Source organism: Cucumis melo, chromosome 11 (assembly GCF_025177605.1).
Source record: "Cucumis melo cultivar AY chromosome 11, USDA_Cmelo_AY_1.0, whole genome shotgun sequence".
In the NCBI taxonomy this organism is placed as follows: Eukaryota; Viridiplantae; Streptophyta; class Magnoliopsida; order Cucurbitales; family Cucurbitaceae; genus Cucumis; species Cucumis melo.
The window spans coordinates 7,349,481-7,421,569 of NC_066867.1; the positions used below are offsets into that span (position 1 = coordinate 7,349,481).

Genomic DNA, 72,089 nt, shown 5'->3' on the forward strand with positions numbered 1-72,089 from the left:
CAACGTCGAATCATGACACCGAAGGACAGTAGCTGTCGAAACCCAGAAGCACCACGCGCCCTACCATACCATCCCGACAGTACAAATTTTTGAAGTTCTTCGGCTGATAACTTATAGAGATACAAGTTATTATGGCCTTTTATGTAAAATAATGGAGCCAAAACACTATATAAAGTATCAAAACATATAGCTTTTACTGCAAATTTATAATATTAAGAGAATGCATCCAACATGAGTCATCGCACTTGATTAACTATGCGTTTAAGTATTTTTACATGCAGGATGACGAAAAGAAAAAATGGAGCGAATTGCAAGAAGAATCGCGTACAAGAACTCAGTAAGAAGAAGTTGCCTAGCAAGTCGTAAGGTGAGATGCCAATACATCATTATGTGAGATGATTAGAAAACAAGAGTGGTAGTTGGAGCTAATGTGACAAGAAACGACTACTTTTTGCACTGACATTTATAGGCAAGGACGAATTTGTAGAATAAGAAGGATGGACGTGCAACATAGCATAATTAATTTCCCGCCTAAAGTATACTTATAAAAGACTCCAACTCCACCATGAACAAACATCCAAAAGAGACCATCCCTTAAGGAGGCAGGTGAGAGGGACGAGCATTGGAGTCCTTCATCATCTATAGTTGTATTTCTTCTTCCACCACTTCTTCGGTCAACATTTGAGTGAAAGCTTAGAGAAAGATTAGAAAGAGAGAAGCTCACCCACCAATTCTCCTAACTTGTAAAAGAGCCAAGGAATGCAAATCAACATTATATGTAATGTATTGTATGAATGTTCTTATTCTTATAGCCGAAAGGCCTACATTATCAATACAATGATTCACTGTCTTTCTCTAATTTCTTTATCATTCATCTTGTTGAAGTGTTATAAGTAGTTTAAAATATGTATTATGTGTTTGATAAGGGTTATTTCAGTATAAGATTCATCATGTTTAACCTGAGCTTAACTCATCGCTTGGCCAGCGCTTGTCGCCAACTACTCAAGAGAGTAAGTTGCAAAGACCTAGTTAAACACGCGCAAAAGGGAGTTTAAAAACAAACTTCGTTCTAGCATTTTACCTCCAATCATTTGTGTCCTGAGAGGAGAACAAGTGTGGTGTTTAGGCGCCAAGAGGTTGCTCGCCTTAAATAGAGAGGTAAATGTGAGGCTTTTACTAAGGAAGTGTTGCTTGATTTTTCTTTACCATTTGTGTCCCTAAAGGAGAACAAGTGTGGTGTCGAGGCACTCAGAGGTTGTTCGACTTAAATATAAGATGATCAAATGATTTTATATCGCATCAAAATGTATCTCGAATTTAAATTTTCTATAATGCAGAGGCTTTCCTTCATCTTTCTTAATATAAATTAGTTCACTTTCTATAATCATCTCATTCCATTCTCCTCCACAAAATCCTCTATGTAAATATTTAGAGTAGTATAGTTTTATATTTATACTGTATAAAATTTATACCTCCTAGAATCAGAAGCAAACTTTATAATTAAACTTGATAGAAATTCCTCGTGTTTAACCCTGGCTTACCGAGGAAACCTCTCACTTCGCTTACACCTAGGCAAGCGTGAGGAAAACTTGTACTAAAGGTTGATCATATGCATTTAGCAACGCAAAGATAGGACTTGCACCTTTTATCGTATAACCCTAACCTAAACACCAACTTAGTCACATTAGTAGAACCTAGCATGGCATATCCACGAACAAATTCCGTACAAACATAACAATGAACAAGCAAGTTTTTGACACTACTCCCTTTGAGCTAGCCGACCTAAATGGCTTATTTAAGCCATTTTTCTCTTGTAATTTGACACTTCACTCATCATTTTTTCAAATATATCAAACACTCGGGCGAATTCTCTTATAAATTCCCTCCAATTCCATCAAGAAATTTCTCCTTTCTTTGAATTTCTTCTTAAAGTTACTTTGGAAACAATGAAGAACTAAGGTACTTTTCTTTGGGATGTAAGTTTTAGCAAGTTTTAGCAATTTTTTATTGAGAATCATATTTAATTGTTTTCTAATTTCAATCTCTAGTTGAATTCCAATCTTACTTTGTAATTAATTCTAGTTTGACCATGATGTATGAATTTACTTTAGTTTTTAATGGTGCTAGACATAAACTTTGAAGCAAGATTGATTGAAAGTTGTTGATTTGATCTCAAATATGTCTTCCTTTTGGCCTTTTCTCTAATTTTCAATTAGAATTCAATTAATTAACCATTCTTGAGATAGAGGCTTTCCTTGCTGTTGAACGTCACAACATTACAACTTAGAAACTTATTGCAAATTCTAAATATTTCATTGAAACCACTAAAATGAAAGTGATTTCTTTGAAACCACTAAGATGAAAGTGATTTCTTTTGAGTTTAATATGAATTAGATTTGATTTTGATTCATTAATAAATGATGATTAGTTTTCTTTAACTAATTAGTTGTGGATTAATTAGGTTCTTGTTATGATTTTTGACGTACAAATTTCATTTATATTTTATCTTTCTATTATAAACAAAATCTTCAGGTTGGTTTAGAATTGTAATATAAAATCTTTATCTTTTTCGAAAGGTTCTTGAGGATTTAGTCATTCTTAAGATTTGGTTGTTTCCTTGGTTTTTTACCTAAAATATACCTTGTCAGGTCATGTCTATATATATGTGCAAGACGAGTAAGAAAAAAGTGTGTATAGAATCTTAAGTCATTCTTGTACAGGTGATTGTGGCTTGACAATGAGTTCTTCTCAAAACCTCTTATTGTGCTATGTATAATGTTGATCACCAAGTTATCTACTTTATCGTGCACTAGAGTGAAAAGTTTTATATAGTTAGGGGAGCCTAACAGTGTGCAAGAGTTCAGAGGTGTTTCATATAGGGGAGCATGTATGATGTGACACAAGGTTAAAGCATTGAGTACCCAATTTAGGGGAAGTATTGATCGAAGGCCTAAATTTTTAGTTTGTAATAGCTTAATATCGCAAGACTATTAGTCCTAACAAAATGTTGTATTTATAAACCTTTTTTAATCTCAATATATGATCTTTTCAATCGGATTCAAGACCCTTCAAATGTAGGTGTTGTTGCACCGAACTGGGTTACCAACTTGGTTGTGTTATGTTCTCATATTCTGTTGTTAATTATGTCATTTACTCAGTCATTAGTTTTGGTGTAAACTTAATCCTTCAAATTAACATATGTTTTTTCATTTGGTATTAGAGTAAGGTTACGAGTAATTGACTATTAGAGAGTGGTTCCACAGATGGCACAAACTAAGCTTACTGGAGGCCAGGATGAGAAGAATATGAGCAGTAATCATCCCAAAGGTGATAGAAGCTTCAGATACAAAGAGCATGAGGGCTTTGGCCATTATCAAGCAAACTATTCAAATTTCCTGAAGAGGCAAAAGAAAAGTATTACTACGACTCTTTCTAATGATGGGTCGACTATAAGTAGTGATAGTGAAGAGTGTTGGGTTTTATGTCCTAAAACTCGTAGATAGTAAATGTAATTCACTTACCATTATTAATAAAGTGTTATTATTGCAATTTCAATAAGTGTATTTGATTATATTATTAGTTTTGTCTTAATAACCTAAATCCAATAAAATAACATCCTAAGCTGTTTGATGAGTCCATTGTATGTAGAGACATATAGGGATCAATATTCGAGATATAACTTACAGGGTCCATAGTATAGGGATAAGGCTAGGTAACTTATTCTGGTAACACTATGGATTCGACTCACTTTGTATTTCATACAAACGCAATGATCCAACATGTTCATGTAGGTGACATGTGAGTAAGGGTATCCTATGTAATGAGTTTGCATAAGACCGAACTATGAAATAATAACTACTATATGTAACTCCGTTAACTAGTTGGGTTCTTATTTCATTAGGATGACCTAGGTAACTTTACTTTAAGCATAGCACAAAGCTTTCTTTAAAAATCTTTCTTTTCATGAAAATTAACATATAAACAACACTACAATTCAACAAGCAACTTATAAGAAAACTTTAAAGTCGTTTAATATTTTGAAAAATCACTCATTGACTAAACTTCCTCCTTCAGAATGCCTAGCTTCAGATCTACTCTTCTCACTTAGTAGCAGGCCAACACTTAGCTCTTTTTAAAAAATTCTCAGAGTAACACTCATTTTCTTCTATCCTAATCTTCCTTTTATACTAATCCTAAGTTGAATTAGTCACTCTTTAAGCTCTTTTAAACTGTCAACTCCTACTTGAAGAGATATATATGTAAGCTTAATAAATTTTTAGACCATGCTTAGCTTTAAACTCTTACACGTGACCCATTAATTAAGCACAATTAGAAAATTTCTTAGAAAATTCCCAACTCTCAACACCTGGCCTCTAAACGCATTGCTTCCAAAACACCTTCCTTCCTCCTTGCGTCGGCTAACTTCGACGATATCTACTACTCAGAACACGCCTACTTCAAAACACTTCTAAACAAACTCTTATTTCCATTTGACCCTTCTATTTTATGCACATGTCTCACAATTAAAGAGTTTACAGTAGGTGTTGACGAGTTATATGCAAAATGGCCAGAAGATCTGTTTGTTCTAAATTAAGAAATATACAGGACTCATGAATTAATGGAAGGTAACCATCGCCTACTGTCCACAATTTGAAACCATGTCCAAATTTGTGCAAATGCTAAACTTTGGCACAAAAGATTTAAAATCAATCTTGAAAGTCGGTAAGACTAGTATTGATAAAAAGGGTGTTGCATTATAAAAGTGTATATGTAGACAAGTAATAAATTGTTACTAAAATTCAATCCATGACACAAAAAATTAGTCATTAATGGAAATGTTATAGTAATTAACTATTTGGACCTGACAATTTCTTTGTGTCGACGTTTAGTTATTAGTGACAAGTGGTAAATGTGTCATTAAATGTTCTATCTTTACATGTGCTTTAAGGACAAAAAATATGTGTAAAAAAACTGTTGACACATATTTCGCATCGTTACATCCCGATTTTCTAGTAGTGATGTATTTATAAGTAGTTACATAGATTTTGAAAATCTATGAGCAATGGATTTAAACTAATTAGATCGGGTTTTGAAATTCACATGGATTCATGACTACCAAGAACAATAATATATAAATAAATAAAAACGATCATACCAAAAGACTTAATCCATAAAAAATCAACCATAGAAAACTTAATCAATCTTGAATTTTTGTATGATTTCTTAAATATGATACGATTTATTTATTTATTTAGTATTATTATTTTGTTAATATTTTCTCATCTAAGAGAGTTCTTCATTTTTAACGAAAAATCAAACAAAATTATTTTTGCATCCCACGGTAGATTGGAGGAATGACTCTTTAGACGGAGTGGTTATGATTAATGATCCATTCTAAAAAAAGTATGACTTAATAAAATCATTTTGGTTATGTCATAATCCACTATCTGATTTTGTTAACCTCATGTTGGGATCTATGATCCCTATAGCAATATTTTTTTTTTCTTGGATAAAAAAATAAATGAGAAAAAAGAAAGAAAGAAAACACAACAAAAAGATAATCGCATTAAAAAATTCACTAAAATGATATAGTTGATTATAATGTAAGCAAAACGGTAGTTACTAATGAAAAACACCCTCTAACATGGGTGAGCCGTACATAAATCCTTCGCTGTTTTGACAGAACCAATGATCATCCTCAACCTCACAAACGAAGCCGCAGTACCCCAAAACGATCTCATAATCACGCCGCCGTGAAATTCCGGCAGTATCCATTATCTGGTAACCACGATTCCTTCCATCTTCTCCACAGATTATGGCTCCATTTACCTGTTCATAGCATTTCACTGCCCATTATGGACACTCTCTTTGTCCCCATAACCTTCTCCGAACTTCCTCACCCTTTACTCACCTCCAACACTAACGCCGGCTCTCAACCGAGGATTGGACCTGTTTCTCGCTTCTCGCCGCTTTCTTCTCTAATTCACCTCAACCGCTTTCCCATTTGCTTTAAGAAGCTTTCCTATCCTCGCTTCGGTCACTTCCGTTGCGCCGCCGAGGCCTCCGATCACCGACGCGGTCACCATCACGGCCATCATCACCACCACCATGGTTGCCAGCACCATTGCAGTGGTGACAGTGATCGGGTGGAGCTGACTGGAACTCAGAAGGCGTTCGTTCGATTTGCCGAAGCTATTAGATGGACGGACTTGGCGAATTATTTGAGAGAGCATCTACACATGTGTTGCGGTTCTGCTGCTTTGTTTGTGACTGCGGCTGCTTTTCCTTATTTGGTGCCTAAACCCGCTGTGAAGCCTTTACAGAATGTTTTCATTGCAGTTGCTTTCCCATTAGTCGGGGTACGAGTAGTTCAAGCTTAAATGTCATTAATTTGATTGAATGCAAATCAACAGTGGATTTTCTTAGTTGTAGTAGAATGATCAAGGTGGCTGTTCAGTATATTATGCCTTTAGATATAAAAGAATCATATTAGTATTTACCCAGAGTTATTGTATTCTAACAGGGCATTGTGGAGGTCTTAGTTTGGATTCTCATAGTCATTGCATACTCCTTACATCACATTCTCACTTGAGGATTTGTAATGATAATAATTGTCCATAGCTAAACTTGAGAGTATATTTTGAGAATTTTCATGTAACTTGGACAACTTATTTCTAATCTAGTTGTTTAAACTATTGGGATCGATAATGCTTCAGCCTAATAAACTTTATTTCATTCCTGAAACCAAGTTTTAAATAACTGTAGTTGTCGAGTTTTGATTCCAAGATATGCCATTTTATTAAAGCTATCAGCTGTTTGACTATTCGGGAAAATCAATGATCTAATTATCTCTGAGATTTGAGAACTTTCCTTTTACTACTTTGAGGATGGATTTTCAATCGAATGTTAATTTGTCAGCTTTATACTGCATTGTCTTGAGTAAGTAGGACGAAACATTCTCTTTCAGGATTCTGGAAATATAAAAAATCCATATCTCAAGTAGGTAGAGTAATTTGGCCTCCCTGTGTCTTACTATCAGGTTTATGGCTTCTTTAGTGGACAAACACATACTAGCATTCTCTTTTCCTTTGTAGTTGTAATGTTTATACGGTTCATCTCTGTTTTGCAGCCTATTCGAAATTATAGTCATCTAAGGAAGTGTATTTTAGGGCACCATGATTTTATTTAGTATTTGTATATAACAAATCTAAAATCATAAGCCACTGTGTTTTGCAGTCCATTGAGCATTCATCATCGTAATTTTTAAAATTACTCAGTAATGTGCCAGTAAATCGAATTGTTATGCCACTGTGTCAGGTCTCTGCTTCTCTTGATGCTCTTACTGATATTAGTGGTGGGAAAGTAAACATCCATGTACTAATGGCTCTTGCAGCCTTTGCATCAATATTTATGGGGAACCCCTTGGAAGGAGGACTACTTCTTGTGATGTTTAATATGGCTCATATCGGTAAGCAGTTATGAAGAAACAAAATTGCCGACAATTTATATCCTTACTGGGAAGGATCTCATTTTCTTCCTGTTAGTTCAGCTGAAGAGTATTTCACAAAGCAATCAATGATTGATGTTAAAGAGTTGAAGGAAAGTCATCCAGATTTTGCTCTCGTTCTTGATGTGAATGATGATAACCTTCCCGATACTTCAGATCTGGAGCATAGAAGGGTGCCAGTGCGTGATGTTGAAGTGGGCTCATATATCTTGGTGGGAGCTGGTGAGGTATGTCGTACAGAATTTCCACCTCATGTTAATATGGTTTGGCAGATGACAATGTAGACTTTAATCCTGAGACTGATAATGACAATTGACGATAATGAATTGTTAGTCATGAATTATTTAAAACTGGTGTACAATCTAGTTACACTTTACGCATTTCAACGCAATATCTCCAATTGAATCTTGTAACTTTTTCATATCTATTTAGTGAAAACCTGATTATGTTTTTTTGGAGAGTGAACAGCTGATTTGAGTTATTATGAAACATAGTTCCTTTCTTTTATTTGTCATGGTACTTTGAGAGACAATATTCTTCAGTTGTTCATGTTAAAATTTATAACCTCTAAAATGAATGTGTTCATATGTTTTTTTGTTTGTTTGTTTATTATTCCAGGAATGTGATTATGACGTTGTAATCCATCTTGGATGTATAGCAGTAATGGTTTTCCAGCTCACTTAACCTAAGTTCAAGAATTGGAGTCATTCATCAAACATACAGTATTTATTGAATGGAAAATATTTTAATCCTGCTAAATACTTTTTTCGACTCCCAAGTGGGAGAGTTCATATAGTTGAATACAAAAATTCAGTGAAGAGCTTTCATAAGAAAAGTAATAAATAAGAAATTCTAACTATTAAAGAAAATTATCTCCTTTCATAAGTCCTAAAAGATTTTCTGGTTCATATGATATTTCCTTATATAAAGGTTGTTTGTTGGGGCATTTTCAAATATAGCAAAATAAACTAAAATATTTAAGATATATAGCAAAATTTTGGATTTTATCAATGATAGACACCGATAGACTTCTATCACTGTCTATCAATGTCACTTATAGAAACATATCAGTATTTATCAATGTCTATCATTGATAGAATCTGAAAATTTTACTATATTTTGTAAATATTTTGTCAAATTTGCTATTTTTGATAATTCCCCTTGTTTGTTTGTTTTTTTTTTAATTTTTTTTTAATTTTCTTTCAAACTTTTGAACTGGGTCTAGGTGATGCATTTGTATATCATAATGAGGGCTGCTTTTACATTAGTCTGTCCCTGTAGATTGTGAAGTTTATCAAGGCTGTGCTACAATCACTGTCGAGCACTTGACAGGAGAAGTGAAACCGTTGCAAATTAAGGTTGGGGAAAGAGTTCCAGGTGGAGCAAGAAACTTGGATGGTAGGATCATAGTGAAGGTATGTCAAGATTTTTTTTTTTTTTTTTTTTTTTTTTTTTTTTTTTTTTTTTTTTTTTTTTTTTTTTGCTTAGTTCATCCATCTTAAATGCCTGGTAACGTTCTGCCTAGGATAACTTGTTCCTTTTAGATGTAGTTACTTTAGCTTGTACTATCTGATACTAGTCATTATACTTTATAAAACTCAATTCAACGTGGGATAATGCTAAATCTTATAACAGAATGGTTAGTTCTTGCCTGTGTTAACAAAGGTTTTAAGGTGCCCAAAAAATATTAATAAAAAAAGTAATAAAACAAAGTTATAAGGCATTAAAATCCTTGCGACTTACCTTTAATTTTTGCTATCCCATTGCTAATGAGCTCATAAAAGCATAGATTGATCATCAGTTGTTGCTGAATCTGTGAAGTATGAATTTGGTATAGGCCACAAAAACATGGGAAGAGTCAACGCTTAGCAGGATTGTGCAGTTGACTGAAGAAGCACAACTTAATAAACCAAAGCTACAGAGGTGGCTTGATGAATTTGGTGAGAATTACAGCAAGGTTGTTGTAGTTTTATCTGTAGCTGTTGCCCTCATTGGTCCATTATTGTTCAAGTGGCCATTTATATGCACGCCAGGTAATCTATGCTATGTGCTTGACTTTAACGTTTTTATTTTGGGAAAACTATTTCAGTTTAGGACAAAACTAGTGCATTTCCAAACTAGATCAGCCTATTTTCTTTCCTTCTTGAGCACAGTAAATTAGACTGTAGTCATCACCAATAAGAAACATTTGAAAGTTGAGCTCAGCTCAAATTAATTGACGACTTAACATACCAGCCAGTTTTTCTGTGCCTCCCTACGTTTGTTGGCCTTGGAAAGTTGACCTCAGCTCACCCTGTCTCATTCTCTCTCTCTCTTTCTGGTGTCTGTTTCACTTCTGATGCCTGTATGATCTTAGGTTTCAGAGGATCAGTTTATAGAGCACTTGGGCTTATGGTAGCTGCATCACCATGTGCACTGGCAGCAGCGCCATTGGCATATGCTATTGCGATAAGCTCCTGCGCGAGAAAGGTATTTATCATCATTACTTGGTGATACAGTTATGTACTGTCTGATATGAGCATCAAAAGTTGGTGAATGGTGACACGATTATTAATTGGTTCATTACACTATCACAGAAATCAACAAAGAAATCTACTTTTTATGAAAATTATATTCGTGCAACGACCTTTTACATTTAGATAGTGTTCCTTTAAATCCCTTTAAGTATGATAAGGACGTTGATCTTTGTTTTTACATGTTATCGCTTAAGCTTTGCTGTCATGGTTAATACGATTATTTTTGCTATCTTGGTCAATCCAGTTACATGTTATCATCTGAGAGTGTTCCTTAAACCAATATGTGTGTGTGTGCGCGCGTATATACATATGCAAGTGACGTACAAATTTGAAATAGAAACCATGTTATAAATTGGTTGTTGTATGTTGAATGATTGAGTAGCCATTTAGCTCTCTCTTTTTCTCTAGTCTTCATATATAAAAAGATGGGTGCATTCGCATATAGGGAGAGATATTGCAGAAATTAACTCTGAACTCATCAACTTGCATTCTGAACCAAACACATTGTCTTCGGTGAATGCTTACTTCATTCTTTCACATTTCGCTTGAATTTGGCAAGTATTTTGATCATGTACAAAGGCATTTGCTTGATGGAACAGGGGATACTCCTGAAAGGTGGACACGTGCTTGATGCTATGGCTTCTTGTCACACTGTTGCATTTGATAAAACCGGAACATTGACTACAGGAGGACTTGTGTTTAAAGCCATAGAACCCATTTATGGGCATAAGATTGGAGGTGATAAATCACAGTTTGCTTCCTGTTGCATACCAAGCTGCGAAAAAGAAGCCCTTGCAGTGGCAGCTGCCATGGAAAAGGGTACAACTCACCCAATTGGAAGGTGGTTGTCAAAATGAATTGTCTGGCTATTATAATATACTTCTTTATGGCTTTCTTTTTCTGCCAAGGTGTGATATAACTAATCTACTGTTATTTGGTCCAAAATCATGTCATTGTCACTTGCCAGCCAAAAAAGTTTTAACCGTTTATTTCATGTCCACCATTTGTTTAGCTTCTTTACACTTATTCATGATTTTACCTTCCCAACATTTGATTTTTATCAACTTTGATTTTTTCTACAAAACAAAAGAGTTCTACTTTCACTGCATGCTTAGATAGTCAATGTTAAATTGGTGTGAGAGTATTCTCATTCAGCGCATAAGATTGCTTATATGAATGAATATAACAATTTAATTATATAACTTGTTTGAGAACTGGGACAGAAGGGTTTTCATATTTAGAATAACATACCTGGACAGAAATAGCAAGTAAACGCTTTCTCACGTCTGCAGTTACTTATTTTGGGAAACCTTGATTAGCATTATATCTTTAGTATGAATGAGCAGGAACTATTTTTATCTCTTGGGCCTGAATAATTAAGGGTGGCTTTGGTAACTATTTTGTTTTTGGTTTTTAAAAGTTGTGTTTGTTTTCTTACAATTTCTTTATCAAGGTTTTGTTTCAAAACTTGGTTTGGTTTCTGAAAAAACTTCTGAAAGGTAGACAACGAAAAAAAGAAAAATCAATAAATGGATATAGTATTTATAAGCCTAACTTTCAAAAACCAAGAGGGCGTTTGGGGTTAGAAGTTGGTTATTTTAATCTTAGTTTATTGTAGTTGGATTATAATAGTTTGTGTTTGGGGTGTAGATTATTTTAGCTTGGGTTATAATAGTATGTGTTTGAGACGTAAACTATTTTTATTTGAGAAAAAAGTAGTAAACACTATAGCAGAGAATAAAAAATGATGTTCGTAAAATAGTAAAGATTGTAGCAATTAGTAAATATTGTAGCAAATGGGGGTTTTGAAATAGTATTGACTGTAGTCAATTGGAGACTATAAAATAGCATTTATTGTGACAAGGAGGTGGTTATTATAGTCTTAGATAGTTCTTGCTCCAAACACATCCCAAATGTTTATTGAATGTAACCTAAGTTTTTAATTACTACTAGCAATAGAATATGTTTCTAGCTTCAGTTTCATATATTTTTTCTGTATGTTGGGAGAAGGCTGGTTAATTGTGTCACCATTTTTTTCTTCTTTAAGTATGCAGTTAATGTATTTCAATTAACCCATGCCAGTATCTGAAATGTGTTTTTTTGATTACTGGCTTCTAATGTCTGACTGGAATATTCATTTTCACAGTCCAAGTAGTTACTGCGTTTTCTGTTTTTGGTTGCAGAGCTGTAGTAGATCATAGTGTGGGGAAAGACCTTCCTTCTATTTCGGTTGAAAGTACCGAGTATTTCCCTGGAAGAGGTCTCATAGCGACTCTGCATGGCATTAAGGTAGTGTTTGCTTCATGTTACTGGATTTTTTAGTGATCTTTGGCATCTTCAACAGTATACTTTCTTGGTTCCTTCCTTTTCATATTTCTACAGTAAAGTTCCTTTTCTTGCTGCAACTTTTCTATCATCATATATTTTAACCTTCTTCACTTGTATGCCACAGACCATAGGATATCTGATCCTACTTCTCTGAATAAAAATGTTCATCGAGCATCTTGATGTCAATCTTTCTGAAGAATTGACTATGCTTCAATTGCTAGAATTGTCATGACTTTTAGATGTCAAATTAGAAATGGTCTTTTGTTTTAGAATAGCTAGTCAATTTCGGTCAAGTTAGCTTTCATACTTTACCCTTGAGAAGTCACCATATTTTGGAAATGCTTACACTTTAGATTGTAAGCAAGACGAAGCAACAACTTATATACATGAACGTCCGAAATTCTAGATTTATCTCCGCACATGAGATCACCTACATGTCTCAAAGTTGATCAATTACAAATGTGTTGAAGATTCATCGAAACTTCATATATTTCAACTCAATAATCAATCAACACCCTGCCAAATGTCCAATGAAACAAACCAATAACCGTGTTAAAAACTTTGCTACTAAAGCTTTTGTTTTTACTTATTTAGAGTTCAAAATTTTATAATTTTTAGTTCAATAATTGCCATTAGGTAGAAGGAGAAGATTATTTACATTCAATCTCTTCTCTATCTTATAGTCAGGAATTGGAGGTAAATTGCGGAAAGCATCTTTTGGTTCTGTGGATTTCATCACTTCCTTCTGCAAATCCGAAAATGAATCAAGGATGATCAAGGACGCTGTTAGAGCATCAACATATGGAAGTGAATTTGTTCATGCTGCTCTTTCAGTTGATCAAAAGGTGTGAAATTTTGATGATTTTTAAAATATGATGCAAAGTTTGGGGGAGATACTTTTAAACACATGAATCGTATTTGCATACATTTTACAAATATTTTGTTAATCTCTAATTTTATTGAAATATTTTATAATAATTAGGCATCAATAGGCTAGTTGGTTACTGTTCCTCAAGGTCAATTAATCCATCCATTAACTTTATGCCTGTGTATTTTCTTATGCAGTCCATTTTGACGTCACTAAATTTTGAAATTTTCATATTTGGATAAACGATATGCAACTAGCCTCATTAACGATATGCAACTAGCCTCATTAAAAAGCAAGAATGAATGATTCTTCTTTTCCATTTTATTGTTTGAATATTCTTGATGGGACTTTTAATTAGTAGGTTTGTCATGCTTTTAGAATGTATCTTGCACTTCTATTATCATCTCAATGATACAGTTAAGGATAGTATGTTGAGTTTTCACTTCATCCATGCAGGTAACACTGATTCACCTTGAGGATCAACCTCGACCTGGAGTCATAGATGCAATAGCAGAACTACAACATTTGGGAAAACTACGAGTTATGATGTTAACAGGTGATCATGATTCAAGTGCATGGAAAGTTGCAAATGCTGTGGGCATAAATGAAGTTTACTACAGTCTTAAGCCAGAGGACAAACTTGCTCACGTGAAGGAAATTTCAAGGGAAATGGGTGAGACTTCTTACTCATCATTTCATGTTATTTGCCTTTTGTGTAAATTGCCTATATTCCTAAATTCTCATAACATCTTAGTTTCCTGTCGAGATAAAGATGTCCCCTACTTAATGTTCTATGAATTCTGATCCATGTTAATTTAAACAAGTTGATCCTTGATGAGATTTCTGTTTACTCATTTGTTGCAAGTCAGCTTGTGTGAGTGATATGTAGCCAATATATGATCTGATTTTTTATGTAATATTCATTTTTACCAACCAAGAAATTGCAGGAATTTATGTTCCCTGGCCAGTGTTTTTGTTTTTCTTAGCGAGTATTGAAGTATATAAACTATTGAGGCCTGATGCTATACATGCTGGATGGACTATTATTATATATTAATGTGCCGATGGCCAAAATATATGAGCTTTATATTGATCTTCAGAGTTTATCAGTGCGACATTATTGATCTATTCTGAGATTTCTGCTCTGAATATCAATAATTTTAACTTTATTTATCATCCTAATATTTGCACTGAATATCAGGACGGTAAACTAGGTTAAGTTTTTAGTCATCTCGATTGAATATATTTGTCTGATATTCTTAAGCTGGAATTATTATTTGGGTGTTGGACAGGCAATATTATTACATCTTTCCTTTGACGAACTTTCTCTTCCAGTTCTAAGTTTTATATTCTGCTGAACAATTGACCGATTGGCCAGCACGATTCCTTTCCAAGGAGTTAAATAATGAGCACTCTCTCATTTTATTCTAGGGGGTGGCCTGATCATGGTAGGCGAAGGGATAAATGATGCACCTGCACTTGCGGCTGCTACTGTAGGAATAGTTCTTGCTCATCGTGCAAGTGCCACTGCTACAGCTGTCGCAGATGTTCTACTTCTTCAGGACAGTATTTCTGGTGTACCTTTCTGCATTGCAAAATCTCGTCAGACAACTTCACTGGTATTTTAGTTTGCCACATAATTTTTGTTTTAATATTTGATTCTGTTTCCTGTTTCTTTTTTTGAATTTGATGGCGTAATTGTCCTTTCAGATCAAGCAAAATGTGACCCTTGCCTTGACATCTATCCTTCTAGCCTCTCTCCCATCCGTTTTGGGGTTTCTTCCCTTGTGGCTAACGGTATGAAGTTAAATGCTTACTGATTTATTCTACCATCTTAAATAGTGTCCAGTTATTTACTTTTACATGGATTTCTTGAGTGGCAGACCGATCTAAATCAGCTAGTTCTTAGTTTCTTAGCTGTTAAATTTTTCTAGTCATGATTATCATTTAGATCATTTTGGTTTGTGAAATAGGCTGATGGTATCTATACGTTTTTTAACACAATTTCAAGCGCTCCTACAATTTGGAAAATTTAGAAATGAACAAAAGGAAAAAACTCCGTACCATCCTGTTAAATGTCACCATTATTTTTAATTGTATTTGTAATCTGCCTTCCATTACTAATAGAAACTTAGCAAAGTTCATAAACTATATAGTTGCATAAAACAATCCAACCAAACTTAATTCACCAGTAATTGACATTACCTTCTTCCTAGAGGTCGAAGGTTTAATTCTCCATCTATGGATTTGTACTAAAAGAAGACATAGTTGCATAAAACACACAGAGGAAGGAGTGAACTAGTGAACTTCAGTCTTCAAAGAGGTGTTAAGTCTGAAGAGTTGTAATTCCTAATACCCTAATGTAAGGAGTTAATAAGCATAAATTTGATGTTTTAGTCATGGATCTTACAAATTATATCGGTCAACAAGGAGTCGATTTCCAACTTCTTAGCCTCAGATATCGTCTACAAAATCTCGTGCTTTCTAAAATCTTCTCCATATGGTTCTCCATCTGCAGTTGCAATGTCATTCCATTTATCCAAACTGATTTTCTTTTCCACGACTTTCATAAATGCAGGTCCTTCTGCACGAGGGTGGCACTCTCCTAGTTTGCCTGAACTCAGTACGTGCTCTAAATCACCCCTCATGGTCATGGAAACAAGATTTTCAAAACCTGATACACAACGCCAGATCTAAACTTAACACGACACCCGAAACTAGCTCTGGGACCATCCAAACTGCAACTTCATAGCATAAAGATTCTTCTTTCTTCCCTAGGTAAGCCATGATCTTAATGGTATTTTCCTCTCGCTTCGTTCTTACTTTCATCTCGGTTTGTAAATTGTAATATATGTACAAATGCTATTGTTATAGTTATACAGTCATTTGCTGGTCGATCGTTAAAATGTAAAAGAAAAATAGCTGATTGTCGAAAAGATGTGAAATAGTATGTAGTTGTGTTCTCCAGGTTAACCAAAATTGTCACATAAACAAATATTAGACCTTCTTTTATTTTTATTTTTATTATTATTATTTTTTTTAATGCCTAAATGTTTTTTGAGGAATTATCGTAAGCCAATCATGGACTAATTGAGTAAACAAATAAATGAACAAAAAATAACAAAACATCAATACTACTTAAATAGAATTTAATTAGGGTCGGATGATTTTTTGTATGAGAAAGTTTGGGGTAAATTAAAACTTTTGTAAACCATACGAGTGAAAATTACTTTAAATGACACCTTTCAGAAATATATCTACAAATACAATAAATTTGTAAATAGATTACGATAGATCAAAATAAACTATTATTTGTATTTATCATGATAATATAGATAGACAGGATCTAAGTTCTACTTATAAATGGTAGAGACAAAATTTATCCTTAAAATCATAAATGGTCAAATTTGTAATTTAACTTAAAAATTTATATAATCGTTATTTTATGTTATCAAGTAATTTATCGGTGCTATATGTTCGAATTTGGCAAGTATTTTGATCATGTTCAAAAAGTTAAGTGATATATGTAATAGCATATATCACTGAACTTTTTGAGAGGATTATTTCAGACGATTCTCACGTTGAAAGCTATCATTAATAGATACAATTAGTGAATATAACTGGTAGTTACTATCGATTGTTATCATTGATAGCTACTATCAATGGTAACTTGTCACCATTATCTTCCTAGTTTTCTTAAATTTAAAGATGTCGTTGATAGTAATTGATAGTTGTTATATGTTGTTATCATTGACAGATGTTATTAATGATAACTTTTGATTTGAGAAATATATTATCAGTTGATATAGTTGATAATAGCCATTAGTGATAGCTTTTATTAATGATAGTCACTAAAGGGTGGAGTATGTTTCAATAACTTTCAACTTGAGAAATGTGGTATCTTGATATTCCTTATAGTTATTATAAGTAATCTTTTTTATATTATTATCAACATAAAATGATATCACTAACATTATCTATCAAGAATATCTTATCTATTGTTATCCCCAATAGTTGTTATCAATTATGGTTTTGAATTTGAGAAAATCAGAGGAAAATTACTCATATAATAGTGGTAAGTAAAAAGTTATCGCTGATAGTAGCTATTAGTGATAGTAACTGATAGCAACTATTGGTGACAACAACTAATAGCAGCTATCAATGATCGTAATTTTTAGTGATATCTGCACATGGATTTTACAAAGTATATGCAATTATTTTATATTTTTCTACTAGATATTCTATTTTTTTTAAAATGTCATTCATGCAAGTAGTTCTTAGAAATTTCTACCCTACATTGTGAGTGGATTTATTATATCATATCAATAAGAACCCTAAATAACGTGGTTCATGATATTAATTGATATAACTTATAATTTAGAGGTATTAAATTGATTTTTTTTTTTTATAAAAAAAAATACTATGGAAAGATACTATCAAAATATAAATTATCTTTTGTTTTAAGAGATAAAACACTAAAAACGTGTTATCATTATTTCACTTAATTCCATACTATTCCTGCATTTTACATGTCTTTCCATTATTTTATAGGTTAAGCATTTAAGGGATATAATTGGGAATTAGTTATGAAATGGAGCTAAAACGGAGCTTAATTGCATCAACCAACACTAGCACACAAAGAAGTCCAACTTTAACTTTTAAGTGAACGTTTTGACTACCAAGCTAAAACAGTTAGACAATTTTACTTTTATTAAAATTTTCTCAAACAATTCCAATTTTGACATTTCTCAATTAAATCAAGTTAAGTTAATTAATTAAACTATTTAATTAATTAATTTACACAAATCTTGATCAATCCCACTGACTGATTCGAATATTCGATATTTAAATTTTATTTAAATATCAATTTTCTCTCATTAACAATCCGTTCAAATATATTTAATGTCTTACTTTGTAAATTAAAATGAACAATTCGAATTACTTTATCATCAATGTTCAAAGGTTAATTCTAATATGAACTCTTAAGGAGACTTAATAGACGTGATCATGAACTCTAATGATTCGAGATTAACCGGTTAAACTCTTTAACCTAATTAACTAACAATAGTTAACTAAGGGGACTGTCCATTATAGTCCATAGTTGCACTCTCCTTACTATAGATATTTTTGTGTTTAGTTGATGTAACTATGATTAGTAAGTCAATCCTTCACGTATTGTTCGTAATTACAGCTAGGAAAATACTATTTTACCTCTGAAATTGGAGGTCCATTCAGCCAACGTTATTGAGTTACCTCACCTAAGATTTAAGTTATGAAGCACATGCAGCTACTTCTCATGAACTATTTTTACGTTAACGAACGTATCTGACACACGATTCGACATATCTATTTTTATGTTGACTTTTTTCTAAATGAAAAAAAAAACTAGCAACTCACCGTTTAATATTTTCCTACTGAAAATTAAACATCTATTTAAAATGTTCACGTCTTCGTCTAAAACTAAAAAGAAAAAGATAAATAAAAAATCAAATCATAGAATCATCTAATCTCCACCATCACATTTGAGTCCTCACAAAATCTTGTAAAATATAATTTTCTTAAGTATGTTCAACAATTTAACAAAAAAGTTCTTCTTTATTCTTCATATTTTCCCTCTAATTTTCTTCCACTTCTCTCATCTATTTGTCTCTTTTGATTTTTTTTTTTTTTTTTTTTTGTGCATCCTATTAACTATTGCACTTTAATTTTGTTGTTTTTCTATTGTACTTCAGTGTTTGTATTGCACTTTGTGTATTTAGTTAGTGAATTACATTTTGTATCTTTATGTTAAATTTATCTATATCCTAGAGTTTTAAAGAATAAAACATATCTTCAAACTTATTAGTATCTTAGTTTTTTAGAAATTGACGTATCGTTGTATTATATTGTATTTGTATCTCGTATATGTATTCATGTCTCTACTTCATAGGATCTAATAATAATCTTGAATAATGAACAGATGTGCATAGTTAACTTATGATTAAGATTGAGTTACCTAGATCATTGAAATCGAAAATGTCAAGTTTAAATAGTAAATGTTGTTATAATGTAAAAAGTGATTGTCCCATGGTTCGATCTTATGCATATTCTTTGCATATGATGCCTCCACTCGCATGTTTCCGCATTAATAATTGAGGATCACATTTTTTGTACTAAATACAAAGTGAGGGGCATCTATAATGTTCCTAGAATAAGGCATCCAACCCATATTTCTATATCATGTAGACCATCTAAACTATTAACTCGAACTTAACCCACTTTTATGTCACTACATAAAGTTTAAGTTTTCATACAGTCAAGAAACCTTAGCTTACTAGATCCAAACTTATAATGAGCAAATATTAAATAACAGATTATTGAATAAAATTTCAATAATAGCTTTTGTTTTAGTTGGTCTAATTTAGCTTATTAAACATGTACACACCATTTTTTTTAAATGAATGCTTCATCATATGAAAAAAGAAATTAAGTATATATCTGCAATTAAACAAGAAATAGATACAAGATTCCTATCTTAGGAACTATACACTACTTTTTTAGAAACAAGTATCTATTTCTAAAAACAACTTCATAGCTCCCACTGCACGATTTGAAATGGTATCTTCCAGTCCAACCTTAAGCATCATTTCACCCTCCTCGAGAGCTGCTAGAATGAACAATTTCCCTATAAAGAAGAGCCAACGTGATCGATGGTTCCCGAATCTATTATCCAAACATTATGGTCATTTTCTACGAAAGATCTTTCTAAAACAAGTAAATCTTGTTTTACCTTTCTTTTCCTTCTTCTCAGCTAGGTATTTGGGATAGTTTCATTTCCAATGACAATCCACATTGCAGTGGTAGTACTTGGCCTTAGCCTTTTAATAAACATCAACATGCCATGCTTACAAATTATTTACATAATATTTTCACCAATCGGGCGTTCATATTTCATACAAAGGACTTTTCCTCACCAATTATGCATCATAGCATTGATACATAATAAAATGTTTTTCATAAATTTTATCCACAACATTAATTCACAATAATTTATTTGAAAATTTTTCTCTTTCAGGGTTCAAAAGCATTTTATCAAACCATCCATTGACATTTATCGGATCAACATTTTCCAAAATTAAATAGTGAAAACAAGTTTTATTCCAAGAAAAGGTCACTCACAGATTATTGGGTGTTCAAATAGGTTTGTAGGTATCCTGTGAGGCCCTGATCGCGTGCCACCAATGCAATAAAGATCCTATAACAAGGATACTTGACCGTAGAATATATTCCACAAAAAGAGTATGTGTGAGGCCTTCACTGGAAGAAAGAAAGTCCAAGTGGAGAGGATCCCTACTGGGAAGTCATTTCGGAGAAAAGTATAGGACATTCCACGAGGGAATATGCAAAAGGGAAGAAGGTGACATGAAAAGAAATGCTTAAGTCTAAATTCCACTAGAAGGCAAGCAACATGACAAGAATAGGCTGGCGAGGAAGGAACATGCGTTGGACGCCAAGAATTAGGCATTTAGCATAGTAATACGGAAAGAAGTGTGAACGCCTAAGGAAGGAGGTGAGAAACTGTCTTGTTAAGATGACTTGACCACTCCATGAGCAGAAGTAAATCTTTGCTGCTTCCCGAGAAGATAAGAGGGTTACGCGAGAGTTTGGCTTCCCAAAGAGATAAGGTGTGCATCTCGAGGGAAAGTCCAATCGTCATTGACGGATAGCCCACGTGTCAAGTTTAGGTTGGTTGCATGGCGTGGTGAGTCAATAAGGAGACACATTAAAGTGTTGAAACAACCAATTGGATGTGGGAGATCGATATAAAAGGGGCCAAAGGCCAAAGAAAAAAAAGAAACTCTTGTTCAGAAGAGTTAGATTTTCTGATGAAAGAGACAAAGGAAAGTTCAGAGAACTGAACGATAGATAAGAAAATTGCTAGGCGAGAAGAGGAATGCAACGATAGAAAAGGAAGGGGTTGAGGCTAAAGGATATTTGTAACTCACATGACTTTAGTTGAGTGCGAATTCTAGGTCTAGACAAAGGGAGAATTCCAGGTCTTGGCGAGTTGAGATGAGACGCTAGTTAAATGAAAATCCTAGATTGAGAAAGGTTAAATGTGACGAAGCGCTGGTGTAAATCCCAGGTAACTCGCGTGATGCTGGTTGAATGTGAATTCTAGGTCCAGGCGAGAGGAGAATCCTAGGTCTTGATGATGGGTTGGAATGCGTGATGGCTTGAATGCATGGAATTTATTTGTGCTTGTGATGATAGTTGTTGTGTTTTGATGTGAAAGCGTGATGGCTTGAACGCGTGGAATGTATTCGTGCTTGGGGTGATGGTTGTTGTGATTTGATGAGAAGAGAATTACTTGTCTGCGATTTATTTTTGTTATTATTTATTAACTGAATCTTGTTGTTTTTCTGGGAAAAGGTTTTCTCAAACTCATCACTCACTAAGTCCATTTGACTTATGTTTTAAGTTTCCCCTCCTCGGGTTATTAGGCGTTGAAGCCAAGCGAAGGATGGATTTTAGGCATTGTAGCCTAGTTAAGAAGGGAAGGTAGTATTACTCTGTAGCCTTTTATGGTGCGTTAGCCATGGAAAATTTTAATACGCCTAAAGAAGCTTGTTGGTAAGCCGATTGCTTCTCAGTGTCGTACTATGGAAAGTAAGAGCAATACCCAGGTTAGTGAGGCCTAACCTGGTGAGCCAGAGAGCAAGAGAGTTGAAGAGTTGAGCTAGAGTTAGGAAGGCTTCACACCTCTAAGTACCTTGCCTCAAGAAGCACCATGTAACAACCCAACTCTTTATACTAAGCTGAGGTCATTACTACTAGAACAAATAAAGACTTCAACAATTAAAATGAAAGATAACACTAAATTTTCCATGAAAATTTCATGTATTCATTTATAAATCATAATTAAAAATATATAAAAACAAAAGCTAGAGGACAAAATCCTAGTTCGGGTCTAATCTAATTTTTAAAGAAAAATAACATAAAATTAAATCATGAGTTCGATAAATTCAATTAAAAAATCCAAATACTGTAAACTTAAAAGCGAAAGTAAAAAAAGTTCCCTATGGCAAGTCGCTGTAACTTCTTGTCATTCCCCAACTTTCCTCTACCTCTACCTTTACTTGAAAATTTTAAATATAGAAAGAGTGAGTATAAACATATACTCAGTAAGGAACCCACTACTAGTTCTACTAGGTGTCTATTAACTTTCCATTAGGGTCCCATAAGAAGGTATCCAAAACTATCATGCTCTCGAACACACACAATCAAGTGATCCCGTAGGAACATCTCTAGTCTGTCGGTGAACCCGAAGGAACACCTAATACATTGGGTTGTACGTAACCCCGTCGAATCACTCATAAAGCATGGCATGACAGACTGATGGTCACGTCGAACTCACACAATCATAAATCTGTGAAAAGATGGTGATCCCAAGAGACACCCTAATAGCCAAAGTTAACAGAACACCATAGTCCATAACATGTAGCATATCACAAACATCATAACATGGCATGTATATCAATCATAAAGTCCTTAACGTGTGATTAATATAACATGCATCATCATATATCGGCTATCCATATCAGTCATTAATTCTATTTTTGAAGGTTCAATAGTAGAATCTCTTACCTAAGAGATTAGCTAACAAATACTTCCTAGCTGACAGTCTAAGTTCAATAACTCAATCCTAAACATAAAAAAAAAAATTAAATTAATAGTTTAACAACCAACATCAAACAATTAATTACTTAGCTTCCAAACTTACCAACAAAAGAGGTTGAAACCAATTCAACCTTTGAGGTAGAATTTCATAGCTAACTAGTCTATAATAATATTTATCCAATTGAACCTAAGGAAAATATAATCCAACTTAAATCCATAATTTAAATTATTTAGGATAAAAAGATATTTGATGGACATTCCTACAACTCGATCAAATACACACTAAAATAACAAAGTGGTCAAAGGACGGTTTGGCTAACAAAAAAGGAAGAGGCAGCTCAGCTCGACTCGGATAGAGAAAAGATGGCTCGAAATGGAGAATCGGCTTGAGACAACAGCTTGTGGAGAACGGCCAAATAGAGACGAATGAATATCACGTTGAACGTGAACGGAGATGCTACAGTGACAGACTTGCCAAAAAAGGAGAAGACCAAAGGTTAGGAAACAAAGGGTGGCGTGATGATAATAATGATAATAATAATGATGATAATAATGATGATAATAATAATAATCATAATAATAATCATAATAATCATAATAATAATTATAATAATAATCATAATCATAATAATAGTCATAATAATAATCATAATAGTTTAAATCTTTTAATTTTCCTTTTATTTTCTTTTACCAAAAATAAATCAAATCATTTTCTCTTTCTATTTAATAACCCTATCAAATCATCTTTTTATCTTCTTCCCAAAATCCATATATTTTCTTTAATTAATTATATTATCCCCAATAATATAATTATTCTTAATCTTCCACCATTTAATTAATTACATACATACATACATACATACATACATACATACATACATACATACATACATACATACATACATACATACATATGTAACCATAATTTCCTAAATTTCTCCAAATCAATTAAACCCATACCATTCAACCTAAATCAATTCTTTAACTCACCAATATTCCAAATTTCAATAATTAACAAAATATTCTTCCAATAAATATTTAATTAATTCTAATTCCAACCAAAATCAAATAATTTTCAACTAACATCTCAAATAACACCCAAAAATTTCAACATAAATAAATCAAACTAAGATAATTAAACTTACAATTACCTTTATTTTTTGCGGCATTACACAACAGTAAGCGGTGGATGAGGAAAGGGTTTCCTTGGGAAGCAACTGAAGAGATAAAGAAAGAAAGGAGCAGTAACTTAAGCGGAGGCTGAGCTGACTCTAAGTACAAGTGCCAATAGAGTTCCACTAAGCCTCTCCCACCATGGTGCGAAGAGCTGGACCTTGGTGGCAAAGAGAGAACAAGGTGCATTGCTACACGATGAGGCAAGTAAACCAAACGCAAAGTTGGAAAAGTTGTGCTAGGCAAAGGGAGGTCGTAACATTATGTTTTAAGTCTTGTTGTAAGGAAAAATCTGAGTTCTGTTTGAACATTGTAAAAGTGTAAGTTAATAAAAAAAAAAGTTTTGTGCTCATTTTGCTACATTATCTTGTGTCTGTCATGTAAGTAGTTGAAAGGTGTTGTTAAGATAAGTATCAAGACCTGACGATAAGGCTAAGTTAATGGAATTTAAGTTGTTGTATGCTGTTGATGTGTTAGGCTTGGCATTTAAGTCCTGTGTCAAGGTTATGAAAGAGAAGTTGTTCCGCTTACTAAGCGTTTAGCGTTTACTATGCGGTGTAGTAAGCGTTAAAGGTCTAGGCAGAACGCCTCCACTTGGTTGTGATAAGAGACTTTTGGGGCGAGGCGTGACATGTCCACCATAGTCGTTCCTTCTATTTAAAGAATCAAGAATAAATTTTAGGTTTCATAAAAAGATAGTTTTGTGTCGCATAACTCAAACATTTCCTTAGCTCTTACCTAAACTAATACATAGATCAAGTCAGAAGACAACTTACTCGTTCTTTTTTACAATAAATTTCCAACGCTTATGTTCAAACGTGAAAAAAAAAACTATGCATCCAAATTTGTTTCCTGTTATAACTAATATTTCTCTTAAATTCACCATTTCTTACACAAAGCTCAAAAGATGCATTTTGCTTATTGTTAAAAGTCATCAAGGTCTCCTTGCGTTGCATGTCAAACTTTTTCTTCTCTTATTGAAGCATTGCAATCTCTAACTCTTAAACAACATATATTCAAAGTCTTTCCTCACCAGACTTATTCAAATATGAGGATGAGTTGAGAATTACTTACTCTTAATCTCAAAACTTTTTCTTCATCCCTCGGCTACCTCTCACAATTTCTCTTTCAATGTCAGATTCACTTTGAAAGTATCTAGACTACTTCAATCTCTAGTCCATATATATATATAGGTGTAGAACCCGGAAAGGTTGCATAAGCATCGCTTTACCGACTGCATGTTGCTCAACATTTCAAGATTTATGACCACCATTATCTTGTGGTTTTTTCTAATTCACGCAATAACACTCTCAACTATACACCTAGACATCTGGTATTGCCTCTAGCTAAGCATCCTTTTCTTTAATATCGCTCACTACGCAGCTTCAACGACACCCACAATGTTGGGACGCCATGCCTCTTCTCATCTCAAGACATTTCTATTCAACATGTTTCTTGTGTCCAACTCGATGCTTGCTAGAAAAGTTTCGTGTGTTCATGAGGTGTCTGGTCTTTGTTTTTCTACCTAGACTCTTTGTCGTCTAGTTAAAAGGAAGAGGGTGCTTACGGGCGGTGTGACCAGGAAAGACAATCCATTAACATCTAAAGTTTTGTAGTTTACTACATAGTACACATAGGAAATACTCTTACGATGGTGACTCATGTAGAGCTTAACTTAATGTTCACCTAGACTCCCCTTATATATGAGACTCTCTCTCAAGTTTACTTAGGTTTCCTCTAAGTGTGAGCTTTCCTCACTCTTCATGTGCTTAGGATCCCCTTAACTGTGAGTGTGAGCTTTCCTCACTCTCCATGAGCATAAGACTTCTCTCATGATGATATCTTCTCCCTCTAATCAACAAACTCCTTTCACTTATGATTCTTAGGTCATCACAAAGATGTAAAATCCCTTCACGTGGTTGAGTCTTAGGTTTTTCTTCAGAATGAGAATGTGTTCACAATAGCAATGGTTTAGAATCCTCCTAAATTGTGAATATCTTCATAATGTTGCAAACAACAAGTGAAGAAATTTGTAGTGGAGCACAATTAGAAATGAGTGGGAACACGATGAATAACACAATGATCGTATGATGAATAACTCTTGCTCAAAGAATAGATGTTGAGAGTGTTAAGAACACAATACTTTCACAATAATCACCGTTCCACTTTTTTGATGAACAAAATAAGTAACCCTAAATAGGTTTCATAAATTGCTTTAAATAACCAAGTCCATTAATGGAAATAAATTCCAATAGAAAAAGATATGACAACCATTTGTAAAGGAATAGAAAAGCATCTTGACATCTTAGCAAATTACCCTGTGTGACAGTGTGCTTTGTTCTACCTTGCTCAGGACGATCATGGATTAAGTTGGGGGTGTTTGAATAGCACCAAAAATGTGTTATGTAGCTTTGCTTAATTCGAGGTTATTCCTATATTTATGTGTTTATTTGATTATTTATAAGTTTCGAGCATCAGAGAAATAAAATTGAGCATAAAAAAAAAGAGCTAAAATGGATCAATTTAGAGCCTTAACGAAGTGTTTAGGTCGTGGTGTCGTAACTACGATACAAATATTTAACTTTGATTTTTAACTTTTGTTCCAGACAACTGTTTTAAGCATATGACCAGCCATTTTCTTCATTTTTTCGTCCTCCATCCACCTACAACATTAGTTTTTAGGTTTGGTTCCAACTTATATCTATAATCAAATAAAAAACCATGTAGATGCAAGGCAAAGGTACACTTTCTAGCATGGGTTGTTATGATTCTTTCCCTATTTATTTGTTTTTAAGCTTTTGAACTATGTTCGATTCTATTTTAATCATCGATAAAACATATTATCTGACATTTGAGGATATATGTTTATTGCTTGAATTAATATACAGTATCGTGACACTAGGTTGTATATTTTTCTTGAAGCAAATGGTTAAGTTAGCTTACAATTCTTTAAGTAGAAGAGTATTGATCTAACCAACCTTGGTTCAAATCAATTGAATAATTAACTAGGCGCTTGAACCACTAATTGTTCGTCCAACTTGCTCTAGATCTTAATGCGATTGGTATTAACTGAATTTTGTATGTGTCATTAGTTTAATTAATAATAGTTAGTTGTTTAGGACAATTTGGTTAGTATTTCTAACCAAATTGGTTTGGATTTAACATTAGATATAGTGAAGAAATTGTTGTTATTGAACAAATTGAAATCGGGAGTTCCATTTAGACCGAAAGCTAGGATCTTTTATTATATTTTGTCGTTGATTTCATTCTTTTTAATAAATGGTTGAGTTAAATGATTATCGAGTATAAGATTCTTATTCAACTTATATTTGTCGTTGTTACATTTTTAGCCTTATAAAACATATGCAACACATGTAGTTCCAACTAGTATAACTAAAAGTTAAAAATCGAGGCGAGGTTGAGACCGAAACCGAAACCGAAAGCAAAACCAAAAAATGTAAAATAAAGTCCATATAACTTGTCCTCGAATATAAGTTATGCTTAAAGCGTTAGTTACATAACTTTTCCTCGGTTTATAGGTTGCCCTTGTAGTTAAAATTATGTTCTATTCAATAAAGTTGCTATTGAGGACTTATTAGTGAAAATAGAATACTATAATCTTGAATTCAATAAACTAAGGTCCCGAGACTATCTAGTGTAGACTTGAACTTTATGTAGAGACATAAATGTTGATCAAGTTCGAGTATATAAAGCTTAAACGGTCTATAGTGTATGGATAAGGTTGGACGCTTTATTATGGAAACACTATGGATGCGGCCCGCTTTGTAGTTAGTACAACCAAGGTGATCCTAAATTGTTCATGTAGAGACATAAAAGTTAGGGCATCCTATGTAAAAACTTTACATAAGACTGGAACCATGAAATAGTCACTTTTAAGTTATAACACTGTTGACTGTATAAAACTTACTATTTCGATTTTTTATGACCTAGGTAATGTAATCTTAATCTTGAGCTAACTATGAACTTCTGTTCAAACGATATTATCCTTAGATCTGCATAGATGAGAGAAACTCAACAGGCTGACCTAACAAGCCTTCCATTTCAAGGATAAGACCGGGTAGATGGCTAGGGACATAGGGTGTAAGACAGAACTTACTCCTACCCAACTTAGGGTTAGTAGATAGGTTATTCCTTTAAGGACTGAATCCAAGTCTTAAACAAGGGGCCCTACCCTCTCAGGCTGAGAGAGATTTGGTTTATAGGTTGGACCTAAAACAAATTATTCAATAGTGGATCAGTGGGACTTAAGGAGCAAGATGGAGTCTCGGGGTAAAACGATATTTTGACCCAGCCGAGGTTACGAACAACCTGTGAAGGATTAACTTACTAATCATGGTTATATCATATAAACATAAATATATATATAGTGAGGGGAGTCAACCTATGAGACTTTAATGGAATGAACCGTAAGTTAACGGATGTTGGTTAGCTCGGTCTAAAAGCGTTTAGCCAATTAATCTCGGATCGTTGGATCCCATGATCTATAGGTTCATTAAATTTCCCTGCTAGCTCATATGGAATTCTCTTAGAATAATATGTAGAAATAATTTGAATTGTTCGAATTAGGTAAAGAGAGAGGTCTAAATTAGTCAAGATGGACAAAATGGCAAAAAGTCAAAATGTTGACTTTTTACTTGAAAAAGTTAAAGTTTGACTTTGACTAAATGGTCAAAAGACCATATTGCCCTTGGACTAGTTAGTGAAAAAATCCAACATTTTGTTGGATAATCTCACTAACACTTAGGTGGCTACATAAGATGTAAGCACCTAACCCACTAAGTTCCACTAATGGTTAATGGATTATTATGTATTGTGTTTTTATGAACAAATTACATTCATTTTTTCATGTAATTTTTTTTATAAATAAGCGTCTTTTCAAATTCAAAAAACTTTTGGTCTTTTTGATAATTTTGAATTTTAAAATATTTATTGTTCCTTTCTACAATATTAAAAAAAATCTCAACCCTAATTTTTCACCTCTAATTTCGATCCTTCTCTCATTTCCTTCACTTAATCGGGTCCCACAACCCAGTTCTAAGTTTGAAGAATAGTGGATCAACTCTAGTAGAGATCTTGATTCAAGTTCATGAGGAAACTACGAGGATTCAGAAAATCTTCAAAGGTATAACTCTTTTAACCCTAATTTTGTTTTAATTAGGGCAATTTGCACGTTAACTTCTAAAATAGTTTAGATGCAATTAGAGTAGAATTTTGGTCTTTTTGTGTTGTGCATGTATTGCTTTCCATCAAAAATAGATAAACTGTTTACACTTTATTGCAAAATCAAGTGTAATAATTTTTTGTCATTTAGTGATTTTTTCCAGAGTGTAAATAATTTTATATATTTTATTATTCTTGAAAAAAACCCCTTTAATTATCTAAGTTTTATTTATGTTGAGTTGATATTTGGTGTTTTTTTATTTTAAATTAATTAAGTATATGTATATGATATATTATTTAATTAAGAATGTGGTTTTGATGAAATAATATTGGTTGTGTATGTATATATTTGGTGGTGAAAAGAGAAAAGATAATTGTTGGAAAATAATTAATGAGGAGGGAAGAGTTGATGTGATGGGTGGTGATGAGATAAGAAATGAAAGGAAGAGAGAGAGTTGATTAAATATTTATTTTTTAGTATATATTTAATAGTTTGGGGAGGGAAAATGACGATGATAATGGAATAATAATAATAATAATGTAATTAATATTAGGGGGTTTTCAAAAATAGAAAAACTAACGAACTATTTTCACCTTATATAACAAAACCACTAAAAAAAAATTCATTATACTTTCTATAAAGTGTAAATATTTTATCAAATGTTCTATTTTTGACATTTTTTCTTAATAAAATTATTATTATTTTATATAAGTAGGGTCTTTCTTGTAGTTGTGCTAATTAAAGAAAAGGAAAAAGAAAAAAGAAAAGAAATTGGAAAACCCTTCTCTAAAGAAAACCCTAGTCGTTGCCACACCTTTGGCTGTGAGGCCCTAATCCAAAAAAGAGTCATGTTGAAGAGGTGCTCCGTCGAGAAAGGTAATTTTGATTAAGCATAGAAGGAGGCATTCCATGAAGAAGAATACAATTGGAGAAAGGATGATGTGAAGAGAAGTGTGCAAGTCTAAGAGCCATCGCGTTAAGTGAGTGACGCGATAAGATTAGCTGGCGAAGAAGTAGCAGCTCGATGGATGCTAAGAACTAGGTGGTCGGGATTACTAATGTGGGGAGAAGTACCTACACCTAAGAGTGTGGCTATGAGATATAGGCGTCCTATTGAAAAGTTTGACGTCTGGATAAAGTGATTGGATAACCCTTTAAGGTAAAGTAAATGTTCTATGGCTTCCCCAGAAGAGTGTTAGGCAATAAGGAATTGAGCTTTCCAAGAAAATAAGGTTAGCATTCCAAGAAGAATGTCTAATCGCGATTGATAGCTGGCGACATGTTAAACTTAGATTGATTGCATGGCCTGATGAACGGTAGCTTGACATGTGTAAAGTGTGGAGATGACCCATGGATGTGAAAGGTCACTATAAATAGGACCAATGGGGTCAAAAGAAAAAGGGACATGAGATGTTAGACATTTTGATAAAATGACAAAATGAAGTTCTAAATGTTGAACGGCTGGTTGAGAGAACCATTAGGCGAAAAGAGAAAGTTGAAAGCAGAGAAGGAAAGAGTTTAGGCTAAGTATTTTATGTGTGATCCTTATAAACGAATGATGTGATCCTTATAAACGAATGATTGTTTATAAGTGATTCTAACACAAATGGTTGTTGAGTGACCAAGGAGAAGGATGAAAATGAGTCTTTACACCTCTAATTACCATCGCTGTAAGAAGCAACATTGGAAGATGGAGGAAGAAAAGTGGTAAATATTTTGTGGCGATAAGAAAGTACTAGGCGATAGAGTAAAGTATAAAAGTGATAAATTTTTCGTTGCAATAAGAATGTCTAAGTTCGAGGCAAAGGCTTCACGAGGAGAAAATTTAAGTAAGATGTTCCACTTAGTAGCCGTTTAACACGTTATCTCACAGAGAGGTACACGATAGATGTTTAGAAGGCACGCTCTCATTTGGTCGCATGAAGTGGCATTTGGGACGGGGTGTGACGCCAGTTATCACTCTACATCTTTATCCGGCGAAGTCAGTTGTCTAATTCCTCAACCGAGAGTTGTCCAATGTCGTGTAGAAGGTCAAGCTGAGTCGCATGAGCCTTCGTTCCTCTGTTGTTTAAGTTGTGTGCGAGCCATCTGCCTTCTCCAAGTTCGACGTTGTGCATGATTGTGAAGCCAAGCCGATCTCCCTTCCCTAGCCACGAGCAAGGAGCCCAGCTAAGCAACCCTCCTTTTATGAGCCATCTACCAACCTCCTCGTTGCCTAGCCACCCGTGTCCCCCGTCTGATGTGACTTCGCCCATCGCTTCCTCATCCACGGTGCCGCTCGCGTATCTTGTTTTGGTCAAAAGGTGAGTCAGATGTGGTTTTATAGGTTTTTTGTTACCCATTTAGTAGCAATATTAAGATCTAATTTGTTAAATTAATTTCTAAGTTACTTTATCTTTAAGATGCAATTAGAGCCCCTTGGATTCAATTCTTGGTTTTCCATCAAGTTTGGAATTTAGTTCAACACCTTTGGGTAAGTTGGAAAACATAAGGTTAATTAAATTGATGATTTTGTTGGCAAAATTATTAATTTAACTTTGATTATGTTTAGATTAAATTATGGTCTAAGTTTCACAAAGGGTTTTTTGCATAGGAACTTAATTCTTTTTTAGGTAAGGGATTTCTACTATCGAACCTTCGAATCAAGATTTAATTGTATTGTATGGATTGACTGATTAAAATGCATTGACGAGAATTAAAATGCATCAATAAGCTTAGGTGAGGGTTAAACTAGAATTATGTTAATTTAATTGTGTGACTGAGTATGTAATATAATTATGGAGTTGTTCGATGATGTTTGCATGTTATGCCTATTATTAAACTAATTAGTTTGACTGCTATAGGCTATTTAGACTGATATTGATAATTAATTAACCGCTAAGTGTACCTAGGTACACTTTTATGACTAATGGGTGTGTTCCTATAGGATCACCATGCTCTAGAGCACCTCCTAATAGGAAGTTAACATTTCACCTAGCGGGACCAGCAGTGGGTCCCTTACTAGGTACTTTTATACTTACTCTTTCTCTGTATTTAACTTTTCAACTTTTCAGGCAAATGTCAAGAAAAGAGCAAGTTTAGCGAGTGATAAGAATAGCTCGAGACATGTCATATGAGGACTTTACATTCTTGCTTCCGCTATTTTCATGTCTTCCACGATTTGACTACTAGATTTTCCTTATTTTTTTGTTCAAGAACTTGGTGAACACCTTACATGATATTTTTTCTAAAACTAGATAGACGGCGAATTAGGTTGATTTTCTTAGTAGTTCTGTTGGTTTGCTAAACTCTTATTCAAGATTGTTTGTTTTACATTTTATTTAATAAAATAAGTAGATTTTGTTTTATTTTAAAAGTTTGAAAATTTTATTTATTTTAAGTAATGACCTTAGCTTAGGTTCGAAAAGTTGGGTCTTGAGTATTTTAATAACTATGATGTTTTTTGTAAACGATGACAAAAATAGTGTAGTTTGGAAAGAAATGAAAGAAATGGGATAGATGAGCAAACTAATGTAAAAAATAGGGTAGTTTTTTAAAATGAAGAAAGTCTGTGTACTGGTACATGACTTCCATTAATACACGTCATCCTACATTAACTAGTTTGACCCACGTGGAATGTGACTGGATTATGGAAGTCATGTACCGAGTACACACTTCTTAAAAAAAATTATTGTTTAATTTCGTAAAAAACATAATTCATCAAAATATATAATTAACAAAAACTTAATATTCAAATGTTTATTATGATTATTATGTTTCAATTTCTTAGAAAAAACTACCATATTTTAAAAAAACTTAGATATTTTATTAATTGATCAATCAAGCTCTTATTATGGTTTTATTTATTAAAAATTAATTAATCAATCCCTTAATCAATCAAATTATGATTTAATTTATGAAAAACGTAATTAATCAAATATATAATTAGAAAAAACTTAATGTTCAAACCAGTATTATGATTATTATGTTTTGATTTCTTAGAAGAAAAAAAAACTACCTTATTTTTAAAAAAATTAGACATTTAATTAATTAATCAATCAAGCCCTTATTATGACAAGTAAAAGACACGTGCATGACACGTATAATGCGTAGCTTTATATTAGAGTAAACATTGCATGTATATGTTTATGTTGCTAAATTTAAAGATACGAAATTTAAAATGTAATAGAATTAGATGTATATGGTAAGAAGTTACAATAATTAGATTAAAATGTAATGATTTAAACGTAAGAGTTGCATATATCAAAAAAGAATTGTTTTATAAATAATATTTTTTTGTATAACTTGAAGGTAACTTATTGCCATCTATGGGCTTAATCCAAACTTTTGTTATATTCACTAAAATTCTTCTTGATAGTGCAACATAAAGTTGTCAATGAGAAAACACATTTTTCACGAAGATATATTCTAACATTAGGAATTGTTTGTCCTTGTACTTTGTTAATTGTCATTGCAAAGCATGAATGGATGGGGAATTGTTTTCTCCTGAACTTGAATGGATATTTATTGTCATTTGGTGGGCTTAATGGTATTTGTGGAAGAAAAAACTTGTTTTCCTGCATGATCACCCATTGCTATTTCAGCATGTATAAATTATCTACATACCAATCTTGTCTCATTAGACAATCCATTGGATGGATCCAAATTTCGAAATAACAACGCTGGTAGAAAAAAATCAAGGAAGCCTTTTATATAGTAAGAAAAAAATGTTACAAAAACTTTTCAAATTTCAAGTCTTTAAATTTGTATTGTTAATTATAATTAATTAATAAGATATTTAATTTGTAACTAATTTCTAAAATGTAAATGAAAAATCATTTGCAATTCAACTCTTCACATCCTATATTTTAATTCCACTAAACTTAAATATAATTAATTAAAAAAGTAATGGGTAAATGAAAAAACATTTACATTCAACTCTTCACATTATGCATACTTTAATTCCAATAAACTTATGTAGAATTAATTTAAAAAGTAGTGGAAGAGGGTGTGCATTTTATAATTATAAAAAATAAAATTAAAAATGAATTTACCATAAAACCAAAGAGTGATTTTGAACATAGAGCTAAACTCAAAGGGTATAACGGAGAGAAAAAAGTTTCTCCATATTGAGACTTTTATATATACTATATGTTATTATGGTTTAAATTATTAAAAACTTAATTAATCAATCCCTTATATTTGTCATAATCTAGTCAAAATTATTGTGATTATTATGATCATTTACAACAAACTTTAATTTCTATTTTTAAGTGCATTAGAAATTTCTCCACACATTTTTCTTTCTAACACAAACATTTAAAATTCACAGTCCACCTAATTCGCTTGTGTTACTTACTTTTGAAACCATAATGACAATTTAAAGTAATTAATTAGAAAGATTTTTATGGACTAAATTTTGAAACCATAGTGCCAACTTAATGCGTAGTTGAAAAATGTGTCATGAAACTTGGAATCAGTGAATTTTATGAGACTTTTTATAAAAATTTTAAGTCAAAAAAGATTGTATATTTTTAGGTAAGTTTTTGAGATAGTTGCAAATGTAACAATTATATTCAAAATAATTAAGTATATAACAACATTTTAAAAAAATTGCAAATATAGCAAAATTTGTCAAAATCTATCAATGATAGGAGTCTATCATCGATAGACAATGTAGCAAATGTTGGTCTATCACTGATAAACCATAGGAGTCTATCAGCGATAGAAGTCTATCACTGATAGATTTTGCTATATTTACAACTTTTTTAAAATGTTGCTACATAGTTAATAATTATTCTAACAATTGTTATCCATTTTAATTACCCTAAGTTTTTTCTTTAAGCTTTTAGGATTATTTGTTTGTAGTATGACCATGGTTTTGGTGCAAATAAAAAAATACATTTTTAATAAAATTATACATTTAAAATTGAAATTTATAAGAATTAAAAATTTGATTACAAACTAAAAATTTTCTTCATCTAGCTCCCTCTACGATCATCGCCTTGTCGTTGCCATCTACGTCGAATTCGTCTACGATATGTTTCAGCAACATTGAGTCGACGTGTCTGCTGAATAATTTGTTCATACATTGAGCTCAAAATTTTCTTGCTTGGTTTGGTCATACATTGAGCTCAAATCTTGTAAATTGTTTTCCATATAGTAAGCATATACGTCTTGAACAAAATTATTTTAAACAATTGCAAATAATATAATTAAAAAATGTGCATGCTTGTATTAAATTGATAAAAACAAATCATATTAAAATTCTTAGCATGCAACAATAGTAAGTGCCATCAAGTGTGATGAAGCGTCTAGTAATTAATCAACTAGTACCAGGGAAAATAGTTATCTGATACTGTCGGCTTGTATGTTGCACAGTACTACTTCTGCACGAAAATTATATTGTGAATGCCACATTGCTATATGCTCCGCATGAATCCTACGCCAATCATGATCGTGCTTGCCTTTGAATCAATTTGATATAGCGTTAGATCTGTGAAGCTAAAATTTGGTGGCATTTGCAACATATCGAACTGTCGCAACACATGGTCTTGCTGATGCTTCTCAAGGATATGAAAGCAAATCATGGGAACCACGTAAGTCCATACCACTTGACCATTATGACATCGATCAAAAAGTAATGCCATAATGTCGGGCATGTATGGTGTCCAATTAATCTATTAAAAAAACAAACAAAAGTAGGCAACAAAAAAGCATACGTAGACAACATTCACATAATATTTTACTATCTGAGAGTGTATCAGACGATCAAATATCATTTGGTACATCAACAACATATTTATTGACTGTTCTGGTGAAGGTAGAACACCGCTCCATCTAATGTGTGAAAGAAATTAATAATAAGTTATAGATGGTACAAATTTTATTTAAATAAAACAATATATACACATAAAATAATACTTGAAACTCAAAGGCCGACCAACTAGAACCTGTAGTGCTACTTGTGGTGCCACAATAAGGAATCTGTCATACGCCCATACTTGCAGCAACATTAATGGGTCAGCAATTTCTAAAAATTGTGTATTACTAGCTCGACACAATTTCCTATACAACCATGCAAAGCATACAACGCCCCAAGCATACATACCAGTCTGGTCGAAATCGATTAAAAGTAGAAGAAACATACAGTGGACTAGGGTGTTATAAAAAGTCTCCAATCAGCTGTATAATGTATTTATGAGCATATCTCTGAATGCTCACAACATCAACATCCGGTGGCAATTCTGTGAATTGTTCTGCCAATCATGGAAGACTCAACCATTGATCTTTCATGTCAGGCGGTAAAACTTCCAAGAAATATTCTCAGACTTGCTTCCAGTTATAAGTCAACAATCCTACAATAGGCTCACCATTCATCGATAACCTTAACTGGATTGCAACATCCTGTAATGTGATCGTACATTCCCCACAAGGCATATGAAAGTTGTGGGTCTTAAGTCTCCAACTCTTAACCAAAGCAGTGATCAAGTGTTAATCCAACTGCATGAATCCTATCTAGGAAACCCCAAGAAATCTAGAAGCCTCTAAGTATGGCACAATCCATTGATTGAAGGGGATCAAGCACTGAGATGCTTCTCAACTCCGACAACTCAAAACATCTATGGAGGAGGTATCTTATACAGACTGTGAGGGATGGGACGACTGTAGATATAACTGGGTCGGATCAACCAGACCAGGATCCATTATGCAAATAACCTAAAAAAGTTTTTTGTTAATAACATAGGTGTATTGTAGTAATAACATGAAAAAGAAAAGTTCAACTACATAAAAGTAATGAATTAAAAATATTACATGTCCAATTTATGAAACAATTCCCTAAAATATACACATTAGTTTCTTGAAGAAGAAGAAGAAGCATGTCAAGGACAAGTACGTCTATTATTAATTTCTTGAGTGTACATCTAAGTGATTGACCAGACTCTTTCCAATCTATTTCATTATGGATCCTAGTAGTTTTTGGTCGATCGTGTCCTTTAAGTAAGTCTACATTTGGGCAAACTTTAGTGAATGATAACTCTGGACAATAGTCTAGGTGTTGGATTGGATGAAATCGACCGTCATAGCATTTATCAATATAAGGTATGTATGTCAAGTGCATGTAATTACAAACTACAATTACATATAAGCATGGAATCTTAAATTATTGTCACTTTTTGCAAGAACAGGTCCCTTCCATCAGACTTACTACCTATGTGTGTTGGCCTTTGTATGGAGAAATCATACTCATACCCGTGTGAACCTCAAACTTTTGGGTTTCTTTATCAATGGATGTCACTGAATGTTTAGAAGCCTGTTATTTCGTAGTATTGTGTCACACAATACTTTCTAACGGCCAACTGAAGATATTCCTTGCAGTCAAACAACATTTCCTTCTGAATTAAACAAGACGTGTCTATAGATATATTCCTATTTGCCAACGTAGACGTTTGTTCATAAACAAAATTTGCAATGTCCCAATCTATTAGTGTAAATATCTCATAAGGGATCCATTTTTTCATTTTCTTTCTCTATATTTTCTTCATTACCCAAATAATTCATCGACGTTTACATCTATATCATTATTTCCATCATTATCAGGTTAAAAAATAACTAAATCTTCAGATCACATCGACATATTTAATTAGATGTTGAATATCAATACCACCATCAGAGATACATCACCCTAATTAAACAAAGTCTAATAGTTTAATACCCAAATATGTCATGCTAATGCACATATATATTCCATAGACCGAAAAACATTTATTCTCTATAATTCCATGCCATCCACGTATATTCCAACGAACCAAATTACCAAATATAGTGCATAAATTTCACCTTAATTAAATCCATAGATTAAAAACACTTGTTCTACTGGAATATATAATACTACGCTAGTAATTACAAACTTTACAACTAACATAAATACGAATTCAAATAATTCCCCTAAAATTAAATAATTTTAATAACATACCTAAATCAAATAACAAACCTAAATTCAAATAATTTTTACAACAAAATAGTAATTACAATCAAATAACAAATATAAATCAAACGATTTTTCTAAAATCAAATAATTTTTCTAAAGTCAGTAACGAGCCTAAAATCAAATTAATATCCTTAAAATCAAATAATTTCTCTAAAAGTAAACCATTTCCGTAAAATCAAATAATTTTTTTAAAATCAAATAACATACCTAAAATCAAATAATATATCTAAAATAAAACAATATAACTAAATCAAATAAAAAAACCTAAAAACAAATAATTTTTACAATAAAATAATAACTAAAATCAAATAAACAAACCTAAATTTAAATAAATTTTCCAACAAAATAGTAAAATCAAATAATAAACACAAATTGAAATTATTTTACAACAAAATCGTGTATCTGGTGCACGACTTAGTTAAATATCATATCTTGTGACAAAAAAAATCAGAAGGCAAAAAATGAAGGGGTGAAAGACTTTTTTTTGTGAAAACTGACTGCGAGAGAGCCTCTTAGTGGCTGATTTTTTGTGAAGAATGGAATGTGTGATTGACTTTTGGTGAAGAATGGAAGTGTTATAGGTTTGTATCAAGGATGGAAAGCAGAATCAACGAGGACTTGAGGAAGATTTGAAGGATGGAAGGCAGACTAAAGTGAGAATATGGAAGGAGAAGACTTAGGTTTTAGGTTTTAAAGTAACGAAGTCTTGCACTAAATACACGACATTCTGCTTTTAAAGGGGTACATGACTTTGCTTCACTATTTTAATCAATAATTTTGTGGGCACTCTAGTTCTATGACTATTATTTAAAAATACATTATTAAAAAAAATCGCTACAAATATTGTTTATTTGGTCTCGACATCCTTTGTGTGCTTGAAAATTCTGTCCCATCCAGATTCAGACGTCCGTGTAGAGCCCCAACCCGAGGAGAGGCGTTTCATTTTACTTTTGTTGGAGCAGACGTTTATCAATGAGGTGGTCCAATTGTTGTTGGAGATCCACAAAACAACAATAAATGGTATTTAATTAATGCGTACCTTCTCTATTCAACCACGACGAGCCATCTTTGTGCCACTGCATAGCACTAAATATTATTTCAAATATATTGATTAAATTCATTCCCAAACTTTTCTTTTTTACTTCTTTCAATTTGGGCCCTTTTCTTTCCCACTTTTTCATTTTCATTTTCATTTTCATTTTTATCAGAAGAAAAAGAAAAAAAAAAGCACTCACTTTCTGGTCAAACTCTCGACACCAAAATAAATTTATGAAAATTAACATATGTTCAATAAATGGTATTTATCTTTTTCTTTTTCCCAAAATTTATAAGTAACATTATATTATACTCCTAAGTAACAAAATTTATAATTATATTATGATTATCTACTTTCCAGTCAGTGTTTTGATAGTGAGTGACGGCCTATTAAAGCAATGAAAGTTGTGGGTATCTAGGTTTGATTTTTTTCTTCCTCTCTAGGTGCAAGGTAGGAGTTGAGTTAGACTTGATGGATACCATTATTTGTGCTCTCAGCCAAGTGTTCGGTATCTTGTGTGAGACTAAGAATAATGTAGTTGTAGTTTTTTTTCAGAGAGATCCCTCATAATCAAAAGTGTTGTCCATTGTAATGGTTCATATAATTTTGTTTCTCACTTTCTAGCATGACATGTAGTTGCTTGTTTTGGTCCAAGGTTTTTAGTTTTTAACTACGTTGTTAGAAAGGTACTTATTGAAAAACTCGATTTAACCTAATTGAGTATCGCTAATCCCAATGAAAAACCTTATAGCTCATAATTAGTTGACGTTTTTTTTAAAATAATAAACTTGATATTTAGATGTTTTTTTAATAAATATGCAAACTAATGAGGACGAAAAAACCTAATATTTTTTCTGTAAGAAAAAGAGATAATAATAAATAAAAGAACAAACTCGTTACGGAACAAAAGAAAAAAACAAAGGAACTCTTGGAAATGAGTATACACACCAAGTCATAGCTTGAGGTATTGGGTAAGGTTTCGTGTCCTCTACTTTTTCTTTTTTTTTTTTTTCCTTTTATTTTCTTTTTCTTTTGAATGGACACTCGAAGTTGTAAGAATTTCACTTGATCACTTTCTATTGGGTTAGGTATTGGATTTTGGGGGAAAATTTTATCTTTGTAATACACCCTCTATTTCCAATTAAATGTTTCTATTATTTTGAAATTAGAATATTAATAATAATTAATAACTTCTTTTACTAATTATTATTAACGCATACTTTTTTAGAAAAATCTAATACTTAATTTCATTGTATATCATCATTAGTTGTATGTAACTAATATCTCATTTAAAGATATTTTCTAATTTAATATAATACATATTCTTTAATTTTCTAAATATTATAAAATATTGGCTATGCATTTAAGCTTGGTGTGCCCTATGTGCCATCCATTTAATCATCCAACACCGTTGACAAATGTCTTTAAGATACTCAGTCTTAGAAGTCATGTAATTCATCTTTCATGCTTGTCAAATTGCCTATAAATATCCAACACCATTAACAAATGTCTTCAAACTACTCACTTTTACTTGCTATGTAACTCGTCTCGTATTTGCTAAATTGCCTATAAATAATGGTATTTTGTGGATTTGTAAGCGATACAAACTTTGAAGAGAATTCCAAAAAATTTTGGAGAAAAAAAAATTGAAATTTGAGTTTTTTTTATAATTTTTTATTTTTTTATTATATTTTTTTATTTTAATATTATATTTTCTCAATTTCTGCATTACGGTTGTGCCTCGCTTTCACAACACTAAAAATATTTTGTGTTATTTTACAAGAAAATTATAGTAAATAGTACCATTTCGAAAATAAATTAAACCTATAGCACAAAAATAAAATATTTGTAGAAATAGTAAATACTGACTAATCAATTACTAATTCTTTTAAAAAAGTCAAGTTTGCTCTTTCGTGGTTATCATTAATACAAACTATCATTGATAGATGTTATTAATGATAGTAATTAATAGCACATTTGTCTAATTGGAAGCTAATCAATAATAGCAACTTATAGTAAGTATTAATTACTACAATTAATAGTTCAATGATAAGATAACTTTCAATTTTAAGAAATCGAACAAAATCACTGGTATTAGTAGTAAATAGAAAGTAAGTTGACAACTAACAACAACCATCGTTAGTGAGAGATTTAATACTTATTATCTTTAGTTTATATTCCATTAGTGAAAGATTTGTCAAACCATTATTCAATTGGTTTTATAAGTTTTTGCTTTTGAAGCATATGATTTTGAGGATCCTCACCGGTAATTGGAGAAGAAAAATGGAGTGTAGAAGAGAATATGGGAAAGGTACAGTATGCGGTGGGCGAGGGAAATGGTGAACATAAATGAAATATCCCACTATTTTCAAACATACAAAATTAATCAAAATATTTTAAAAAATATCATATAATTTATTTACGATAGATATTATATGTATATATATTTATAATGATAGATATAATTAGGTACTTTATTTTGGTGTATTATGATGGAGAATAGAGTGATATTTTGTAAATATCTTTTGAAGTTGTATTTTTAAAATAATTTTTCAATAACTTTTAAATTTGTTTTATTAAATTTATAAAGAGGAAACCTTATTTTTCTTTTATGATTTTCTTTACTTTTACTTTTTCTAATGTTTAAATTATTCTTCATATACAGTGTTGGAAGTTAAAAATTACCGTCAATATTATGTGGTTATTAATGAAGCGCGTTAGAGTGGTTTTAGACTATTTGGCATAATTAGGCCTCTATTCAAATAAACTGTGAAATCCATTTTCATTTTTATACTTCGAATTTTATTTTTATTATATTTTTTAAAAATTTTAAATTCAACAATTAAAAATCAATTTTTCTTAGTATAGACGGGGACGGAGGAATTTGAACTTGAAATTACGTGTTGAGCTTTTTGGGTCGATTTCAAAATTAATTTTATTCATAAAAATATAAATAATATAATATAAATACATTTCCACAACTTAGTTGGGATTTTAGAAAGTTCAGCAAAAAAGAAAAAAAAGGTACAAAATGATATGAATATATTTAAGATTTATTGTGAAGGTACTTAATTGAAAGTGACAAAAATATATACCAAAACTCAAATGTTATTTAATCCCTACCTCATTTTAAAGCTACCCCTTTAAGATTGATAGTTGGATTTGCCTCCACCGTTTCTTCTACCTACCCTTTTCCTTTTTTCTTTGGAACCGTTCTTTTCCTCTTATTTATCAATCACTCCCTTCCTTTTTTTCTCTATGCAAAACCAAACTCCCATTGAACCCGATTTAACGTTTTCATTGCCACTCGTCCTCCCCCCTTTTACCAGCCATGATTTCCCTAGCCCCAGTATGCGACCCCCAACCACCCAATAATGTCTCCTCCGATTTCTCATCCTCTCCCCCGCCCTCCACGCCGGCCACCCATGTTTTCCGATCCAAATTACCCGACATTCCTATCCCCGACCATCTCCCTCTTCACAGTTACTGCTTCCAGAAACTCTCCCAAGTTTCCGACCGCCCATGTTTGATCGTCGGCTCCACCGGAAAATCTTATTCCTACTCCGAAACCCACCTCTTTTCCCGCAAAGCCGCCGCCACTTTCTCTAAACTTGGTGTTCAGAGAGGGGATGTTATTATGATTCTCCTCCATAATTCTCCTGAATTTATTTTCTCTTTTATGGGTTCCTCCATGCTCGGCGCCATCGCTACCACCGCCAATCCTTACTACACGGGGGCCGAGATTTCTAAGCAGTTGAAGGCCTCCGGTGCTAAATTCGTTGTTACTTACTCCCGATGCGTTGATAAGTTACGAGAATGTGGTGAAGTTCTCACTATTGTCACCGTGGATGACCCGCCGGAGAATTGTCTGAGCTTCTCGATGGTTTACGACGCCAATGAGAACGATGTCCCGTTTGTGGAGATTGATACGAACGATGCCGTTTCCCTACCGTTCTCCTCCGGCACGACCGGGCTCCCCAAGGGTGTGATTTTGACTCATAAGAACATGGTGTCGAGTGTGGCTCAACAGGTTCTTATTATAAACTTTGTATATAATATTTTGGTTAAAATGTCCATATTTAATTTAACATTTAATCACATTTTTTATACTAATTGATTAAGAATATTTCATAATAATTTAAATAATTTTAAATTCACTATGTATCATCCGTTGTGACAAACAGTATGATAGAATGAAAAGAAAATGGGTAATTCTAGTATATTTGAAAAATATTTAATCATTTATTCATATTGTAAATCTGCAGGTGGATGGAGAAAACCCGAACCTATATTTAAAAAGAAACGACATAGTTTTATGCGTGTTACCAATGTTTCATATATTCTCATTGAGTAGCATAGTTTTGATATCAATCAGATCCGGGGCAGCGTTGCTTTTGATGGAGAAATTTGAGATCGAGTCATTGCTACGACTAGTAGAGAGACACAAGGTGACGGTGGCAACGGTGGTGCCGCCGCTCGTGGTGTCGCTAGTGAAGAACCCGAAGGTTGCAGATTTCAACTTGAGCTCCATTCGATTAGTGCTTTCCGGAGCAGCACCGTTGAGAAAGGAGCTGGAGGAGGCTCTCATGGAAAGGCTTCCTCAAGCCATTTTTGGTCAGGTATGTGGTAATGAAATGACTATAAAGTATGGGATAACTAAAGGCTATTAAGTTTTATAGATGTAGCATGTGAAAGTAATTAAATAAAAAGGAAAAAAGACTTTTATTTTGCAATCTCTTGCGATAAAAGAAAAACGGTAGAATTATGTACCATGGAATCTAATTTTATATCAATGCTATATCACGTTACATACTTTCTCTTATAGAAATGTCTAGTGATATTCACTAAACCAATCAAATTTCGCATATATAAATATAAATGTTATTAGATAGTCAGCAACAAAATAATTGTAAGAAAACATCCTCCGCTTACTTAATTCTATATTCATTTATTTTTAAATAGTATCTTGTTCCAACAATAACTATCTTCTATATAATATGATCAATGAATAATCATTTTAATTAAAGTCAATTTTTAAGTCGTCCGAAAGTTCGGTGATCTTGAATCTATTAAAAAAGAACCATAGTTTTGGTAAAAGGACAATATAAATAGACGTTGAAAACTCGAACCTTTTGAATGAAAATGACATGTTTAATTAACATTAATTTAAAGTTCTTTACTAACTAATTGATATTTGGACATTAATATGTGGAACATGACCTAATAAATAGGGTTATGGTATGACGGAAGCGGGTCCCGTGCTGAGCATGTGCTCGGCTTTTGCAAAGGAGCCACCAATGCCAACAAAATCTGGCTCCTGCGGCCGAGTTGTTAGAAACTCGGAGCTTAAAGTCGTTGACCCACTAACCGGTGCCTCACTCACTTATAATCAACCCGGAGAAATTTGTGTTCGAGGCCCCCAAGTTATGAAAGGTTTTTTTTCTTTTTTCTTTTCTTCTCACTTAATTAATTATTCTATTCGGTGAAATTCTGACTAATTTTTCTATCCATTTTATGAAAATAACTTGAAATTCTTTAAAAGCTATTTTCTTGGGTTGAATAATATAATTAAACTTACTTGTTGAGTCTCTTTAGAAATAATTTTTAGATGGACAATTCACATTATCCAATAAGGTATAATTAGAAGAATAAGAAATGGATGATGAATATAATTAATGTTAAATTGAATGAAGTAGAAGTAATTAGGGAATAAAAGTAGGAGTACACACTGGTGTAGAACGAGTTTGTGTGTTTACCATTAAAATTGTGAAAATGGAACAAAGTACTTAATAATTTTGGTGTTAAATTGAGATGGGTGTGATGATATTGTAGGATATTTGAATGACCCGGTGTCCACGTCATTGACTGTCGATGTGGAGGGTTGGCTTCATACGGGTGACATTGGTTACGTTGACGATGAAGAAGAAATTTTTATTGTTGATAGAGTTAAAGAGATTATTAAATTTAAAGGTTTTCAGGTATAAACTATTCCCTAAAATTCTAATATTTATTTTCTGTTTAATCCTTTTTAACTCTTATTTTTTTGTTGTTGTTATTTACTGAATTTAATTAAATGTTATATTTTTAACTTCTTAGAAAATAATAATAATAATAATTGAAAATTTTTATTTGGTTTCTAAATTTTAAAATGTTATAATAGATTACGGTTATATTAGTTTGAATATTTTGAGATTTTTAGTCGATAATGTGTATTTGTTGTGCTTCTAATTAAGTAATTAAAATAATTGATGAGTTAAATTTTCATTTTAATTTTAATAGTGAGAAAAAATTAGTGAACATTAATCATTTAAATTATTTGATTACTTGAATGCTAACAGACATTACTATTAAAGGATACGAGGCTATAGTTAGTATAGCACAAAGTATTTTAAAAATTGATACTACTTTCAACCTTGTACAATTTAAAATGATCATATGTTTAAAATTATTGGTAATGGTTTATACTCGGTAAAATTATTAAAACTATTTTCGAAATAAAGTATTGTATGATTGTCTATTAGGGTTTGTATTTCTTTCGCGAGAGACAATCATATTTTATTAAATTTCTCAATAAAAAGTTAGTTCAATTAATATATGTATGTACCGGAATCATCAAGGGGTCTATGGTCTAAATCCGCATTCTCCTTTAAATAAAAATAAAATCTCATTTTCTTGGTTCCAATTAAAGAATAGATTTTATTTCTAAACAAATTAAGAAGCAAGACTTCCTAACAAGAGTAGTTTTGGAGTGTAGAATTGGTTCAATTTTTGTGTAATTAATTGACTGACAAGTTGGTTGAGTTATTTATTTTTACCAAATTAATTTTCTATTAATGCAATTATCTTCATATATAAAATCTCTCATGGTATCTGAGGTTCAATCCCCCCTTTGTTGTTGTTAAAAAAACTCTATACATGAAATTTATAAAATTATGATATCTTTTATAGGTGGCACCGGCAGAGTTAGAGGCTCTTCTTGTAACCCATACATCTATCGTTGATGCTGCTGTTGTCCCGTATGTAAACAATTTAAATTTTTCAATTTTCTTTTTTGGGTAATTGCTTTAAAGGATAGAATTGTTAAAAATATTTTCAATTACAGGCAAAATGATGATGTTGCTGGTGAAGTTCCAGTAGCTTTCGTAGTTCCATCAACTCAGAATGGACTTACAGAGGAATCAGTAAAAGAATTCATAGCAAAGCAGGTTTGTGTGCTATCAATTTAATTTCCCTTATAATCAAATTATAATTATAGTTCACGTTTAAATTTCAAAGATAATATGTTTAAAAAAATTTGAGAAAAAAATAAAATGTTAAAACTATTTATTATTTTTCTAATGTATTATTCAATAAAAGTTTATATTGCAAATATTCTTTTTTTTTTTTTAACATTATTTTCACCCTCAACTTTTGTTTTCGATTGAAGTTAAGCTTATTTGTTTAAAACTATAGAAACTACTTTTTAGTTTGACAATTACTTTTGTTTTTAGTATCAATTTTGTTTTAAGTTTTTTTTTTAATTTACTTTTCTTTGGTCTCGAATTTTATATTATTAATTCTAAAATTTCTTGAAAAACGTTGAATTGTTAGTTAAATTTTAAAAATAAAAACAAACTTTTTTTTTAATAGGATATCGTTTCATAAGTATGACATTTTTTATTTTTTTATTTTTCAACACTAAACTTATTTTTTCTCATTTTCTTATAATAATTTGTAATTTTCTTTTTCCGATAATTGAATTCTTAGTTAAATATTCTACAGATGAAAAAGTAATTTTTTAAATTTCAAATTGACGTTGTTTTTCAAATATTGGTAGAAAAAGATAATGCAAAAATAAATATAGAGGTGGGGGATATAGTTACATAATTCTATAAAACTAGAAATAAAAAATCAAATCTATGGCTATATCATAATCAAATAGACCTAGAGCTTTTTGATTTTTCTTTAATTTTGGAGTCATATTGAAAAGACATGGCATATATAATTATTAACTTTTCTTAGAGTAATAATAAAGAAAATTAGTTGTGAAATCAAGTGTTGTTAAATCACAATAAAAGTTCAAACAGTAGTTTGTACAAAGGGAATTGAAGCATTGAATTGATATCTATCTCACGTTGGTTATTTACTTTTTAAATGCAAAACCAACAGGTTGTGTTCTACAAGAGATTGCACAAAGTATATTTTGTGAAGACCATTCCAAAATCACCTTCTGGAAAGACCTTGAGAAAGGAACTCAAAGCCAAACTCTCATAAGTCTTTTTAAAGCCACAGGAATAGAGACATGAAGAGGTAGAGTTATTATTAATTGTCATTAATGCTTGTCTATGTCTATCTCTTCAACCCTTGATTGTATACCAACTTTTGTTATGTGCAATAATGTGAATGTCTTCAATTTATTATTATTAATTTTGTGGTCTTTAGCCATCTTTCTTTATGAGTTTTGCACATAAAAGACGATGTGGTGTGGCCTTCTATATTAATTTTATGGTTCCATTAGAAATTTGGTAGTCTTTTAAAAAATTAGTATATAGTTTTTTAAAAAATTAGTATATAGTTTTTATGGTTTGATCAAACTCTCTTCAATAGTTTTATAAAAGAATTATTATGAGTAGTTTTCTTTTTGTAAAAGCATTTTAATTAAAGCTTGCAGCGAAGGAATCAAATTTTTTACCTTGAAGTTGTTAATATAATTGTTGAGTGTGGATTATTTGAGGAATCAAATTTAATAATTAAAAGAAGAGTAGAAATCAAAAGAGGACCGAAGGAATGGACCCAAGAACAAACTAGGCCTTATCAGCATCGACACATGTATAGCTTAGGCCTTGAGGGATGAAAACCTAGTGCACTAAGTAAGGATGATGGGTCGGTCAATCTCTACCTAAAGATCTACATGCAATTTGCTCGACATAATGGGAAGGTTGTTCATAAGCCTGACCACTAATTGGGTTTAGTTGAAACTCAAGTCGTCATATTCTATGTCAGGTCTCATACATAACATTGTGCACAGGGACTTCGTTGTTATTTTTATTTGTTATTCTCTCGACTGTTTGTCTCCTCTATCTTCTTCTTCTTCTTTTTCACCGAAAGGTTCGCTCTATCTCATGGCCAAATATGAATTCAAGCTATTCACCTTCACTCATAAACCTATTCATATGCTCTTCGACTTAAACATGCGATTAAGCTGAAATAGAACTTCTGCATAAGATTAGCTCACAAATTAAATCCACAATAAAATCTATCAATTACTCGGCTACGGTGTCAAAAACTTGGTTGCTAAGTTGCATGATTGCAATTACTATTCTTGAATATGTCATGCTAGGCTCTAATTATGGTACTAGAGTTGACGACTAGGCTAAGTTCATGCAATAAAAAGGAACATAATCCAACCTATGCATTGCTAATTTCATTAATTATGTGTTGAGTATAAGTTTTCCTCTCTCTTGCCTAAGTATAAGTGAAGAGAGAGGTTTCTTGGGTAAGCCAGGGTCGTGCAAAAGGAATTGGTGATCCTAATGGGTTAATCACGTGTTCTAAACTTATGCGGTATCTATATAGTATGTTGATATGCACAGTATATTTTTATCATGTGTATTTACACAAGTGTGGAGCAGCAAGCTGAAGATGGCGATGGAATGAGGTAAAATGAAATATGAACTCGGGTATTAGGTGATGAAATGCAAGAATGTCTAATTAATTAAGTGTAAAGTACGACACAAAACATTTATTAACTTTAGATTTAAGGTAGCATCCTTTTGATGCTTTAACCATACTTGCTCGCCTTTCGGGATCCAAATACTTAAAGTTAAGAGATGATTTGTGTCTAATCTTTCTGAATTAATCATAAGCAACCAATTCTATATTAAGGCAAGCGACCTCTTGGTGCCTTCGCCAAATACACTCACATTTCTGATATGTATGCTAATAATAAGTTCGACAATAAGATTGCATTACTACAACCCTTTCTTCATCTGCTTAGTTAAATCTGGGTCATCATGCGACAAGCGACGACAGTTAACACTTTATCTTTTCTCTCGAATAAGACAATGTATTAAAGTCTGCATTTAACTAAACAAGACAAATAACACAGACATCCAGATTCTCTAGCATTAACTATGCCTTACGTTATCTACCCATAATTACTTAAACTTAAATGAAGTGGCAAGATAAGAAAATGAAAGAGTGGGTAAAAATCTTTAAGCCTTTCGACCATGAAGTTTTTAGTATAAAAGAATATAAATAAACTACAAATGGAAATATAGGAAAGTGAGGGAAACCGCTGAATATGACTTCTCATATTCATTAGCTCTGAATTTTGCCTTTTACAATAAGGGGAAGTGGAAGGGGAACTCTTTCTCTTTGTTCTAAGCTCTTACCTAAAACAAAGGAAAAGAATGGAGGATGAAGAAGCTTGCTCTCCAGTGGAATCTTCGCACATAATCCTCTTCTTCGAAGATGCAGCTCTATTTGTGGGCAAGGTGTGTGATAAGGCGTAGCATAGTCTGGGCTTTATTAATTCCCCGATAAAATTGCTCTATGCCATAGAAGTGCTTTTCATCCTTTTCTATCATTCATGCCAACCATTTTTGTTTGCTAGTGCTTCAAAGCACCTACTTTCATTCTTCTGATCGCCCTTGTTGGTTGTGTTGTCTCCTAGCCTGACGTTTTATCATCTAGATGCTCTTCCCTTTTCGCTTAAAAACTTACATAAGAACAAAGCTCTTATTTATTTCATAACGCGTAACCATGTCATTTTATCTCTTTTACTACGTGTTTTCTTCTTATTTCATGTGTTAAGACATCATCATTCTATCTAAAATGCTATAATAACTTGTATTTCTATCAGTTATCACTACTTTGACAATAAAAATGATTGAAATGCAACTCCCTAATGCCAAATGGTAATAACAAGTATCTAAGCAATCCAACTTAAGTTCTTTTTACTAGTTCACTTATTTTTTCTTTTCTTTGCTTATTCTAGAATCTTGCCCTCATTGAGGTTTGAAATTATGATTTTAGGTAAGACCCATTCAAACCCCAATTCAGGCTAGGCTAGATTTTCTTAGCACTAACATTGAGTTAGTTTATATATTTATTTATTTACTTATTATTATTTTTATATGAAAGGTGGGGAAATCAGTTGGTTTGATCCTTGTATATGCATTACCAAATTGAATTTTGAGAGGCATTTTGGGGTGACAGCGAACCTATGGACCCAATAACACTACTCTAAGTATGCTAGATCTAGATAGAATAGTCAAGCTAAAAACTCAAGTGTGCATAAGAGATGGAAGAAAATTTTAAAATTATTCTCTAAACCTATTTTTATCATGTGCAATTCTTCATATATGTTAAAAAACTCTAATTAGAGTGCATCATAGGCATGTCATTAAAAAGCACAAAAGCAAGAAGCAAGCAGGTTCTAATGCAAGGAGGGAAAGTGATAGCCTACGCGTTCAGACAACTGAAATTGCATGAACACAATCATCCAACGCATGATCTAGAATTGACAGTCATTGTCCAAGCATTTTGAAGATTTGGAGGCACTATCTATTTTTAGACAAGTGTAATATTTTCACCAACTACAAGAGCTTGAATTACATATTTGATCAAAAGGAGTTGAATTTGAGATAGAGGCATCAGATGGAGGTCATTAAGGATTATGATTTCACTATCACATACCATCTTGGAAAAGCCAATGCAGTAGCTAAGCGCTCAAGTAGAGGGAAGCTAGCCTTGCTAAGAGAAGTAAGAAAGTGTAAGGCCATCTTAAACGTAGGATAAGTTTGGAATTTGATAGCTCTGTTTTAAAGTTAAACCTACATTGGATGAAGAAATTGTTAAACCACAACCTAAAGATCCCGTGTTGAGGAAGTTGGCAAAAGAAGTAAGGTGTGAAAGACAATTAGATTACGCGTTCAAAAGTGATGGAACATTGCTAAAGGAAAGAAGACTATGTTTTCCCACCACATAATCTTCAGGCTTTGAGACTGTCACTTGAATTTGCCCAAATTCAGTCTCTGTAATGTTTGAGGGTGTATGCTCAAGTTGAAGTATCTGAGGTAATTTGGTGCGATGTTCGTTTAACAATGCTATAATTTCCTTCATTTTTTTGGTCCTTGCCGAAGCGAATAAGAAATGAGCTACCTGTTCGCAAAACAATAATAAATATTTCAAACTCAAGATTATTCTGGAGCCATATATGCAATAACTCAGGATTTGAAGAATATAGCAAGCACGATAAAAGAGATCATTATAGACTATGACCTCGAATTTATAAGTCGTCACGTTAGGATTGGAATCAATGGGTATATTTCTATTCAATATATACGAATTTATAAGTCGTTACACATTAGGAATAGCTGAATGAAGTAAGAAATATAGTACCTTTTTTATTATTTTTGGATGAGCTGATGGGTTCACCTTTTGTTGAAGATGTTCATAAACAAACAAATCCAGCAAGTCGTCGGCTTCGTGAACAATAAGTTGAAGATCATTCACCCACTGAGTCACTAAGCCATCTTATGAATAATGATTTTTTCTTTGGATACTGATAGCATTAACAATCTTTTGAGTCTCAACTAGCTCTTTTTGCAGTCGTTGTAGCACGTTCTTGACTTCCCTTGCCAGACTGATCTGCTTAGCCACAAGAGTTAGAACCTTCTTCAAAACTTCTTGCACAGCAAAAGTCCATAAGAACTCAGCCATACTCCTCAAATCTTACTACTCTCTCTCTCTCTCTCTCTCTCTCTGAAGATTTGGATATGAATGAGTTTATGAGGACATTGAGGCTCCAGTTGCAACTCTCATTCAACCCATTTACCAAGTTGCCGATCATTGTACCTTATCGCAATTAGGGTGGCCAATAGTAGGTAGACAAAATTCCAATTTTATCCTAATAAATGTTCAATACATACCATTTGATTTAAAATATATAATTTTGTATGAAACTGTGCCTCTCCCTCCCGAATTATTCACATTTTAAAGTTTAGGACCATATACCCAATAAAAGTAATACCCATAATACAGGAAAAAATCTCATGTAACTAACTAGCAACTCTCACCTCACGAAAATTTGAATGAGTAAAATTGAAACATGTGAAAGTTTGATAGCGTTTATGAAAACATACCTAAAATTAGAAGTAGTGTAGAAAAGAAAATAAAAATGATAAAATAGTTTGAAAGAGGACAAAATTCAGATGGATTCAGATTAAATTAATTGAGTTCTCGTTTGAATGCATATATATATATATATATATATATATACATTCTTTAGCATTCAGATGGATTCAAGGAAAAAACACAGGAACGTCACTTCACCGTGTATTCGACTATTCACAATAATTGATTGTCGGTGGCCATAACAACAAGGACAAAAGTGGAATAAATTAAAAAAATTGGTGGTTTGTTTAATCCAAAGTGGATAGAAGGTAACAGAAGACAAGACAAAACAGCAAAGCATAAATATTCCAATACCACACTGATTGACCCAAAATCTCAAGTTATTACGGGTAAACACAGACAAATTTAGTATAGGTTTAGGGACAGCGTCCTTCAACTTTATCGTCTTTATATAATATATATAAACAAAATTATGTAATTTTTAATATTTGTAGTTAGTTGTGTCATATAAGTATTATCAAAATTCAATGACACAAACATTGAATGAAGTAGAGTGTCATTTATTTACGTATGGAATATCTTCTTTATATAATAAATGGATTGATCATGGAGAAGCAACAAACTTAGGTTAATTTGAATGGGGTGCTACTTCATGATCAGAAGGTGGTAGATTAAGTAGAGAGTATCATGTTGGCAACGAGGACGATGATATTTTAGATCTTTTAACTAGTTTGCAAAGATCAATGATATCGAGGGAAGAAAATTTTTATGAGGGATATGGCTTTTGTTGGAATTTGATATACTAAAACTCGTAGTTTGTAGTTTAAAATTATATTTTATTCAATAAAGTGGTTATTGAAGACTTATTAGTGAAAACAAAATACTATAATCTTGAATCTAATACACTAAGGTCTCGAGGCTATCTAGTGTATACTTGAACTTTATGTAGAAACATAAACGTGGACCAAATTCGAGTATATAGTCCAAACGGTCTATAATGTATGAATAAGGTTGGGCGCCTTATTCTAGGGACACTATGGATGCGACCCACATTGTAGTTAAGTACAAACGATGTGATCCTGAATCATTCATGTAGGGGCATGAGAGTGGGGGCATCCTATGTAAAGAGTTAACATAATACTAAAACCATGAAATAGAAATAGTCACTTTTAAGTTACAACACCGTTGACTGTATAAAACTAACTATTTCGATTATTGATGACCCAGATAACTTAATCTTAATCTTGGGCTAACTATTAACTTCTGTACAAACCAAATTATCCTTAGATTTGCATAGGTGATGGTAGCTCAACGACGCTGGCCTAATAAGCCTACCATTTTAGGTGTAAGATCAGGTGGATGGCTAGGGACATAGGGTGCAAGACAGAATTCATTCCTATCCACTTTTAGGGTTACTAGATAGGTTGTTCCCTTAAATACTGAATCCAAGTCTTGAACAAGGGGACCCACCCTCTCATTGGCCCGAGAGGGATTCGGTTTATAGGTTGGACCTTAAACCAATTGTCCAATAGTGGATCAGGGGGACTTCAGGAAGAAGATGTAATCTTGGGGGTAAAACGATATTTTAACCCAACCGAGGTTATAAACAACCTGTAAAAGATTAACTTACTGATCATGGTTATATTAGATTGACAGATATATATATCTATAGTGAGGGGAGTGCAACTACGAGACTTTAGTGGAATGACTTGCTAGTTAATGAGTGTTAATTAGCTCCGTCTAAAAGGGTTTACCAGTTAATTTCAGATCATTGGAGCCCATGATCTATAGTTCTTTAGGTTCCTCTGTTAGTTTATATGGAATTAACTTAGAACAATATGATGAAATAATTTGAATTATTTGAATTAGGTAAAGAGAGAGAAACCGATGAATATATGTGATATAGCCGTCAGTTATAAGTTTGAGATAGAGATTTATTTTTAAATGTGATTCAAATATAAAAGATATGAATACTAATTTATATTCGGAAGCTCGAAATTGATGGAAATGATAAAAGTTGTAAAATGTTAAAATGTTGACTTTTGACTTTGAAAAGTCGAACTTTTATCGGCTTTATATTCAAATGTGATTTGAATTGCAAAAAAATGAATGTGGATTCATGCTCGAAAGGTTGGAATTAGTCAAGATGGACAAAATGATAAAAAGTCAAAATGTTGACGTTTGACTTGAAAAATCAAAGTTTGGCTTTGACTAGAATGGTCAAATGACCATTTTGCCCATTGACTAAAGTTAATCAGAAAATCCAACATTTTGTTGGATAATCCCACTAACTCTTGGTGGGCTAAGTGGAAGCTCAGGATGATGACACCAAGACCACTAACAAAAATTGGAATGATGATTAATTCCACTAATTGTAAGTGGAAGGTGAGGTGTTGAATTTGGGTAAACTAATTACATGCAATAGTTGCATGTAATTAGGTTATTTAAAGACCATTTTTCTAATTCTTGAAGACATTTGAAATTTTGGTTAATTTTATATTTTACAAAAATTATACCAATGTAATTTCTCTCCTAAATCTCAAACTCTAAAATTTTACCTCCAATTTCCAATCTCTCTCTCTCTTTATTTCCTTCACTGAATGGGTCCCACCACCCGTTCTAGTCCGAAGAATAGTGGATCAACTTTAGTGGAGGTCCCAGTTCGAGTTTGTGAGGAGATTATCAAGGAACCAGAAAGCTACAAAGGTATGATTTTTGTTTTACCCTATTTTTCATTTAATTAGGGTAATTTGCATGTTAATTTCTAAAATAGTTTAGATGCAATCATAGTAGAATTTGATCTTTTTCACTGCGCATGTCTCGATTTTTATCAGTTTTGATGATGAATTTCCAAAAGATGTCGATGAAATAGAAACTAGTAACAATTTGTAGGAGTTGATGAATGGAGCACGTAACCGTTGTAGCTTGGATGTACCAAAATTTCCTTATAAAACTTTTTTTGTTAAGTTAATGAATATGAAGGTTCTCAATAATTGGAGCAACAAATAATTCAATATAGTACTAGAATTGTTGAAAGATGCATTTCCAATCGGTACATTTATACCTACATCATTTTATAAAGCTAAGATAAAATTATGTGACTTAGGTTTAGAATATGATTCCATCCATGATTGCAAATATGATTGTGTATTATTTCGAAAAGAAGTTGCTAATTGTCAAAGTTGTGGAAAAGTTTTTGAAGGAAAGAATATTCCAAATAAGGTTCTGCATCACGTAATTCGATTAATTCCAAGGTTGAAATAACTTTTTTTTTTTATCAAAACATATCGCTTCTGAGATAAGATGGCATAAGGATAAACAAGTTGACACAGAGTGTATGACCCATGTCTGATTTAAGGGGTTATTTTAAGAATAAGAGAGTAAAAGTTTTTGAAGGAAGCATTTTGAGTTGAAATTCATGTTGGAACATGGCGATGCAAGGAGAAAGAGAAGGCGAGCAAGATAAAGTAGGCGGTTTAAGGTTAAACATGAGTTGAAGTTAGGCATTGAGAGTTGGGAAAATTCTTGAAAATTTCCTAACTGTACTTAATGGACCACGTGTAAGAGTTTAAGTTAAGCATGGATTGAAAAGTTATTAAACTTACACGTGTACAACTCTAAGAAAAAGCTGACAAGCTTAAGAGAGTTTAAGGATGAGGTCAGAAGAAAAGTGTTGTTCTGAAAGTTTGCTAAAAGGAGCTAAAAGAATGACTGCTATTAGGCAAGAAGAAGAAGTTTGAAGCTAGGCGTTCTGGAGAAGGGAGTTTAATTAGTAAGTGATTTTTCTCAAAGCGTTTCTAGATTTCTAAAGCTTTCTCTTTATTTCTTTTGTAAAGACTATTCATATTTAAATGTTTATAAAAGAATGATTTTGAAAGAAAGTTTGTCTTATGTGAAATGATCTCGTTGAACGTTATGTTTGTTTGTAAACTATTAGTCTTATTCCTATCAATGAGCTAACTATTATGTGTACATAAGGAGTAAAGGCAGTCATGTAGAAGAGAACTGAATGGTATAATAAAGTTGGCCAATGCGTAAAAGGAGCAATGGGAAATGAACCAAGGAATTCTCCAAGGGATGCTGTTGATGAAAAGGACACCACAGTAGTCTATGCCTGGCACTACAAGAAATCGGACTTTTCCCGACGTCAAAAAAGACGTCGGCATAAAAGACGTCGGGAATAAGAGGTTCTTCCGACGCATAAAGTAAGACGTCGGGAGAAAAAGCTATTCTCGACGCATAAAGTAAGACGTCGGAAATAAGAGGTTTTTTCGACGCACAATTCATGCGTCGGGCACAAGAAGTCAGGAAATAAGGGGTATTCCCGACGCCGTAAGTAATGCGTCGGGAAAAGCCTCACGTGGGAAATAAGGGGTATTCCTAAGGCCTAGGTTTTCCTGACGCCGTAAGTGTGCGTCGAGAAAGGCAAGTAGTGCGTCAAGAAAGGCCTAGGTTTTTCCGACGCAGTAAGTGTGCGTCGGGAAAGGGAAGTAGTGCGTTGGGAAAGACCTACGTTTTCCCAACGCCGTAAGTAGTGCGTCGGGAAAGGTCTAGGTTTTCTCGACGCCGTAAGTAGTGCGTCGGGAGATCCCCTGATTATTATTTCGTTTCTGTTTTACATAGAATTGAAAACGAAAGGGAAAGGGTTCAGAGAAGAGAGAAACATTCGTCGCTATCCGTAGCTCGTCGCCGTCCCTTCCATCGTCGTTGCCGTCCGCCGCCGCAATCCATCGTCGCGACTGCAACTTCAGCTTCAACCTTCCTCCGTCCGTAGCTCGCCGCCAACCTTCTCTTTGCTGTCTTTCAAGTTCTTCTCTCTCCATTCTCACTTTTTCAGGATCCCGTTTGTCACCCTGTAGCTAAGTCAGTCAATGACTTTCAAAACAAATATATCTTAAATGAATTTTTTTTATTCAAACAACTTTCATTGAATGAATATGTGTGCGTCTGTGCATCATAGGGTTGGCTTAACATTGGACAAACAAGAAAAATCTCAAGTTTAATGAACCTTTTCAAGTGCTTTTCTCGAGCTTTCAGTATAGTGTCGGCAAAAAGGTTCCTTAACAAAGCTGCACGGTAAAGCTTGTCAGGGGAGGCTTTCCCGACGCAGTACATGGCGTCAGGAAAGCAGACGAGGCTTTTCCGACGTCGTGGATTGCGTCGGGAAAGACAACGTCAGGAGAGGCTTTCCCGACACGTGACCAACACAGCGTCGAGAAAGCCTATCCCGACTCACTTCCCCCGATCCTTTCCCGACATATTTTTCACTTCTCCCGACGTTTTTCGACGTCGGGAAAATTTCGATTTCTTGTAGTGTGGGAATGGTTCATGCTCCTGGCGAAAAGAATGTGGAAGACTAATGCGTGAGTTTATGATTTGTAAAAGAGGCGATGAAGCCTATTTGATAAATTGTTCTAAATGCTTTGTATTCCAAAGGTATTCTAAAAGTATCACTCATAAGTATTTGACTTACATTTTAAGTTATCCTTTCCCAAATGATTAAGCATTATGGCCAAGTAAGGAAAGATAGGATGGGTTACAACGTGTGAAAGTTGAGCAAGTGATCAAAGTCCTTTTACCTTGTATTTTGTTGTAAATAGGAAATTATTATGTATGTAAAAGCCCTTGTACAAAACAGGTTTGCATGTAAGTTTTGTGGGAGCTAGACAAGATGTTTAAGTCTAATTGTTTAATTCTTATAATAAGAACGCATGTAAAATTATAGAATGCTTGGTTTAAGTAATAAAAAAAACGGTTTGTTTATCAATCATGTCTTGAAGTTGATATGTTTCCACTGCTTATGTTATGTATTCGCATCACATTCATATAATAGTTCGAGTTTCAATTCAAGCACTTAGGTGCGCATTCTGACATTTCACTTAAGGCGTAGGGTTACTCAAGTCGTGTCACATACTGTATAGTGCGTTTTATGATGCGTGCAGAGTGGGGCGTGACATAGAGGACGTTTTACGATATCCAACAAATGATACAGAATAGAAGCACTTCGATAGAGAATTTCCTCAATTTTTTCAGAGCGAAGAAATATTTGTTTAGGTTTAGCTTCAGACGGTTTTAATCCGAGAATATAAGTACTGCATATAGCATGTGCCCAGTAGTGCTTATACCATAAAATGTTCTATCTTAAAAAGTTATGAAAGAATCCAATTTTTCATGTATTTGCTTGTACCTTAGACCCAAATCTCCTAGAAAAGAGATTGATGTATATTTGTAGCCCTTAATTGATGAGTTGAAATAGTTGTGGAATAATGGTTGTGGACTTTTGACTGTATAGATCAGGAGTACTATTGATTACATGCATGTTTGTTGGTGACTTGTCGGGATGGAGTAAGAAAGGATATCGAGCATGCCCTACTTGTAAAGAAGATATGTCATCATTTGGGATAAGAAGAAAATTATCTTTTATGGGACATCGACGTTATCTTCCTTCTGATCATAGTTGTCATTGAAGTTAACAACATGACGAAAAACTTGAACAAAGGCCTCCACCAATTGAAATGTGTTGAGAAGAGATCTTACAACAAATAAAATCCATTAACATTTAGTGTGAAGTAAGCATCCATCTAAGATGAATAATACAAGAAATCGTAACATTAATTGGAATAAGAAAAGTATATTCTTTGAACTTTATTATTGATTTAAACTCCTTTTGAGACATAAGTTGGTTGTCATGCATATTGAAAATTTTTTTGTGACAAATTACTTGGCACTTTATTAAATATTGATGGTAAAATAAAAAACAAAATCAATGCTCGTTTAGATCTTGAATATTACAATGTATGAAAGAAATTACATTTGCAAAGGCAACCTAAGTTGGTAAAACCACATGCTACGTATACATTAATTACTAGAGAAAGAATAGACTTTTGTAAGTTCTTGAATGCAGTTATTTTTCGTGATGGATTTGTCTCAAACATATCATGATGCATAAATATAAATGATGGAATATTATGGGGACTAAAGAGTCATTGCTCTCACATTTTACTCCAGTGACTTAATCCTATTGTTGTACGAGTGTACTTACATAAGGATGTGTGTACAACTATTGTTGAGTTATGTAATTTCTTTTGTTATCTGTGTGCGAAGACGATATGTACCAATGACCTAAATCGTCTGGAAGCTGATATTATGCTCATACTCTACAAATTTGAAAGGATTTTTTCACATGCATTTCTTGACGTAATGATACATCTTGCAATTCATTTACTATTTGAGACAAAGATTGTTGATTTAGTAAGCTAGAGTTTGATTTATCCCATAACGAGAAGCATATGAACATTAAAACAATATGTATGAAATAAAGTTTGTTCTGAGGGTTCCATAGCAAAAGCATTCATTATGAATGAATGTTTGACCTTCTACTCGATATATCTAACAGGAATATAAATAAGATTCAATAGGAATCCACGAAATGTTGACTCCATCAAACAACTTAGTTGTGGGGACTTTGATGTATTTAAACAAAATATGCAACCAATAAGGGGGTCAGTTGTGAGGACGATAATTGATGATAAGAAACACGAATGTGCTATTGGTATGTTCTGAACAACTGTTTTCAAATAGAATCGTATTGCATGTACATTTTGTATAATCATAAGTTCATATACTTGTTTACTTTTCTGTTCATATTGTTTATGACTAAGTCAAAGTTCTTTTTAATGTTTGATATGATTACTAACCAGAGAACATTTGAGCTTAATAAACACCAAAGGAGAGGATGGATTAGACTTATTTAGAAGACACGAATTAGAATTTTCTAATTGGTTTAAAGCACATGTAAGTGTTGTTTTCAGCTTCGAAGTATATATATTTTTTACTATTGAGCTATTATTAGTATTTATTCTAACCCATATAATAATATATATATATATATATATATATATATATATATATATATATATATATATATGTATTTACTACGTGAAAGAGGTGAAACATCTAATGATCTTTACTTCATAGCGTTGGGGCCTATTAATCATGCTTGCACTTATAGTGGTTGCTTCATAAATGCATTACGTTTTCATTCAATATAGCATGACAATTGTCGAGACTACTCAGAATAGTGGAATCATGGCATATGGTGAAACCAAAGTCGATGAAACGTACTATGGTGTATTGCCCGAGGTCTTAGACTTCGAATATCCTAAGTGTAGACGTGTATATCTTTGCAAATGTAATTGGTTTGACATGGATGTTAAGAAGAACAAATTCCATTGTGATTTAGGGTTTAAAATAATCAATGCTTCCCATTTTTTGTACACTGATGACTCATACATACTAGCTACTCAAGCTGTGCAAGTTTTCTACATTGATGACCGAAACTCCACCGTAGTTGAAAAATTGTACAAATTGTCCTGAATAAGTAAGTATGAGGTGTTCCATAAGTTAAAGAATTATATGATGATAGGCTTGAGTTGTCCCAAATTAAAACCATCTGAAAGCTACATATATAAGCATCTAGTTCAATTAGGGTCGATGAATCCATACATCATATTTGATTTTGCATACCAAACATTGAGCCTACTATTGTTTGATCATCGAGAGATAGATAACTAAGAACAATGCTCAATCAATGACGACTTTATAAATGACAAACCTGGACAGAGAATCATCTTCTGAAGACGGATCAGAAAAAATTCAATATTTGGATTCAGATGGTAATGAAGAAAGAGTACATATTCTATAGTTAATAAATTTACTTATGACATGTTATTTTAAAATCTAGCCACTAATAATTGATTTTGTAGCATAATGGTACGTCTAGATAGTGCACAACTGGCATTGACTAAAGTTGAACAAACGAACATTCCACCAGCTGATCCTTCCACTCTTCAAGACGTCACGAGTGTTTTTTTATATTATTATTGTACTCTATAATAATTTTATGGAAAATTGGTTTATTGTTTAATTATTTAATAAAAGTTATTATTTTTGTTATTATTCAATTGCATGTTATTGTATAATTATTTAATAAAAATTTTAGGTAAAGAGATAAAGGGTCTGTTTGGATTGATTTTTGAAGTGTTTAGTTTTTAAAATAATTCATTTTAAGCTAATTGAGGTGTTTCGCATTGGTTTGAAATAATTTTTAGAAAAATAAGATTATGAAATAAATCATTTTAGAGAAACACATTCAACCAAATTCTAAAATAAATGTTTATTTGGTGTTTAATAAGAAATCCCCTCCAAATATTTATTTTTCTTACTATATTTTTCTATTCCTTTTTTCTATCTATTTTTCACGTTCTTTTTTGTTTTTTTATTTTTTAATTTTTAAATACTTTGAATATTTTTTCAATGTGTGTTCATATAAATTTAAATATAGGGATTTGCAAATGTTCCTCTCTAAGCCAAATGTACTTCATCTTAACATCAATGAAAGAAATCATAATGACGTCAATGATTTATAAAGAGGTCAAACCAAACATTTAAGTGTTTAGATTTTAAACTCATTTTACAAAAAAAAAAAATTAAAAAAAAGTGTATTCTTAAAAAAAAAACATTTTTTTTCATGGTCAATCCAAACGGACTCAAAATGTTTAAGGTTTGGTAATTGTTTCTAAAAGAACGTTGAAATTTTAGTTTAAGGAGGTTTAATTAAAACAAGTTTTTGAAATATTTCTAAATTTCTTTAGTAGCTTTGATAAATCAATTTTCTTTTCGGAAGACATGCCATATTTATTATCATCTTAAAATTTTAATAATAATGTTAAACAATAATGATCGCATGTCTTTCTAATAACTATTTTATGAGAAATAAATTATAATTAAAATATATATATATATATATATATATATATATATATATATATATATATATATATATATATATATATATATATATTCAATGGAACATGGTTTTAAATAATTAGCTATTGAATGAAATACAATAATTAGAAAAACTACAATTTATTAATCATGCATATCTGGCAATATGTTATTATATTCTAAATGTCCCAAATTGATTATTATTATGGGAACAATAATAAATTAAGATTAGTATGAGTTATTATTTATAATCATGGGATGGTTATATATGTAGAGAAATAAATTACAATCATATTTTCTTATTAGAAAATTAATAAGAATTGGACTAACCATTTTTGAGATTATTACATAGACATGTGTCATAAATAGTCTAAAATAATTAAATCTTTTTTATCCTTAGGCCTGAGATTATCACAGTATCAAACATAAGGATTAATATATTTTGATGCAATCAAACATTATCTTTAACTAGAGAATTATAAAGGTTGTACATAAATATGTTATGAATTATGTAGTTGACAATGATTAATCAAAATGGAATTTATCCCTCTTGTTAAGGAGAGATATCTCTGGATCCCTCAATTAAGCATGACTGTGGTAATGCATGGTTGTGCTATAAATGAATTAATAAGGGTATTAATGTCATTTATTATTTCAGTATGCTTATTGATCGAGAAAGCAATTGAATTAGATAAGGTGACTTTGTCCATGCCTTATATTCAATTATAGATACCGTGTGATAAAATTATTAAAGTAATAACTATGAGGCCCTGGTTCGAAAGGAAATGAACCTTTGCTGGAAGATTGATTTTGGATAGGTGTTGAGAAGTCCTAAGAGAAAGGATGAGAAAAGAGAGTGGGGCGAAGCGAAGAGAAATGTGTAAGCCAAGATTTTACTGCATGAAGGTAGGCAACATGATAAGGGTAACTTGCGAGGAAGTCATTGCATTGGGTGCCAAGAGCAAGGCGTTTGGCAGGATACTGCATGAAGAAGTATAAACTCCCAAGAGATTGAGGCGAGGAAGTAAACGTCTTGTCAAGCGACATGACAACTCACTGTGGGAAAGGAAACGACAGTTACTTTTTGGAAAGAGAAAAGGATAGTCGGACAATTAAGAGTTTGGCTTCCTAAAGTGATAGGATGTACGTCTCAAGGAAAAGTTAAATCGTCGTTGACGATTAGATTACGTGTTAAGTTTGGATTGGGAGCTTAAAGCGATGATGATTAAAACAACACATACGTGTAAATCATGGAAGTGGCCCTTGGAGATGAAAGACCTTTATAAATAGGGTTGAAAGCCAAAAGAAAAAGGGGAATTTTCGACAAAAGAGACTCTAGTTCTCTAATGAAAGTAAGAGGAGAAGTTCTGAATGCTGAATGGACGGTTCATTCAAATGTCGAACGAAGGGAGAAAGTCAAAAGTCGAGAAGGAAGAAGTTAAGGCTAAGTATGTTCTGTAAGTGACAGGATGACCTGTATGTTTTATTGTGAATGCTACATTGTTTACATTATTTCTCTTTACAAGCATTGTTCAAAGTAATAAATGTGATTTACAAGTGTTACCTATGATTGATTACCATTCTGTGAATGATCAAGTAAGTTATATGAGCCTTAATTCTGTGAAAGATAAAACATGTTTCATAAATATTTTCTAAAAATAAGCTTGAGTTATGAATGTCTTCAGCGAAAGGTAAAATGTTTTCCATGAATATGAGTATTCTTCTGAAGGTGATAAAAGTGATTTATAAACGATTGTGAACAGTTAATTGGTTTCTAGTGTGATTTTTAAACTATTGTTATGATCCTCATTTTGGAAAAGTGATGTTTTATAAATGTTATATGTTGAGTAATCTTTCCTCTGTGGTTGTGTTTATAAGATTTTTAACTAATATGTGATAATTTGTGTTAAAGGTAAGCAGTGAGTCGTTGCTCCCTTATCTTATTTGCATGGTTGTGTGAGTAAGATGGTGATAGGATGCTAGTTGGGCATGACTCCCAAGTCTGAGAATGAATGAATGTGGCAGGATGCTGGCAGAAATCCTAGGTAACTCGCATGATATTTATAAGAGTGAATCCTAGGTTTAGGCGATGGCAAAATCTCAATTCTCAGAGCCAAGCGTGTTGTGAAATGAACCCAATATATGGCATTGTAGCACTCGCTATGCGATTATTAAATTATTATGGATGAGCTTGCTGTGAAATGATTTTAGTGTATAACGTTGTAGCGCTCGCTATGTAAAGTCTGAGTAAGACGATGATAGATGCTCTCAGGTCTGAGAATGAATTAATGTGACGAGACATTGGTGGAAATCTCAGGTAACTCGTATGATACTAGTGAGAGTGAATCACAGGTTTAAGCGAAGGGAAAATCCCAAGTCCAAGAATTGAGCTTCTTGCAAAATGAATCCTGCATATGGCGTTGTAGTGCTCGCTGTGTGATTGTTGAACTATTGTGAATTATGCGATGTGTGTTAATTATTCGATGTGATGTACTTTACCTATTGTAGCTTGATATTATTATCATTTGTAGATTCTATATGTTTTCCTAAAAAGGATTTCTTAAAACCCATCGCTTACTAAGTCTGTTTGATTTACATTTTAAGTGTTTCCCTTTCTAGGTTGTCGACATTGAGGCCATGTGAAGGTTGGTTCTAAGGCATTGTAGCCTAGTTAAGGAGGGAAGGAAGAGTTACTCTCTGAAGTCTTACATGGCATGCTAGCCATGGCATCTCATCATACCTTTAAGAAGTCAGTTTGTAAGGTTGTCGCTCCTTAACGCCAAAACCTCAGCTAAGCAGGGAATAGAGAAGTAAGAAATTTGAGGAGCTAAGGTAGGGAAAGGAAGCTCTGAAGATTGTCTTTTAACTCGAGACTGTTGGGTGTATAAGGTAAAGAAGAAAAGGAGAAGCTTCGCACCTCTAAGCATCCGCCTCGAATAAGCAATTGAAGCGATGAAGAAGGGAAAGGAAGATCCCAGAAGATGTCCTTAAGATTGATTGTGGACAATAAAGGGAAAGAGGACGGGATCAAAATCTTATCCACCATAACGCGAAAGACTGCAACTTGGTGGAAAGAAGAAGGATGTGAGAATATCAGAGTCGGTTTATTTTTACGTAAAGTAAAGTTGTAAATTGTACATTTTTACGTCTGTAAGCATTAAGTTAATAAAGAGAAGGAGTTTCAAGTTATTCCACTATGTTATTCTTGAGTGTTTCCACTACAAAAGATGTGAAGATCTCTAAGGCTTAAATGAAAAAGCTTTGCAAAGTGACGAAAAGAAGAGTAGTTATGCCCACTAGGTGTTCGACTCGCTATCTTGTGTGAGGTATGCATTGAATATCTAGGCAACAAGCCCTCCATTTGGTGGATGATGGGATATTTGAGGTGGGGCATGACAATAATTATATTAGGTTATGTTGGATCACCAACTTAATTTAATGTAGGTAGCCATCATGTCTTGTTAGAGGCCAGTTATGACTTATGGGCAATGAAACGAATTATGGGCCTATTGCCATATTAAATTAACCATATAAACCACAAACAAAAGAATTGGGTCGAATTTGTCTTTGTGTTGGATAATTAATAAGCCTAATTGGAGAATTGGAAGCTTATTAGGAAACCTATAAATAAGACCTTAGGCGTTAGAGATGTAAGAATAACCCGAGCAACCCGGACTACCCAACTCATATTATATGGGTTGGGTTAGGTTGAAAATTTTTTTTTTCAGGTTGGGTTGGTTGCGGGTTGGAGGTTTGAAAAATTCGGGTCAACCCAACCCAACCTAAAATAATATAATAAATATAAATATTAATAAATAATTATATATTATATTTCATTATTGTTTATTTATTTAATAAAAGTTAAACAATCTTGAGTTCCGAGAGTTTTTTTTGCTTAACTTGATGCAAAACATATTCGATTTACGGTTGATGATATTCATTTACAAACATTAAAATTTAGAAACAAATCATAATAATAATAATAATAATAATAATAATAATAATAATAATAATAATAATAATAATAATAATAATAATAATAATAATAATACAACCCCACAACCTAACCCATATTTTATGAGTTGGAAAATTAATTTGGGTTATTCGGGTTGGCAACCCAACCAACCCGAAAATATGAGTTGGATTGAGAATTTCTCCCAACCCAATCCAACCTAACCGTTTACTTAGGCATTTTATTTGAGACATGCAAAAGGCCATAAATTCATTCGACATAGAGAGAGAAAAGAGAAAGTCAAAATTTGGACTCTATGAGGTTCTAGTATACCCGAATTCGAGGATTCAAATTCCTAGTTTGTATGTGGATATTGCAAGAGAACTCTAGTGATTTTGCAACGTTTTGGTGATAAGAATTTGGAGGATCATTCTTATAAGAATAGAGGCAATTCGAATTTGGAGAATTACTCACATCGGCACAGGGGTATGTTTATTTGTGATTTAATTGTTTAAGCATGGTCTTTTTACATTCTAGGGTAAGAAAAAAAATTATGTTAATTCTGCTGCGTCCAACCCTAGATCATTTTCCAACAAAGGCATCAGGTATTAATATGATATGCAAGTTTATTTCTTATACGTTACTGAAATTATATCTTAAATTTATTTTCTTTTAAGATCTCAATCACGAATTAAAAAATGAGGATGGGGTTTGAGAGGATATGGTCGGAATATAGAATTGGTCAAGTTTGTGGAAAAACATGAAAATAATCAAGATTGAGATTAACGAAGATGAAGGAAAACAAGTAAGTGCTCCTAAAATTGAGTTAGGCATTGGTAGTGCAGTTCAAAGCACCATTTCATTGAGTTGTAAGAACTGGAAGGCGGTACCTATAGGCGTAAGAAGGGAGCTCTTAATTGATTGGTTGGAGGCACGTTTATGTTTGTTTTATGCATTCTTATACTTTTTTAAATGTAAAAGTAGTCCATTTATACATATATTATTGAATATGCAGACACATTTTCAATTTGACTCCACTAACATGGTTGTGAGAAAAGATGCAAAATACCTTTAGAGAATTCAGAGCATACTTGCACAAAGATTACTGCGAATTTTTTTAGATCCGTATTGGAATAAAAGGGTGAATTTTGGAAATAGGAGGTAAGCAAGAGGATTGAAGATGGTTGTTGGCCAAAGTAAGTGCCTTGGAAAATGAATCTCGGGGTAGTCTTGTGAGATATCAATCGAAATTGGGGACAAAAGTGTAATCTTGGGACCATCTCAATGCTTGTTCGACTGAGACGAAGGACAAAATGCTTAGGAAGTGGACTTCTTGGAAGCTCGGCGTGAAAATTTAACAACACTCAGACTATCTTGGACTATGTTTGGCCAAGACTAGAGATAGAACATGATTTATTTAAGATCTCGAGCAGTACTCGAACCTATTCTGACAGAAAATTCACGTGTCATGACATGCAAATACTTAAAATTCAGGCGAGCAAGAGTTGTCGAGATACTAAAAGCTCAAGGAGTGACGAATCTATTTTGAAGATTAGTATAAATAGAGGGAAAAGGACAACGGATGGAGGATTATGCAAAGTCATTTATAACATTCTGCTGGTGAAAGAGATCAAGAAAAAGATCTTCAACCTTTGAGGAAAGACATGGAGAGCAAATCAAAGAGTTAGAATTTACAGGATGCCTTCTTCTAACCGTTTTTACCCATAACGGGACAAGTAGTGGGTCTCAAGGTAGCGAAATTCGGTATTGAACTTACACCCTTGAACGTGTTAGAATTTATGTCCTAAAACGAGTAATTTGTAGTTTAAAATTATATTCTATTCAATAAAGTTGTTATTGATAACTAATTAATAAAAATTAAATACTATAATCTTGAATCCAATAAACTTAGGTCTCGAGGCTATCTAATGTAGATTTGAACTTTATGTAGAGATATAAATGTGAATCAAGTTCGAGTATATAGCTTAAATAATCTATAGTATTTGAATAAGGTTGGGGTGCCTTATTCTAAGGACACTATGGATGCGGCCCGCTTTGTAGTTAGTTCAAACGATGTGATCCTGAATAGTTCATGTAGTAACATGGAAGAGGGCATCTTATGTAAAGAGTTTATGTAAGACTAGAACCATAAAATAATCACATTTAAGTTATGACAAAGTTGACTATATAAAACTAACTCTTTAGATTATCGATGACCTAACTTAATCTTAATCTTGAGCTAACTATGAACTTCTGTTCACACGAAATTATTCTTAGATTTTCATAGGTGAGGGCAGCTCATCAGCGTTAACCCACTTAGCCTCCCATTTCAAAGGTAGGACCAGTGAATAACTATAGAAATAATGTATAAGACAGAATTCAATCCTACCCGCTTTAGGGTTAGTAGATAGGTTATTCCCTTAAGAACTGAATTCAAGTCTTGAATAAGGGACCCCACCCTCTCATTGGCTCGAGAGAGATCGGATTATAGGTTGGACCTTAAACCAATTGTTCAATAGTGGATCAGCGGGACTTAAGGAACATGAGGTAGTCTTTGAGGTAAAATAGTATTTTGATCCAGTTAAGGTTACGAACAACTTGTAAAGGATTAACGTATTGATCATGGTTCTATCAAAAAAACACAAATATATTTATAGTGAGGGGAGTACAACTATGGGACTTTAGTGGAATGACCTGTTAGTTAAACAAATGTTTGTTAGCTCGGTCTAAGAGAGACTAGCCAATTAATCTCGGATCATTAGAGCCCATGATCTATAGGTCCATTAGATTTTCCTGCTAGCTCATATTCGATTAACTTAAAATAAAATGTTGGAATAATTTGAATTGTTCGAATTAGGTAAATTAAGAGAAACCGAAAAATCTATGTGATATAGTTATGCTTAGAAGTTTGCGATAGAGATTTGTGTTTAAATGTTATTTAAATATTAAAAATATAAATGCGTATTCATATTCGGAAGCTCGAAATTGATGAAAATGGTCAAAGTTATAAAAAATGAAAATGTTGACTTTTGAATATAAAGTTGGACAAAATTTCAAAAGTCAAATTTTGTCCAACTTCGAATGTGATTTGATTTTTGAAAAATGAATGTAGATTCATGCTTAGGAGATCAAAATTATTCCAGAACGATGAAATGGTAAAATGTCAAAATGTTGATCGTTTAGATTTGATTTTTTTTTTAAAATTTGGCACACAACCGTTTAGATTTGGCTAAACGAATTTTTTCAAGATTCTTGTATTACACGATCGTTTAGATTTGTTTACACGATCATTTTTTTTATGATTTTTTGGTACACGATCGTTTAGATTTGGCTATTTTTTGTACATGATCGTTTAGATTTGGTTACCCAAATCTAAATAAAGTAAAAAATAAATGACATAAAAAAGAAGAGGAAAAGAAGAAAGATGATAGAAAGAAATTGCCACGAAGAGGAGACGAAAGGGCAAACCTGGATATTTAAAAAATGGAAAAGAAACGCGGGGCCATAAATATTTTAGTAGTTTGTTATATTTATGAAAATTTTCCTAATAATAACAATAGTAAAAATAAATTATATTATGGGGTCTTTTAAAAAATATAACAAAGCGAAAAAATATTTACACCATATAGAACAATTTCGAAAGTGGAAAAAGCCTACAGTCCCAATAATGAAAAATACCAAAAATATCTCATCAACCTCACCGTCAACAACGTGCAAATATATTTGGTACATGACCATTTAGATTCGGCGATTGTTTGGTACACGATCGTTTAGATTTGTTCGTAAACGATTTTTTTCAAGACTTTTTTGGTACACGATCATTTAGATTTGTTTACATGATCGCTTATTTTTCAAGATTCTTTGTACATAATCGTTTATATTTGGCTAAACGATTTTTTTAATTCTTTTGGTATACGATCGTTTAAATTTGTATACACGATCGTTTATTTTTTACACAATTGTTTAGATTTGGCTACTCCAATCTAAACGATTTTTTAAAAATATCTTTATACACGATACTTTAGATTTGGCTATTTTTTGTACACGTAAAAAAAGAAGAGAAAAAGAAGAAAGACGGTGAAAAGAAATCGCAGCGAAAAAAAAGTAGAGGAAAAGAAGAAAAACGATAGAAAGAAATCACAGCAAAACAAAAAGGAAAAGAAGAAATACGATAGAAAGAAATGGCAGCGAAGAGAAGAAGAAAGATGGAAAGACAAACGTGGAATATAATTGAGAGGGAGAAATTTGAATTGGAGTCATTATGGGGGAATCCAAGCTTGAGACATTTTCAACTTCCATTTCCTCTGGGAGAGGAGAGATTTTACCTAGTTCCACAGTCAGATTTATGGCTTTTTCCTTCTTCTCTGCTTCCACAATTTCAATTGCCTTGTTGTGATTGTTTTTCACTCTGTATATCTTCCTTGGGCTTTTCTTTTTCTTTTGGAACTAGGTGCATTTAGGAGGACTGATCTTCAATGGCTTTGGGGTTCTATCAAGACTTGTGGAGTTGTCTTTGAAAGTGGGACTTTCAATACAAAGAGGTTTAGCTGGGGCATTTTCAGGGTTGTAGAAGAAGGTTTTGTTTTTTAGAGAGGGGAAACTGACTTTCCTCTTTGGAAAATTAGCCTTCTCTTCTTGACTATGATTGAAGACCATTATACCTTCCCTTTGTCCATCTTTTCTGAAATGATGAATTTGAGTCTTCCATCATTGCCCCTACCTCCATCAGAGTTGTTAGAAATTATGAAGTTGAGTCTAGTGAGTTTGAAATGGTTGGACGTTTGTTACTATTCCGACCGTTCCTGTTCACTTCCTTTGGTTTTTTTTCTTTTTTTTTCGAAGGTGTGGCAGCAAACCCCATGAATCAATATTGTTCAGCTTCAAAATCATACTCGTTGAATTCCAGGGCAGCTTGTCTTGTGAAGGATCCATATATGTTTATGTTTCTTTCTTTGAACCATTTTCCTTTAGTGTAAGAAACAGTATGGATCATAAAGATGTTACCTTTACTGTCTGTAATGTTGATTTGAGTTAGAACAAACCCTGTGTAGTTGTGTCTGATCTTCAGCCTTGCTTCAATAAGGTCTGTCTTTCTCATTGTTGACTTAGAGACTTCTAATAAGCGTCGAGTTCTCGTTCACTCTCTTAATATACTAACATATTTTTCTCTCTTAACTCTCTATTGCTTTTCTTTCATCCTCCCTTTGCTTGCTTGCTTTACAAATGAGAACTCGACGCTTATTTATAGATGTGAGACCCTTGAAGTGTTGGAATTTGTGTCCTAAAACTCATACTTTGTTTGATTCAATTATTGAATATTATAATCTTTAAACCAATAATCTTTAAGGTCTCGAGGCTATTTACTAGTTTGTCATATATACTTGAACTTTATGTTGAGACATAAACATGAATTAAGTTCAAGTTAATAGCCCAAATAGTCTATAGTGTATGAATAAGGTTGGGCGCCTTATTCTGGATAAACACAATGGATGCAGCCCGCTCCGTAGTTAGTACAAACGATGTAATCTTGAATCATTCATGTAGAGACATGGGAGTGGGGCATCCTATGTAAATGGTTTGCATAAGACTGGAACCAAGAAGTAGTCACTTTTAGTTATAACACCGTGAACTATAAACTGATTATTTCATTTTATGATGGCCTAGGTAACTTGATCTTAATCCTGAGCTAACTATGAACTTCTGTTCATTCGATAGTATCCTTAGATCTGTATAAGTGAGGGTAGCTCAACATCGCTGGCCCAATAAGCCTCCCATTTCAGGAGTACGACCGAGTGGATAGCTAGGGACATAGGGTGCAAGATGGAATTCACTCCTACCCACTTATGGGATAGTAGATAGGTTGTTCCCTTAAGGACTGAATCCAAGTCTTGAACAAGGGGCCCCACCTTCTCATTGGCTCGAGAAGGATTCTGGTTTATAGGTTGGACCTTAAACCAATTGTTCAATAGTGGATCAGTGGGTCTTAAGGAG

At 32.8% G+C, this 72,089-nt stretch overlaps 2 protein-coding genes across 2 annotated transcripts; both read left to right on the plus strand.

Annotated features, from left to right (window-relative positions):
* The first annotated feature begins 5,625 nt into the window (after positions 1–5,625).
* On the plus strand, positions 5,626–16,262 carry LOC103501066 (probable cadmium/zinc-transporting ATPase HMA1, chloroplastic). Its single transcript, XM_008464556.3, has 13 exons — positions 5,626–6,359; positions 7,318–7,468; positions 7,550–7,734; positions 8,776–8,922; positions 9,345–9,540; positions 9,864–9,976; positions 10,623–10,864; positions 12,207–12,312; positions 13,035–13,196; positions 13,676–13,892; positions 14,651–14,838; positions 14,930–15,016; positions 15,798–16,262. Exons 1-13 carry the CDS (start codon positions 5,856–5,858, stop codon positions 15,969–15,971), a joined length of 2,472 nt encoding a protein of 823 aa, XP_008462778.1. The 5' UTR covers positions 5,626–5,855; the 3' UTR covers positions 15,972–16,262.
* Positions 16,263–42,403: 26,141 nt separating this feature from the next.
* LOC103501067 (4-coumarate--CoA ligase 2) lies at positions 42,404–47,647 on the plus strand. Its single transcript, XM_008464557.3, has 7 exons — positions 42,404–43,271; positions 43,507–43,860; positions 44,473–44,674; positions 45,074–45,219; positions 46,190–46,257; positions 46,344–46,446; positions 47,390–47,647. The coding sequence occupies exons 1-7, from the start codon at positions 42,573–42,575 to the stop codon at positions 47,492–47,494; spliced, it is 1,677 nt and encodes a 558-aa protein (XP_008462779.1). The 5' UTR covers positions 42,404–42,572; the 3' UTR covers positions 47,495–47,647.
* Positions 47,648–72,089: the final 24,442 nt, after the last annotated feature.

What these genes read in the sequence shown, in the direction of transcription:
- LOC103501066 (XM_008464556.3), top strand. Translation starts at nt 5,856, where the DNA reads ATGGACACTCTCTTTGTCCCCATAACCTTCTCCGAACTTCCTCACCCT. An exon ending in ACAACTCACCCAATTGGAAG is followed by an intron (nt 10,865 to 12,206) that starts GTGGTTGTCAAA and finishes TTTTGGTTGCAG; the next exon opens with AGCTGTAGTAGATCATAGTG. An exon ending in CTCGTCAGACAACTTCACTG is followed by an intron (nt 14,839 to 14,929) that starts GTATTTTAGTTT and finishes TTGTCCTTTCAG; the next exon opens with ATCAAGCAAAATGTGACCCT.
- LOC103501067 (XM_008464557.3), top strand. Translation starts at nt 42,573, where the DNA reads ATGATTTCCCTAGCCCCAGTATGCGACCCCCAACCACCCAATAATGTC. An exon ending in CTCAAGCCATTTTTGGTCAG is followed by an intron (nt 43,861 to 44,472) that starts GTATGTGGTAAT and finishes CCTAATAAATAG; the next exon opens with GGTTATGGTATGACGGAAGC. An exon ending in AAGAATTCATAGCAAAGCAG is followed by an intron (nt 46,447 to 47,389) that starts GTTTGTGTGCTA and finishes CAAAACCAACAG; the next exon opens with GTTGTGTTCTACAAGAGATT.